The 72,089-nt window shown below is 41.7% G+C and overlaps 2 protein-coding genes across 2 annotated transcripts; one reads left to right on the forward strand and one right to left on the reverse strand.

Annotated features, from left to right (window-relative positions):
- The first annotated feature begins 12,208 nt into the window (after window positions 1-12,208).
- On the forward strand, window positions 12,209-57,090 carry LOC123748640 (coagulation factor XI). The gene is made up of 5 exons (XM_045730807.2): window positions 12,209-12,393; window positions 15,879-16,087; window positions 47,846-48,048; window positions 53,424-53,481; window positions 56,882-57,090. Exons 1-5 carry the CDS (start codon window positions 12,302-12,304, stop codon window positions 57,016-57,018), a joined length of 699 nt encoding a protein of 232 aa, XP_045586763.1. The 5' UTR covers window positions 12,209-12,301; the 3' UTR covers window positions 57,019-57,090.
- A 13,238-nt stretch (window positions 57,091-70,328) lies between these two features.
- Window positions 70,329-71,219, reverse strand: LOC123749164 (probable serine/threonine-protein kinase DDB_G0271682). Its single transcript, XM_045731278.1, has one exon. It carries the CDS (start codon window positions 71,217-71,219, stop codon window positions 70,329-70,331), a length of 891 nt encoding a protein of 296 aa, XP_045587234.1.
- Window positions 71,220-72,089: the final 870 nt, after the last annotated feature.

A 72,089-nucleotide genomic window follows, 5' to 3' on the forward strand; every position in this document is an offset into this window, starting at 1 on the left:
TTTTGTGAAGAAATATTCAGAGAGAGACGAAACTGCTGAGAACTTTAGGTTTGTTTCAAGCAAGCAAAGGTAAACCTTTTACCTGGTAGAAGTAAACATTTAACTGTTGCAGGTAAAAGTAAACCTCTCACATTCCCCACCGTTGCCCTCTCTAACATTCCACACCACTCTACCACCCATCGTAGCCACACCACATTGTAATATTTATTTGACCACACACACTAGGAGGTAAGGGACCAGCTGACTGGTCAACCAGCATTAACACACCAGCTGTTGCACAGTCACTGGCTGCTCACTGCACAGTTCAACATGTGCACATGTACAACCGCTACAGCTCATGCTTCTCCTGCATAACTTACACACCTGCTCTGTGGAAACGTATATATTACCAATGAAACAAAATACAAGCAACTATTCCGGCTGAAAATATTCATTTGTTCTATTCAATAGTATGTATAATTATACTCGAGAATTCATTCTATGGTTAATAATTATTCTCACTGACAAACTTTAAATGTACAGTAATTTAGTTTGATTAATAGTCATTTTAACCATTTAGATTCAATAACTTATACAATTAAATTATAATATATCAATGATTTTAAAATATTATTAAAAAATGTGAATGAATAAATATCATAATGGAAAGGAAGGCAATAAAGGAAGTAAGATTACAGAGGGAAAAATTTAACAAGTAGAGAATTTAACCGAGGTTTGAGGAGTAAGACCAGTGGAAACCTTTGCTGAAGCAGCAAAAAGCTCAGAGGGAAAGAAGAAAATTAAGGAAACAGTATTAGAGTCTGTTAAAACTACCCAAGTCATGAAATATACAGAACATGTGTTGGCGAGGGAGAGATCAGTAATAATATACAACCCACCAGAGTCAGAGGAGCACATATAGTAAAGAAGGAGAGAGAAATAACATAATTAAATATAAAAAATTCTTCACAAAATTTCGGTCGAAGATGCAACAAGGGAAATGGAGCATTTCTACAGGCTAGGTAAGTTTCAAAGAGGAAAAAATCGACCAGTGAAGGATAATTTTATGAACAGCAACCCAGTTGAGTGTATACTGGCAAAGAAAAGATATTTAAGAAATGAGAAAAAGTGCCAAGCCATGTTTATTAGACAGGACATATGTAATGAGGAAAGGTAGGCAGCAAAGAGAATCGGAGAGAAAAAGCAAAGGAGAAATGCAAGGAAACCAGAAACTGGCACAAACAGTTCACAGGACAAATCAAATCTGCCAAGATAGAGCAGAACACAGGGAAATAGTGGGACAGACCAGCTTAACAATGTAACAGAGAGTACTACAGAGGAAAATAGTAGGGCTGTCCAGCTTAACGAGGCATCAACACAAACAAGTAGGCAAGAGTGACTGGTTCACCATACCTCTCCCAATCAGATATAAAAGTGCAGCTTCATGAACAAATACTCCTCGGAGAAAACCAAAGCATCCCATTTTTCATGAGTAGTATAAAAGTAATGTACACAAATGAAGATGGAATCGCTAATAAAGAAAAAGAGTTACAAGAAAGAGTGGTAGATACACCCGCACATGATTACAATAATGGAAATGAAACTGACAAGTGTTACAGGAAATACAATCGTCCCACAGGGTATTAAGTAAAAATGAGAGATAGGATGCCTAGAGGGGAAGGTGGAGTAGCTCTGTTGCTACAGTACACTGAAGATTTGAAGAAGTAAAACTAACAGAGGGGGCTGACCAGGAAAAGTTTACACTAGAAATAGCTACAGTGGGAGGCGAGTAGATAGTGGTAGTAGTGATTAATAATGCCCCACCAAACAATGGTGGAAGTGGTATACAAACAGTGGTGTACTAGCTCTAGCATGCTTCAAATCGAAGATATACAGAATGGTGGTGACATAATAATCAGTGATGGGTGAGGAATCAATCAACATAGATACAGCAAGCCACCTAATGTCCATGGATACCCAGCACATAATTTATACAAGAAATATCACCTACCACCTGTCAGAAATGGTGCACATCAGTAGTTTGATCCAATACACATCAATAAAGGGACATTCTATATGTTACAAGATCACTAGACCGTACAAATGACACAAATGAGAGCAAAACGCAGCGCGGCCACTCGTTCTGAATTGTCACCAAGCAGTGAGCCAGCGGCGGGCGGGAGAGCCTCAAGTTGCACTTTACCCAACATTGCAAAATACCCGTCTCTTCTCCTTCAAATCTCACAATCTTAGAACATGACATTTACAAGCAATAAATCCTTGAACATACATATAACTAATTTAGTATTACAAAATACATTTCTTTTGAGTGTATCAGATCCGTGGATCATACACAAGAGATAATATATTTATATATATAGAATCAAACAAAGAGTTCATATCTACGAGACTTGGTAGCATTGACTTGACCGGTACACAAGGGTGATGGGTAGGGGAGGGGGCATGAGGGAGGATTTGTGAACTTTCCAATTCAATCTCTAATATATAATTATACAGTAATATAAGGAAAGTATAATATACACAACCTAATAAAAAAAACTGCCTATTTGCATATGTTCTCACAATATAAGTATATCAAGTACTCAGTACGATCAGTACAAAGTGACAAGACGCTATTACATTTATCAGCAAGGAAATATATATATTATTGTACATACGCAAGTAACACATCAGGCATATAAAAGTATACATAATATATAGTAATATATAAATATTGTTGTATACAGTAATACATAGAATTCAATAATATATACACATAATCATATATTCAAGATACATTGTACTAGGCTACACTGCCTTATTTATACTAAAGTATAATCACATCAAACACCAGTTATACTTGGTGTATGTGGGGTCATAACAGGGTGACACTATCCAGAGGTGGGGCAGTAAAATCTAAGTCATATACCCCCATGAACAGTGTGACTATAGAGTCATGTACCCCCATGAACAGTGTGACTATAGAGTCATGTACCCCCATGAACAGTGTGACTATAGAGTCATGTACCCCATGAGCAGTGTGACTATAGAGTCATGTACCACCATGAACAGTGTGACTATAGAGTCATGTACCCCATGAACAGTGTGACTACAGAGTCATGTACCACCATGAACAGTGTGACTATAGTCATGTACCCCCATGAACAGTGTGACTATAGAGTCATGTACCCCATGAACAGTGTGACTATAGAGTCATGTACCCCCATGAACAGTGTGACTATAGAGTCATGTACCCCATGAGCAGTGTGACTATAGAGTCATGTACCCCCATGAACAGTGTGACTATAAAGTCATATACCCCCCATGAACAGTGTGACTATAGAGTCATATACCCCCACGAACAATGTGACTATAGAGTCATGTACCCCCATGAACAGTGTGACTATAGAGTCATGTACCCCATGAACAGTGTGATTATAGAGTCATGTACCCCCATGAACAGTGTGACTATAGAGTCATATACCCCCCACGAACAGTGTGACTATAGAGTCATATACCCCCCATGAACAGTGTGACTATAGAGTCATGTACCCCCATGAACAGTGTGACTATAGAGTCATGTACCCCCACGAACAGTGTGACTATAAAGTCATATACCCCCCATGAACAGTGTGACTATAGAGTCATATACCCCCACGAACAATGTGACTATAGAGTCATGTACCCCCATGAACAGTGTGACTATAGAGTCATGTACCCCATGAACAGTGTGACTATAGAGTCATGTACCCCCATGAACAGTGTGACTATAGAGTCATGTACCCCCATGAACAGTGTGACTATAGAGTCATGTACCCCATGAGCAGTGTGACTATAGAGTCATGTACCACCATGAACAGTGTGACTATAGAGTCATGTACCCCCACGAACAGTGTGACTATAGAGTCATATACCCCCCATGAACAGTGTGACTATAGAGTCATATACCCCCACAAACAATGTGACTATAGAGTCATGTACCCCCATGAACAGTGTGACTAAAGAGTCAAATACCCCATGAACAGTGTGACTATAGAGTCATGTACCCCATGAGCAGTGTGACTATAGAGTCATGTACCCCATGAACAGTGTGACTATAGAGTCATGTACCCCATGAACAGTGTGACTACAGAGTCATGTACCACCATGAACAGTGTGACTATAGAGTCATGTACCCCCATGAACAGTGTGACTATAGAGTCATGTACCCCATGAACAGTGTGACTATAGAGTCATATACCCCCCATGAACAGTGTGACTATAGAGTCATGTACCACCATGAACAGTGTGACTATAGAGTCATGTACCCCATGAACAGTGTGACTATAGAGTCATGTACCCCATGAACAGTGTGACTACAGAGTCATGTACCACCATGAACAGTGTGACTATAGAGTCATGTACCCCCATGAACAGTGTGACTATAGAGTCATGTACCCCATGAACAGTGTGACTATAGAGTCATGTACCCCCATGAACAGTGTCACTATAGAGTCATGTACCCCATGAACAGTGTGACTATAGAGTCGTGTACCCCATGAACAGTGTGACTATAGAGTCATGTACCCCCATGAACAGTGTGACTATAGAGTCATGTACCCCCATGAACAGTGTCACTATAGAGTCATGTACCCCATGAACAGTGTGACTATAGAGTCGTGTACCCCATGAACAGTGTGACTATAGAGTTATGTACCCCCATGAACAGTGTGACTATAGAGTTATGTACCCCCATGAACAGTGTGACTATAGAGTTATGTACCCCCATGAACAGTGTGACTATAGAGTTATGTACCCCCATGAACAGTGTGACTTTAGAATCACCACACATCTTCTGCACTCCATATATCAAGCACAAAATCTTATCACCTATTTTTTTAGGTTAGATTAGGATGGGTTAAGTTAAGTTAAGTTGGTAAGGTTAGGTTAGGTAAAGTTGAGTTGGGTTAGGTTATGTAAGGCTACGTTATGTTGGGTTAAGTTATGTTGGGTTAGATTAGGTTATGTAAGGATAGGTTAGGTTAGGTTATTTAAGGATAGGTTAGGTTGGGTATTTAAAGTTAGGTCTGGTTGGGTATTTACGATTAGGTTAGGTTGGGTAGGTTAGATTGAGTACTTATGGATAGGGTGGGTTTTTAAGGTTAGGTTGGGTATTTAAGGTTTGGCAAGGATGGAATTTGGTTAGGTTAAGAAGGATTAGGTTAGACTCGGTTAGGTTAAGTAAGGCAAGATTGGGTTGGGTTAGATTAGGACACGTTAGGTTGGGTTAGGATAGGTTCGGTTATGATAGGATGGGATAGAATAGATTGTGTAATTCTGAGTTAGGATAGGTTAGGTTACGTTAGGTTTGGTTTGGTTAGAATAAGTTAGGTAGGGTTGGGTTAGATTAGAATGGATTAGAATAGGGTTGGTTGGGCTAGGATAGCATAAGTTGGGATTGGATAGGTTAAGTTGGGATTGGATAGGTTATGTTGGTTTGGGTTAAGATAGGTTAAGTTAGGCTGGCTTAGGATAGGATAGATTGGGTTAGGTTGGGTATTTAAGATTAGCCTCGTTTATGGAGCAGTGATGATAAAGAGGAATACATATTTTCCTGTGATCTTAGAGCCTCTTGGAGGGTGATGGTACCACACTGTTGAAAAGGAAGCTCGCTGCTATATCTTGATCTAATCTATCCATGTCGAGCGATATCTATCCATGTCAGGATATCTATCCATGTCATGGTATCCCTCTATCCATGCACATTTATTACTTCCCAAACTGAAAATCCTGTTATAGTTCAAGAGATTTTCTGTTATTTGTATTCCCATGTAGTTCTCTAGAACATAGCCCTGCAAACCTGTTAGACCACACAGCCTGTTCCCCTCTGGTTTACCTTTTTATGTTGGGAAAAGTCGAGCCGGAACCCTTTGGTGATTACCTTTTTAAATCATGTTAATTACCTCGTTATTAAGAAGTCACAATCAATATTTATTAAGCAATTACTTTCTGCTTCCATTACATGTACTTGGCTACTAAACAACTTCATTTCTGAAAGATGTATAGTTAAAGTAGTCACCCCTCAGAATGCTTGAGACTTTCTGTACGACTTTCGTTTTCTGTGGTGAGTTAATACTGGTTGTGCTTGCGGGGGTTGAGCTTCGGCTCTCTGGTCCCGCCTCTCAACAGTCATTCAACTGGTTGTACAGTGTTTAATTACGAATGTTTATTTACAGTGTGGTGTGTTCTGGAACCATCTGTTCGGCGCGGCGGCTGGGGAGCGCGCGACGCGATGCTCCTGCTGTGAGTACCTCTCCTCACACTCTACCTCGAGTTTACCTTCTCACTCCAATAAAAAAAACGTACTGTGTACCTCTCAAAGTTTACCCTGTCAATCCTATAGGGAAAAAAGCCGCGCTGCACATCACACCCAAAGTTCCCCCTAGTTAATACTAAAGAAAAAAATTACATCTCTCGAAATTTAGCTTATCAATTCTATATATAAAAAACAGTACCGAGAAAGCATTTATCTTTCATTCATTTTCTTAATTCAGAAATTACTCGTCCTTTTCTATCATACTTTTCACAAATTTGCTCCTGTTTTTAATTTTATTTTGGTTTGATTTCTGCAGGTTGCAATTTAATGACCTGTTGACATTACGTATATAAACAGGCAGGTTGTTAAAAACACAGGTTGTTAAAAACAGAAGGTTGTTAAAAACAGAAGGTTGTTAAAAACAGAAGGTTGTTAAAAACACAGGTTGTTAAAAACACAGGTTGTTAAAAACACAGGTTGTTAAAAACACAGGTTGTTAAAAACAGAAGGTTGTTAAAAACACAGGTTGTTAAAAACAGAAGGTTGTTAAAAACACAGGTTGTTAAAAACAGAAGGTTGTTAAAAACACAGGTTGTTAAAAACACAGGTTGTTAAAAACACAGGTTGTTAAAAACAGAAGGTTGTTAAAAACACAGGTTGTTAAAAACACAGGTTGTTAAAAACACAGGTTGTTAAAAACACAGGTTGTTAAAAACAGAAGGTTGTTAAAAACACAGGTTGTTAAAAACACAGGTTCTTAAAAACACAGGTTGTTAAAATCACAGGTTGTTAAAAACAGAAGGTTGTTAAAAACACAGGTTGTTAAAAACACAGGTTGTTAAAAACAGAAGGTTGTTAAAAACACAGGTTGTTAAAAACACAGGTTGTTAAAAACACAGGTTGTTAAAAACACAGGTTGTTAAAAACAGAAGGTTGTTAAAAACACAGGTTGTTAAAAACACAGGTTGTTAAAAACAGAAGGTTGTTAAAAACAGAAGGTTGTTAAAAACACAGGTTGTTAAAAACACAGGTTGTTAAAAACGCAGTTTGTTAAAAACACAGGTTGTTAAAAACACAGGTTGTTAAAAACAGAAGGTTGTTAAAAACAGAAGGTTGTTAAAAACACAGGTTGTTAAAAACACAGGTTGTTAAAAACGCAGGTTGTTACAAACACAGGTTGTTAAAAACGCAGGTTGTTAAAAACACAGGTTGTTAAAAACACAGGTTGTTAAAAACAGAAGGTTGTTAAAAACAGAAGGTTGTTAAAAACACAGGTTGTTAAAAACACAGGTTGTTAAAAACGCAGTTTGTTAAAAACACAGGTTGTTAAAAACACAGGTTGTTAAAAACAGAAGGTTGTTAAAAACAGAAGGTTGTTAAAAACACAGGTTGTTAAAAACACAGGTTGTTAAAAACGCAGGTTGTTACAAACACAGGTTGTTAAAAACGCAGGTTGTTAAAAACACAGGTTGTTAAAAACACAGGTTGTTAAAAACACAGGTTGTTAAAAACACAGGTTGTTAAAAACACAGGTTGTTAAAAACACAGGTTGTTAAAAACGCAGGTTGTTAAAAACACAGGTTGTTAAAAACAGGCAGCTTGTTAAAAACAAACAAATTGTTAAAAAAGTTACAAAATATATAACATATATTACAAAATACAAAAATATATAACAAAAATACACAACATAAAGATGTTATGTAAGCTAATACTGTTAAGTTACATAAAGGCGTGTTAGTGATAGATTAATCATTAAGAAAAAGACTTATAAACAATGACACTTGTAACATCTTCATACAGAGGCAATCAAAGAAAAGACTGCTCAACATGTTCTCCCTCTTGAGGGAGAACTTGGCACTCGTCTCCTCCTTGTCCTAGTGTACGGTGAACAAATATCTAGAACACGTGTAATAACAAAGTGTGGAGACGAGACAACTGGCCATATATATATATACAGGTGTTATGAAATCGGTTGTGTATGAAAGTCAGGTGTGTCTACTATATATATGTCTGCTCTGGTATGTCTAATGACGCCTGCCAGGTGTGTCTAGTGACGTCATCAGTAACACCGGTGACGTCAGCAGTAACGCCGATGACGTCAGCAGTAACTAGTAACACCAGTGACGTCATCAGTAACTAGTAACACCGGTGACGTCATCTGTATTAGCACCAATGAAGTCATCAGTAACTAGTAGTGACGTCATTATTACTGGTATCACCAGTGACGCCATCAATAACTAGCAACAAAACTGAAGCCATCATAACCGGCATCATCAATAGCAAAAATAATGCTAGCAGTATGAGCAGCGAGTCATCAATGTGTCACAGCATCAAGACGTCTCCCGGACCACACTTCTCCACACCTGGTATGGCAATCATTCCAGGTCACCACACCACCACAATGGTAAGATCCACACCACTATATTCCCAGCGTTGCTTTGTAAATACTGCAATACACACACACACATATATATATATATATATATATATATATATATATATATATATATATATATATATATATATATATATATATATATATATGTGTGTGTGTGTGTGTGTGTATGTAACTATAGTTTCGTAATGGGCTATTTCTGTCAACTGCTGCTTCGTGTACTTCTTTAATCCTCCTTGGTAAATGACATGACATCAACTTGGTTAGTGACGTGACATCAACTAATAAAAAATGGCAGGCTTATAAAAAATATCATAAAACATCAACAACTAACAATGTGTGTGGTGTTACATTTTGTTGTAAGGTGGTGGTATCTTGACGTATGACTTAAAAGAGGCTTACATTATTGCTAGATCTTCTAGTTCAAATTTTATATTCAATATCATCTATTCAGCCTTCTCAAGTACTTACAAAATTGACACCTTCACTGAGTTTCTTATTTCAAAGTATTTTAATCTCAAATCTTTATAGACATACTGGCTTAGTGCTTGCCCCTCATAATGACCTTATCTTCAATCTCAAACATGTTTAATACAAGCTTTTGTGTGAAGATACCTATACTCCAAAATGATTGCGGATGATATCAGGGTCCATCTCACATTAATCCCTCGTCTTACTCTACAGCTGCCTTAAACAACTGAAGAACTAGATAAAGCATGTGTTCCTTTGCACATATTTACTCTCCTATCATAAATCTCTGAACATTTGAATTGAAAAAAGAATTACACAGACAACTCTATTACAGATGCTCTCATACATTCATGTCATGGTGTCAGATTGTGTTTACAATCTGTATTATTGAAAATTGCTAGCCAGTATATAGTGGATAATAACATTTCATTCGCCGGCGCCATCGCAGCTTTGAACCGCAGACCACACAAGCAGTAGCCCACAGCTCTACCTACCAAGCCTCCAGCACACAATAAGGAACGATTCCAGAAACACCTATATGCTCTCCAACTGGAACCTTAGGCCTTTCCCGGGGTGCCACTTTGGCATGATGTTAGGTGATCCACACCCACGTCTCTGGAATCCTTCCTTATTGAGGGCGATAGTGGTTCAGTAGACAGAGCTGCAGGCGTCTGATTATGTGGTCTACGATTCAAAGCTCCGATGGTCCAAGTGCATGAACAGTTAAATTTTATATCGAGTAGAAAATATGGCAGGAATTACTCAACGTCATCAAACCTGTCCTCTAAAAAAGAACGTCGCTTTTGGCCGTTTGCCAGTATGGCCGAATTTGAACGTAATTTGAAAATTAAAAAAAATGAAAATAAATTTGGATTTTTTTTTCAACAACAGTAAGTTAAGGGTCCTCTAATAGGTTAGGTGGGCAGGAAATTCTCATAGTTTCAAAACGTTAATTTAAAGTGTCCTCTTATAACCTCTGCGCGTACGTCGGACGACTCAAATAGAAAACGGAACAGAACGTCACTTTTGTGAGTCGATTTCATTTCAAATTACGTCCAAATTTGGCCATAGCGCGCATACGAGCGAAAAGTGACGTTATTTTTAAGAGGACGGGTTGAAGCATTACCTATGTCATCAATGCTTTTCAATTATGAAATTACAAATTCCACAAATAAAATAGAAAGTCAATCTGGTAATCAGTTGATGCTGTCAAAGTAGTCTGAATAGAAGAATAAACCTACAGTACGTTCTGAATAGATTTCTTACAAAAACACTTAAGACAGCACGCCAGAGGCTTAGGACGCGCGCAGAAACATTCATGGCAAACAAAAAAAAATACCTTATGAGGCAATGCTCATCCAAATGGCCGACCTTATGAGGCTATGCTCATCCAAGTTGCAGCCGACCTTATGACGCAATCATCAACGTAATATGTACAAAGGCATTTTCTCTAACTAACTTTAGAGAGTTATGGAATGATATTACCAAAGTCAATTTTTATAGTCTTGAAACCTGCGCACATCTTCTGTTAGTGTCTGTTGTGTTTGTTTATGTTTGTCGAGTGTGTATATGTCAGTCTGTGTACGTGTTTACCTTACTGGATATCCAAATACACCTGTTTGTCGAATGTGTACATATTTGCCCTGTGTGAACATGTTTGCCGAGTGTTTATATGCTTACCATGCATGCACAACGTTTTTCGTGTGTGTATATATATAATGTTTATGTAGACGTTTGTTGTCCATTTACAAGATTGCTGTATATGAATGTGTATGACAAGTGTGTAAATATTTTCTGTATCTACATATTTTCTGTGTACATGCGTACACTTAATAAAAATATGATAATTGTTGCACATCTATATATATGCTTTGTTAAGGTGTTGGGAAATATAATTAGTAAATATTTATTTTATTCATGTAAATAATTCTTTAGTTAAAACACTATGTACATGTGCATGATTTTAATAATTGCATAATTTAAGATAACATTACTGGATATCCAAAGCTTAATTATGGTATCTGATATCTGAGGATGAGCTTTGAACTGTATTTTTTAAATAAATAACTTTCATGCTTGTTACACACTTGTTCTTAAATAGTTATATTGTAATCAACATCACAAAGTGCTCAGGTGCAACATTAGCCAGCTCATCCTCCTGTTTAGATACAAAAAGTAGTATCTAAACAGGAGGATAGGTTGTAAAGTAGCTACGTTTCTAATTATGTACTTGCCTTGGAGATCAGTCAATGTTTTCTGCTCGTATTACAGTCTACTATAAATTTAAACACCTTTGTCTTTATGAATAATAACGTTACATTAAAATTCATTGAAATGAAAAAGTTTGTGATGATACGTAAATGTACATCGCATTCATTTTTAGGCTTAGCCCGCCAGGATCTAGTGGCCACCCAGCTGGTAAACATTAGTCCTAAGTAAAATTCTCGATTAAATTATACTCAGTGTGTATACTCTTCCACATGTGTATGGGTTTACACTTTTTTCAAAATATATTTATAAACAAAATCTTGTAATACTTGTGTACAATTTTAAGTAAAATGATTCCGAAAGAATTTCTCGATTGTATATGTAACTACTGGGCGTTTTGCTCTCTTGTTATGCGAGTTTTATTTTTGGGGGGAGTTGCATCTGGTTTGTATATATTGTAAATATGTATAATACTTTCATCGCTTTTCCACCAAGCATGTCACTCATACAGTCAACCACACTATCAACCATACAGTTGGTGTTTACATCAGCGATCCTGTGTAAATATTAAAAGACTAATATTTAATTTTTAATCGCAATGTTAACTTTTAATGTTAACGCATAAATGTATATATAATAATAATAATAATAATAATAATAATAATGTAAAAAAATATGTACTAGCGTAATTTATGAAAATATTTGAAAAATATATATGTACCAATATATTAGTTCTTTGGTAATAGTGGTGTAAATACTGGTCAATTGTCATTTCTACGAACTAGATAGTTCATGACGTATTAATCATTATATCTCCAGTGATAGTGACAGTTTAAAGTGCGCACCACTGTTGTGATGAGGCGAGCGGTCTGTGTGTTCCAGCTTGTGGTCTGCCTAACCGACGCTCCCGGGTGGTGGGGGGTAACTACGCAGAGTTCAACGAGTACCCGTGGATGGTGACGCTGATGTACAAGAGCCACTTCTATTGCGGAGGTACTCTCATCAGCGACCGCTACGTCCTCACCGCCGCCCACTGCGTCAGAGGGTAAGTCTTCACGTTCACACACACACACTCTCTTACGTTAGGAGGGGGATAAGACTGGCGCCCACACACACACACACACGATATAAAGACGAGTAGCCTCCCACCATCAGCACAACATGCATTTTGTACTAAGTTAAACTAGGTTATCTTGAGATAATTTCGGGGCTTTTAGTGTCCCCGCGGCCCGGTCCTTGACCAGGCCTTCACCCCCAGGAAGCAGCCCGTGACAGCTGACTAACACCCAGGTACCTATTTTACTGCTAGGTAACAGGGGCATAGGGTGAAAGAAACTCTGCCCATTGTTTCTCGCCGGCGCCTGGGATCGAACCCAGGACCACAGGATCACAAGTCCAGCGTGCTGTCCGCTCGGCCGACCGGCTCCCATCACAGGTGATCACAGTATAGTGCCAGTTTGAAAATAACAGTGTCGCCTTAAATAACACATTGCCAGGCAACATAATAGACGTGGGGTCTCTGGAGTGTTTCGTGTATTGACTACACAAATGTATGAGTGGTTGTGGCCAGACAAAGTAGGATGTTCCGGTCATTATTCAGCAAGTTATTGATTGTTGCCGCTGGAGGCGGCTAGTTTATTATACACCCCATACTCATCCTGTGAGCGGTAGCGCAAAAAGCATTACAGAGGGCACAAAAGATCTTTATCAGACCTCATCTTAGATTATTACATAAACAATTTCATCTATCCTTTAAATCTTATAGTTACAATATCAGCTAGTTACAGAGAATGTTCTATTTCAAGAGCTATATATTTACAGTAAGTCATTATGCAAGCCTTCTGCAGTGTCCGTATTGTTCTTTTCGTATTATCATGTTCTTAAAGCCCAACAAATGAACCGTAAACGTTGAAGTATTTACCAGAGTACTACAAGAATGTCAAGATTAGCCAGAGAGTAGAGGAGCAGAAGATCTATCAGTCCACGTGTAGCCGCTCTTGTTTACATCCAACTGAACTCACTCGTACAGTATATATATCTAATCTATGCCTGAAACAATCAAGCGATCCGGCCTTCAGTATCATGGCAAGGTGTTTCGTGTATTTACAACCCCATTTCTAAACCGTCATTAACAAGGGTCTTTTCAGAATGTAAATTTATACAAATTGTATCCATATCTTCAGATTTTGGTATAAGTTACAGTACGTTATTACATGTGCTTCGTCTGTACCCTTGCATTCATTTACATTCATCATTCATGCTCAATTTACCTTTCCTAGAAGCATTTAAATCTTTTATCAAGGGAGTTTCCTTGTCTTTTGTGCATGTCATAGACATACATTAGTGTGTTGACTAATGTATGTCCATAATGACCATACACTAGAAATTGAAGAGACGACAACGTTTCGGCTCGTCCAGGTCCATTATCAAGTCCATTGGACCTGGACCATTGATCAGTCGACTTGATAAATGTTTCGTGCCAGGACGGCCCGAAACGTCGTCGTCTCTTCAATTCCTAGTGTGGGGGGTTTGGTCAACATTTTTCAGCCACGTTATTGTGACTCATTACTGTTGTGTTGTGTGTTGCTGAGGAAGTCTTGGTTGTAGAGTTGATATAAAGCTATTACTTGGTTACTAACTTTAATACTAATAAAGATACATGACTAGTAGGTTCCAAGCTTGGCGGGCGTCCTGTACGCTCTCTGTTGTTTATCTACTGCTGGTGTATGAAACGCAGCACATACAAACGGATGGTGCTGTTTGCTACGAACTTGACAATTACCTGCATACATTTGTGTCCTTGATACAGTACAGTACTACAACTTGCCTTATTAGTGTAAATGGGTCTTAAGAATGTCAATATTAAGGTAAATAATAACAGTAGCTGTTTTCATAATAACACGTCGTGATTCACAAATACGTCGTGTTGTGAATCTTAGCGTCAAATCTGACGTGTCGAACATTTATAAATCTAATGGTTTGCTTACTTAAGGTCTCCTAATCATGAAACAAGGTCTTTATCATATTCAGATCTAGCAATTTCATCTTTGTTCACCTAATATTTTGTAATTCTTATTATTATTTACTAGGCTTAAAACTCTATATTTATTAGTGTTATTTAAATTATATCTGAAAATCTTGATTTTTATTTTAAAATTCTTAGTCCTTTAGCGATTTTGAGCATTTATGGGTGTATTTCATACCTAATTTTAATGCCATCGGCACATTTGTAAATGCCGCTGTTAATTTTGTGTAAAACTCACATATATGTATGACAAAGAGTGTAGGCTCCAGAACAGCGTCCTGGAGCACCCCATTGGCGTCACTTTTCCTTACAATAGCATGTTCTTCACACCTTCCTGGTCAGTCTTTCATGAAACAATATCAAAGGCTTTGCTGTAGCAAGGTTCTAATGTTAATGTTTCCGTTACACATTCCTCATATATGTTAGAAAACATTGAATGTAAGTTTGTTAGACATGAAAAGCTCATTGACAAGTAATGCTGAGATTCGTGCATTAACCTTGGTTTCTTAAAACGTGTACGAATATATTTTGAAATTATCTATTCAAGCGATTTTCCCCCAACACAGGTAAAACTAATTGGTCGATAGTTTGACTCAATTGATTCACATTCCTACTTAAAAAACGGCACCGCATTCGCAGCCCTTCACGATAACGCCACTCATATAGATTTTAATGATTTATTAAATTTGCAACAACAGTGTTGATAAAGCTCATTTTCCCATTCTTTTAGGATCCTGGCAAAGATTTTCTTCCTGGGAACTTGGTCTTAAATGTTTATATTTGCTTAATAACTTCCTGGTGACCATTTATCTGATACATTTAATCTACTTCACCACCTCCATGAATGTTTTCAACACCGGGTAACATTTTAAGCTCTCTGTTAAATATAATGTCAAACTATTTATTTAGAATATTACCCATTTGTCTTTGTCGTTATTAATTTCATATCTTTCAATAGCCTGGTCGTCTTCCTAATCTATGTTCCATACACCGGAAAGAATCCTTCATGATCAGACTTTACATATGTTGCCATCAATTATCTTGCTTCTTTACCACAGACACATCTATCAAGGCACAGTTCTGGTTAGCTATGTAAATCTTTTACCTAAAATTGAGACATTACTTCTCAAGACCATGAATGTCATGTATGCAATTCTCCAGTTATAAAATGTTTGCTGACGTGCATCAAATGTTCAGGAGTAAATAATATATACCTGCAAGTTGGTCAGTAATATATTGTGGCGGCCTTAACAATCCTCTAGATGGTGGTGGTAGACCCTATACCGAACACTAAGAAACTTATTTACTCTAGTTTTACCTTACTACATTCAAGATAACTACAGAATAAATATTAGTCTTCATCTTCTGCCCTTGCATGTGTGGTATTCCAAGTACGTGATTTTCTTGTCCAATCTATCGCATACAGTTTCATTTTGATGTATCTGACTCACAGCTAAACTTGAAGCCTCTTCCCATAAGCATTGTGTAACCTCGCCTTGTTGCAGGGTGAGTGTGACTAACCTGAGGGTGATGGTGGGAGACCACATCCGCAGCTTCCCCATCGAGACCCACAGCAAAGAGTACACTGTCGTCTACTACATCTACCATCAACAATTCAACCACTCCACCTACAATAACGACATCGCCCTCATCAAACTCAACCAGAAAGTTGAGTACAAATGGTACTCGCGGCCAGCTTGTCTCCCTATTCCCGGTGAGTGTTCTGTGATCGACTTTGTTACCGTTACTTCTGTCTCCTGTCAACCCGTCCTCTTACAAATTACGTCACTTTTCGCTCGTATGCACTACGGCCAAAAAGGCCGTAATTTGAAAATTGAAAATAAATATTGGATTTTTTTTTCCAAAACAGCAGGTTAAGGGTCTTTTGGTAGGTTAGGAGGGCAAGAAGTTCTCCTAAGGTTTCAAAACGTCATGAAAACAATTAATTTAAAGTTTCTTCTCCTAACCTAACAGCCTAAGCAAGAAGACCCAAAACAGAAAACGGGACAGTACTTCACTTTCGCGTGCCACTTCCATATTGAATTTCATCGATGTTTAGCCTGAGTGCCCATACGAGAGAAAATCGACGTAATTTGGTAGTGGGCGGGTTGCTCACGCAATATTCAAGTGTTAGTATCGCTGATATTATTAATACATTATGAACCTTAAATTTTCAGTAATTTATTATTTATATCTGAAGGCCATGATAAGATTGTCCTCTGGATACTTATACTAAGATATGCCTCCCTGCTACTAGAGTTCGGAATTAAAGTATACTTTAATTCCGTACATTGACAACTTACAATTTTAAACGTAACTAATATCGGTGGTATATCCACTGATCTAAACATGAAGTATATATGCCAGTATATATCCTGGCATATATACTCTTATAATACACTTTTGCCCTCTCCTATGTTCAGGATTAAACTTGTCTTGCTGGTTGATGATTTCTTTAATCCAACATCGGTTGATAGGCCTAACATTTACCCCAACACCAACCAAACCAACATTAACTATTAGGCACGCACACACACACTATGCAAAATCTTGCTAGACACAGTCTTTACTACACACGAACTTTATTACTTCTCCAGGTGTTTCCTTAATAATAAATTTCATTAAATCATGACATTTAAGAACATCCGGGGCCCTCGGGGGTCCACTCAGAACCCATATATAATACATGACATCAATTTTCCAAAGTTGGTCGAATTCCTTTCAAATAGAAATCTTCAGAACGTGAGCATCTACTTAACAAAGGAATTTCATCTATTTTTAGAAAAGTTTATAATCAGGTCATAAGTATGGCCTAATACTTATGCCAGTAAGTATGTTGGCATGTATGCATTGCAAGCTATGCCAGCATCAGCTGTACTAGCATATGATACTGAGCTGCTACTACTAGATAAATCTATGTTGTTATCTAACACTGCTGTGCTAGAATTTGATTCTGTGGGGAAAAACTGCCGGGATTGATATGAGGGAGAACTACTAGGGACTTGTACTGTACTAAATTCAAAAATTACTGTTTGCAAAATTAGTTCAACTAAAGTCTAGCTAGGGTCGTAAATCCTAGCTCCTCTTTTTCCTAATGACAGACTGTGGGCTGTAAGGGGCAGGTGGGGGTAAATGAAGAAGGTGATTGAAGATCCACAATCCACCTGCAGCCAATTATCTCACATCAGCTTGTATTTTTAATACAAGGATAAGATTTCAATAAATTTAGTTCTATGACTGAACACTGGTTCTGTTTAAATCAGGGATTTAAACATGTACACAGTCCAGCCTACCACCATAACTATTAACAGCCAATATTCATTTACTATAAACACAACAATTTAAATTGTGAAAGTATGTTAAATGACCTTAAATGTGGTCCAAGTACTGTTAACCAAGTACAAGAGATTATATTCAATAGGTTAAACTTATACGATATCTAAGCAACTATTGTTAACTCAATTTATATGTTCAAGTATATTTATAGATATATTCAATTTATATAAAGAGATTCAGTCAGCCTGACTGAAACTCTTCCCAGACTAGGGACACTTATGAGGTAGTGTACCTCACGGATGTCTAGGGTCCTGGAAAAGATTCAGTTGCTGCAATATTAATAAACTTACTGAAATATGAGGTGTTGCCTCACCCTGTAACCGAAAGACAGACTTTTTGAATATATTAAAGTTATACAAGCATACAATTGGCCAATTAATAAACTAATAACATTCAATATACTTCTCTGAATGTCGGGTGCCTGTCTGACAATTGTGCCAGACTGAATAACTCTCTTGTCGAGTTTAGACACGATATTTTATATCATAGCTTTGCTGTAGATTGTTCTGGTAGCGTTGCTACGTGATTATGTCCTTAATTGCATTTACAGTAGGCTAGATAGGTGGAGATGCTGTCACTTTGATGTTTTAGGAATTTTTTCTTGTAGATATATCGTCCAGATACTCTCCCAGCTCTAGAGAGTAATCACTGGTGATAAAGATAATTGGATAAGGTGTCCTAAGCTGAATAATTGTTTGCAAGTTTGTTCGTCACACATTTCATTGTTTGTAAACACACGCGTTCCGTAGGTCGCTTACTCCTGAGTTGGCTCCTCCCTTCTTTTTGGAGAAGGTAGCCGTCAATGAATATTGATTGATTATTTTTACTGTTTAGACATATGATCAAGATAAGATGTGATTATAATATAATTAGATATAGGATTTAAAGATAATAAATAGTACTTGATAATACTACTGATTCTTATTAAGGATTTGATTTAATCCCTACCGGAAATCGTTTCAATTGTTCCAATAGTTTTTTAATTAAGAAATCCTTCTAAAAGCTTCTGGATCTTTGAGAAATCATGCTCAAAGTGACGTAGGCATATGATTTTGACTCTGACATGATTTTGTTATGATTTATATATGATATAGAAATAATATATTTCTTATATAGTAATATAGATATGGTGGGTAAAATTTCCCACAGATTCTGCTGTGCTAGTCAGTGATTCTGATGTGTTAGTATCTAATTTTGTTATGTTAGTATCTAATTCTGTTGTGTTAGTATCTAATTCTGTTGTGTTAGTATCTAATTCTGTTGTGTTAGTATCTAATTCTGTTGTGTTAGTATCTAATTCTGTTGTGTTACTATCTGATTCTAATGTGTTAGTATCTAATTCTGTTGTGTTAGTATCTAATTCTGTTGTGTTACTATCTGATTCTATTGTGTTAGTATCTAATTCTGTTGTGTTAGTATCTAATTCTGTTGTGTTACTATCTGATTCTATTGTGTTAGTATCTAATTCTGTTGTGTTAGTATCTAATTCTGTTGTGTTAGTATCTAATTCTGTTGTGTTAGTATCTAATTCTGTTGTGTTACTATCTGATTCTATTGTGTTAGTATCTAATTCTGTTGTGTTAGTATCTAATTCTGTTGTGTTACTATCTGATTCTATTGTGTTAGTATCTAATTCTGTTGTGTTAGTATCTAATTCTGTTGTGTTAGTATCTAATTCTGTTGTGTTAGTATCTAATTCTGTTGTGTCAATATCTGATTTTGTTATGTTAGTATATGATTCCTGTCTCCCCGTCAACAGCGCTGGTACACTGACCACAGTACTGATGTTCCTGTTGTAGCTCCTGTTTCTGATAATGCTGTTGTAGTTCTTGTCCCTGATGTTGCTGTTGTAGTTCCTGTCCCTGATGTTGTTGTTGTAGCTCCTGTTCCTGATGTTGTTGTTGTAGCTCCTGTTCCTGATGTTGTTGTTGTAGCTCCTGTTCCTGATGTTGTTGTTGTAGCTCCTGTCCCTGATGTTGTTGTTGTAGCTTCTGTTCCTGATGTTGTTGTTGTAGCTCCTGTTCCTGATGTTGTTGTTGTAGCTTCTGTCCCTGATGTTGCTGTTGTAGCTCCTGTCCCTGATGTTGCTGTTGTAGCTCCTGTCCCTGCTGTTGTTGTTGTAGCTCCTGTCCCTGATGTTGTTGTTGTAGTTCCTATCCCAGATGTTGTTGTTGTAGCTCCTGTCCCTGATGTTGCTGTTGTAGCTCCTGTCCCTGATGTTGCTGTTGTAGCTCCTGTCCCTGCTGTTGTTGTTGTAGCTCCTGTCCCGGATGTTGTTGTTGTAGCTCCTGTCCCTGATGTTGTTGTTGTAGCTTCTGTTCCTGATGTTGTTGTTGTAGCTCCTGTTCCTGATGTTGTTGTTGTAGCTTCTGTCCCTGATGTTGCTGTTGTAGCTCCTGTCCCTGATGTTGCTGTTGTAGCTCCTGTCCCTGATGTTGCTGTTGTAGCTCCTGTCCCTGATGTTGTTGTTGTAGCTCCTGTCCCGGATGTTGTTGTTGTAGCTCCTGTCCCTGATGTTGTTGTTGTAGCTCCTGTCCCTGATGTTGCTGTTGTAGCTCCTGTCCCTGCTGTTGTTGTTGTAGCTCCTGTCCCTGATGTTGTTGTTGTAGCTCCTGTTCCTGATGTTGTTGTTGTAGCTCCTGTTCCTGATGTTGTTGTTGTAGCTCCTGTTCCTGATGTTGTTGTTGTAGCTCCTGTCCCTGATGTTGTTGTTGTAGCTCCTGTCCCTGCTGTTGTTGTTGTAGCTCCTGTTCCTGATGTTGTTGTTGTAGCTCCTGTTCCTGATGTTGTTGTTGTAGCTCCTGTTCCTGATGTTGTTGTTGTAGCTCCTGTCCCTGCTGTTGTTGTTGCAGCTCCTGTCCCTGATGTTTCTGTTGTAGCTCCTGTCCTTGATGTTTCTGTTGTAGCTCCTGTCCCTGATGTTTCTGTTGTAGCTCCTGTCCTTGATGTTTCTGTTGTAGCTCCTGTCCCTGATGTTTCTGTTGTAGCTCCTGTCCCTGATGTTGCTGTTGTAGCTCCTGTCCCTGATGTTGCTGTTGTAGCTCCTGTCCCTGATGTTGCTGTTGTAGCTCCTGTCCCTGATGTTGCTGTTGTAGCTCCTGTCCCTGATGTTGCTGTTGTAGCTCCTGTCCCTGATGTTTCTGTTGTAGCTCCTGTCCTTGATGTTTCTGTTGTAGCTCCTGTCCCTGATGTTACTGATGTTTCTGTTGTAGCTCCTGTCCTTGATGTTTCTGTTGTAGCTCCTGTCCCTGATGTTTCTGTTGTAGCTCCTGTCCTTGATGTTTCTGTTGTAGCTCCTGTCCCTGATGTTACTGATGTTTCTGTTGTTGCTCCTGTCCTTGATGTTTCTGTTGTAGCTCCTGTCCCTGATGTTACTGATGTTTCTGTTGTAGCTCCTGTCCCTGATGTTTCTGTTGTAGCTCCTGTCCCTGATGTTGCTGTTGTAGCTCCTGTCCCTGATGTTGCTGTTGTAGTTCCTGTCCCTGATGTTTCTGTTGTAGCTCCTGTCCTTGATGTTTCTGTTGTAGTTCCTGTCCCTGATGTTTCTGTTGTAGCTCCTGTCCCTGCTGTTGTTGTTGTAGCTCCTGTCCCTGATGTTTCTGTTGTAGCTCCTGTCCTTGATGTTACTGATGTTTCTGTTGTAGCTCCTGTCCCTGATGTTTCTGTTGTAGCTCCTGTCCCTGATGTTGCTGTTGTAGCTCCTGTCCCTGATGTTGATGTTGTAGCTCCTGTCCCTGATGTTGTTGTTGTAGCTCCTGTCCCTGATGTTGTTGTTGTAGCTCCTGTTCCTGATGTTGCTGTTGTAGCTCCTGTCCCTGATGTTGCTGTTGTAGCTCCTGTCCCTGATGTTGATGTTGTAGCTCCTGTCCCTGATGTTGTTGTTGTAGCTCCTGTCCCTGATGTTGTTGTTGTAGTTCCTGTCCCGGATGTTACTGATGTTGTTGTTGTAGCTGCTATTGCTGCTCTAGCCGTAACTGCTACTATTGCTTCTTTACCTGCAGATATTACAATTGCGTTATATGCTCCCTGTTCTGGTGTAATTGTTGTAGTTACAGCTGCTCCAGTTGTTGATGTTATTGTTATATCAGCTGCCGGGTCTACTGTTGATGTTGTAGCTGCTGTTGATGTTGCTATTGTTTCTGTTAGAGCTGCTTCTGCTGTTGCTGCGACTGCTGTTGCTGCGTCTGCTGCTGTTGCGTCTGTTGCTGCTGCTTCTGCTACTGCTGCTTATGTTTCTGATGTTGTTGTTGTTTCTGTTATAGCTAATTTTTGTGCTGCTGTTGCTGTCGCTGATGATTGTGTTGTTACTGTTGTATCTGCTGCTGCTGCTGCTGTTGTATCTTCTGCTACTGCTGTTGTGTCTGCTGCTGCTGCTGTTGTATCTGCTGCTGCTTTTATTGTATCTGCTGCTGCTTTTATTGTATCTGCTGCTGCTGCTTTTATTGTATCTGCTGCTGCTGCTGTTGTATCTTCTGCTACTGCTGTTGTGGCTGCTGCTGCTGCTGCTGTATCTGCTGCTGCTTTTATTGTATCTGCTGCTGCTGCTGTTGTATCTTCTGCTTCTGCTGTTGTGTCTGCTGCTGCTGCTGTTGTGTCTGCTGCTGCTGCTGTTGTATCTTCTGCTGCTGCTGTTGTATCTGCTGCTGCCTTTGTATCTGCTACTGCTGCTGTTGTATCTGTTGTTGCTTCTGTTGTGTCTGCTGCTGCTGCTGCTGTTGTGTCTGCTGCTGCTGTTGTGTCTGCTGCTGCTGCTGTTGCTATTGTATCTGCTGTTGCTGTTGTTGTATCTGCTGTTGTATCTGCTGCTGCTGCTGTTTCTGTTGTTGTATCTGCTGCTGCTGCTGTTGTATCTGCTGTTTGTGCAGCTGCGACACTGAGTAGTAGCATCACTCTGTTGCAGCTCCTGTTGCTGATGCTGTTGCATAGTGGTAATATAGCATTACCGCTGTTTTATCACCGATTAACCTCCTCGTCAGACACCATCTCCCCGCCAACAAGGCTCTCACTGCTCACATCAGCGACACCACCAGTCACTGCTGAGGTGTTCCCCATATGAGCAGAGAGCTGTTGCGGTCGGCAGCTGTGGTCATCGCCGCTGCCTCTCACGCACGGCACAGTGGCCCACTTACTCCCGGGATTTGATGCACTTTCGCTTCTTATGTGGAGCAAATACCATATGGCAATTTGGTGGGAACTTGTGAGAAACATTACTCTGGTGGTTTGGTTGTTTATTGTACTCGCCTATTTGTACTTGCGGGGGTTGAGCTTCGGCTCTTTGGTCCCGCCTCTCAAATATCAATCTATTAGTGTACAGGAGCCTGAGCTTCTCGAGCAATATCGTATCAACATTTGAAACTGTTATGGAGTCAGCCTCCACCACATCACTGCCTAATGCTTTCCATTTATTAACTACAAACATTGAAAAGGTTCTGTGTAATGTCTCTGTGGTTCATTTGGGTACTCAGCTTCCACCTGTGTCCCCTAGTGCAGTTATCTCCCGTGTTAAGTAATACCTCCTTGGCTACTCTGAGAATTTTGTATATGGTGATTATGTCCCCACCCCACCCTGATCTCTAATGTCTTCCTGCTCCGCGAGGTGTAATTCACGCAGCCTTTCCTCGTAACTCATGCCTCTTAATTCTGGGACTAACCTAGTGGCATACCTCTGAACTTTTGCCAGCATCGTCTTGTGCTTGACAAGGTACGGGCTCCATGGTGGGGCCGCATACTCCAGGATTGGTCTTACATATGTGGTGTACAACGTTCTAAAAGATTCTTTACACAGGTTCCTGAAGGCAGTTCTGATGCTAGCCAGCCTCGCATACGCCGCAGATGTTATTATTTTGATGTATCTGCTGCTGTTGTTGTATCTGCTGCTGCTGCTGCTGCTGCTGTTGTATCTGCTGCTGCTGCTGTTGTATCTGCTGCTGTTGCTATTGTATCTGCTTATGCTGTTGCTTCAGGAGACAGGTTTGCAGTGATATCAACTCCCAGATCTTTCTGTCCGTTTCGTGAAGGACTTCATCTCCCATTCTGTATCCAGTGTCTGACCTTCTATTTCTTCTGCCTAGTTTCATTACCTTAGATTTACTTGAGTTGAACTTTAGTAGCCATTTGTTGGACAATTCCTTCAGTTTGCCTAGGTCATCTTGTAGCCTCATACTATCTTCCTGTCTTAATCCTCCTCATAATTTTGGCATCTTCAGAAAACATTGAGAAGAACTAAACTATTCCCTCTGGGAGATCATTTACATATATCAGAAACAGTATAGGTCCAAAGACTGATCCCTATGCGACCCCACTGGTTACGCCTCACCAATCTGAGACCTCACCCCCTCACAGTGACTTGCTGTCTTCTGTTGCTTAGGTACTCCCTTATCCAATGGAGTACCTTCTCTTTCACTCCTGCCTGCATCTCCAGCTTGTGCACTAGTCTCTTGTGTGGTACTGTGTCAAAGACTTTCTGGCAATCCAAAAATATGCATTTTGTCCAGCCTTTTCTTTCTTGCCTGATTTTTGGTCCCTGATCATAGAATTCAATTAATCCTTTGATGCATGATTTGCCATCCCTGAACCCATGCTGATGTTGTATTTCAAAGTTCTTTTGCTCCCGATGTTCCACTGGCTTTTTTCGCACAATCTTCTCCAACTTGCATGGTATGTAAGTAACGGACACTGGCCTGTAGTTCAGTGCCTCTTGTCTATCCCCCTTCTTGTATATAGGGACTACATTAGCCGTCCTCCAAATTTTGGGCAGTTCACCTGTTAACAGTGATTTGTTATACACCATGGAGAGTGGTAGGCACAGTGCTTCTGCTCCTTCCTTTAGCATCCATGGTGAAATTCTATCTGGACCTATAGCCTTTGTCACATCCAACTCTGGCAAATGCTTCCTCACCTCCCCACTGGTAATCACAAACTCATTTAGTGGTGTCTGGTTAGATATTCCCTCTCTTATTTCTGGGACTTTTCCTTGCTCTACTGTGAAGACCGCCTGGAATTTCTTATTGAGTTCCTCGCACACTTCCTTGTCGTTTGTAGTGAATCTGTCTGCCCCTGCCTTAGCTGGGGCCTGACAGCTGAGTGGACAGCACTTCTGATTTGTAGTCCTGAGGTTCCAGGTTCGATCCCCGGTGGCGGTGGAAACAAATGGGCATAGTTTCTTTCATCCTGATGCCACTATTACCTAGCAGTAAATAGGTACCTGGGAGTTAGACAGCTGCTGTGGGCTGCTTCCTGGGGACGTGTAACATAAAGGAGGCCTGGTCGAGGATTGGGCCGCAAGGATGCTAAGGCCCGAAATCATCTCAAGATAACCTCAGTTTCATCATCTATTCCTTCACTTTTGTTTTTCTCTTGATGTGGTTGTGCAGCAATTTAGGTTGAGTCTTTGCCTTGCTTGCTATGTTCTTTTTGTATTGTCTTTCTGCCTCTCTTCTCACCCTTACATATCCATTCCTGGCACTCTGGTATCTTTCTCTGCTCTCTAGTGTCCTGTTATTCCTATAGTTTCTCCATGCCCTTGTATTTAGTTGCTTTGCTTGCTTACATCTCTGATTAAACCATGAGTTTCTCGTCTGCATTTCATCTGTTTTCCTTTTGGACTGGGACGAACTTGTCTGATGCATCCTTAGACTTCTGTGTGATGTAGTCCATGTCTTGGGCTGTCTTTCCTCTGAGCTCTGTTTCCCTTGGTATATCTGTTGGGAATTTTCTTATCTCCTCATAGTTTCATTTTCGGAATGCTGGCCTTTTGTTTTGGGGAGGCCCTTCCTTGAGTGCATTAACCCAACTTCGACCAGATACTCAAACATCAATACACTGTGATCGCTCATTCCTTTGGGGACTTCGAAACAGATTTCCCTTATGTCAGAGTGGTTTAGAGTGAAGACTAGGTCGAGTCTCACTGGTTCATCGTTGCCTCTCATTCTTGTAGGTCCCTTGACATGCTGACTTAAAACGCTCATTGTCGCCACTTCCAACAGATTAGCTCTCCATGTTTCCTCACCTCCATGCGGTTCCTTGTTTTCCCAGTCTATCCTTCCGTGATTGACGTTCCCCATTATGAGCAGATGGGATCGATTTCTACAGGTGCCAGCAGCTGCTCTTTCAATTATAATGTGTTCTGTTAAAATAACTAATAGAGCAGTGGCTAATAGGGCAGATGGAATGCCAATCACATTAAACAAAAAAAAAGTAAAAAGAAAGTAAATAAAACTGCTATGTTGATCTATTGGTAACTGCAGGATAAAGTACAAAAAAGGAAAAAAATTAAATATTTTAATATAACAAAAAATTACTTTAACAATTTAAAATAAAAATAGTTCCTCTATGACTTGGCTGATAACACTGCAAAAATGAAAAGCAAACAAATAAGTTAAGATTACGTTAAAATTAAAATAAATGGTGCTGGAATACTATTTACAAAACTGCATAAATCTTCCACCACACAGGGTAGTGTGAGAGCAGATGTTGCAGGTATGAGCACTGGAGAGTATTCTGAAGGGCTAGTGGCTGCTGAGCTCCTTATATACATGGGTTTGGCCATGTAGGTGGTGTTGGTGTGTCGATAATTGGAAGCCGGCAGACGCAAATTATCAAGGTGCTTGTTGACCAGCGGGGGGGGGGGGGTTGACTTCCAGACGTCAGGTGCGCTGGTCTGACGGGTACTGGAGAAGGTAGGGTGGTATGGGGCTCGTCGAGACACGGCTCCTGAGAACATGTTGTTGTTGTTGTTGAGTATGCAGACGTGTTGTTGTTGAATAGGCGATGAAGGAATAGGCCTATAATCTCCTTTCCTAGGGAGATTCTTGTAACAAGTGTTAACTGACAAATTGTTATTGTCATATTCTTGCTTGGGTCTTCTGTCGTGTGGTGAGTTATATACCACTGCTACTACTACTACTGTTGGTCCTCCCATTGTTATAGTGCCTGTTATGTAGTCTCTGAACCCCTCGCAGTCCAGAATAACCATATCTTCGAAACTCCATTATTTTCTCATCAGTAGGGCCACTCTGCCTCCTCCCTTTCCTTTCCTCTCCTTCTTTATAGGAAGGAGTGTAGTCTTGGGGAACACTGCATCATTATGATTCCTGAGAGTCTTATTTCCGCGAGTCCAATTACATGTGAGTTCACTTCTTGTGCTCTTTCCGAGTTCACTTGCCTTGCTTGTAATCCCATCTATGTGCGTTTGCCCGAAACGCATTGCGTAATAGTGGCTTTAGGCATTGTATGTACTAGCTCTATCTATATATCAATCCATTAATGTAACATCACTTGTATGTATATACCTTACCTGAATAAACATATTTATTTATTTATTTATGTTCGATTACATTATCTTGAAGCTGACTCTCTTCTCTCCATCCTCAGTTTCTGTTTATTCCACTGGAGTAGGGGGACAAGGGTTGTCCTGGGTGGGAGGGCTTTGGAAGGAGGACCTGGGGGATCTGGAGTGTGAGGGGCATAGAGGATCCGGAATTGGTAAGCTAGGAGGGTCTGGGGCGGTATAGTTGAGAGGGTCTGGGGTTGGGGGGGTCAATTAGAGCACGTATGGGGGAGGGAGATCTTTGTTTGGGGAATGAAATTTGAGCCTGGGATGGTGTGTTGGAAATATTCAACACTTATTCATTATTTTTAGTACTAACAACAGTAATTCACTAATATTACTAACTTGTAGATGAAATCATATTAATACCTTTCCTTCTGCGCAGTTATTCGCCAAATCTTTCCTACTACGTGGCGTGGTTGCGTCAAGCAAATCAGCAGAGGGAAAGATAACCTCTACATTTCAGAGAATTGAGTTCTATTCTCTTTTCATACCAGTATTCTTTCTAAGAATTTTTGACTGATACTGTGTTCACCAGTGATCATATAAAATCGCATTATTAGCTGAAGATCACCAGATTACAGTACATTCTGTTATCACAGACGAGCATGGAAGAACGAATTTCTCCATCCACTTCTCGTAGATATGAACTCCATTTCATGTCTATTATTATTCGACGAGAATACAAATAATGCCACCTCCCTTATAACAACTCCTAGTCTTAATATTTCGCGTGATTGAATAAATTAATAGAAGAATTCTCCGTGTCAACTCTGTATGCCTTTGTGCATGCGTGGACGAAACCGGGAGGAGAGAGAGCGACGGCAGCCATATTTCTGGCAACACGTAGTGTCTGGGGTCTGGGCACTTCACCAGCCCGTATTAGCGTCATCCTTGCTGCAACGGATGTCATAGTGCTGGAGCGACTCCATCAACAATCAGACACTCGGCTCGGCGAGCATAATTACGATAAGTCCTACTAACATTTGATAGATTGTGGCCATATTATATAAAACTTGTAGGTTGCTCGTCGCCATGCCGCATGGTCTCTAAATAACAAAAAGTGAATCCCATGCTAAATCGCGTAAATACCTTCATTCAGAAATAGGTGTAAATCAACATTAGCATAGTCAGCGTTTACATATTAACTGTGTTTTCAGCTTGTGCCATAGCGACAAGAGGAGAGGTAAGCTTCCCTTCCATAAGAGACTCAGGAATGCATGTTTCAACACGACTGTTTATGCTTCTTCTCTAACAAGTGCTTCCATATATTAGCCATATAATATTTACAGATATTATCATTTTATCTTAATGGCATATCATGTCATTAATTTCTTTTTCATTGTGCAATTAATAAAATATTTACCTTGCACTATTTCAACCCCTCAAAGTTTGTGTCTGAGTCGGCTCAATAATTTAATTATAATATACAATCCTCTTAATGTTCTCGTATTATATTACTATTTCTTAATAGATCCATAGGCACTAGTTCTTGGATTTATTTCAATATATTCATTTAATATTGTTTTCCCCTTTTTCCACAAAAAAGGGTGGTCCTTAACAGCTATCGAAGTTAATTATTATTTTATTAATATTCTGAGCTAGACATGGGGGAGGGAGGCTGGGAGGTCATGGGTTGGGGAGGGAAGGGAAGCCTTGTAGGAAGGAGAGATTTGGGTGGGGGGAACTGGGAGGGACTGGGGTGGGGGGAACTGGGAGGGACTGGGGTGGGGGGAAAGAGGAGGGCCTGGGTTTGGGGAGCAGGGGGGGGATGGTCTGGAGAGGGTCTCTACTGGTTGGGGGAGTGCAGATTATTGGGGGGGGGGTGGAATGGATGTGATGGTGGGAGGCTTCCGTTTCATTCCTCCCTGGGGATACTGGCGCTACTAGCCGACAAGACCAAGGCAGCAATTGAACTCATAAACAACTTTGAGAAGCAATGGAAAATTAGCACCAACAAACAAAAGTTTCAGATAATACACATTGCGAAAAGAAACCCGGACCCCATCATCCTTGACAACCAGCCGATCCAATATGCGGAGGTAGGCAGAATACTGGGACTTATGATAAATAGAACAGGGATACAAATTCATGTAAGGGACCGACTAAACAAAGCCAAAGCAGCATTAGGAAAACTGAGAAGATTCCGAAGCCTCAGTACTAACATTCAGATCCACCTATACAAGGCTCTAGTTCGGCCGCATCTAGAGTATCCCCCAGTACCACTACACACCTTAAAGAAAACTAACATGCAGAAACTGCAAGCAGTACAAAATAAGGTGCTAAGGAGAGCAGCAAAACACCGTCCACCATATGATCAGACAATCCAGGAACTCCATGAACTCCTGAACATACAGCCACTAAACATCAGACTGCAGCACCAAGCCATCAGGGTGTGGAACACCATCGAAATGTTAGAGGACCCAATGTTTGAAAGATTGCTCCAAGATGAGACGCCCCGCTCCCACAGCTGGTGGCCCAAGAGCCTCGATTCTCTGGATGAAAACCCCGCCCCACAGTATATAATTCCCAGACGAGATACTGACCAGATATCCTTCCCCCATAATTGGAAAACTGAGTATGTATGCATGTGTGTGTATATGGGTGTGTATGTGTGGGTATATATGTATATGTGGATGTGTATGTGTATGTATATGTGTATATGTATATGTATATATATATATATATATATATATATATATATATATATATATATATATATATATATATATATATATATATATATTATAGACTCTGTGGGTTGGTTGTGTTGTCGTCGTTGATCCTTCTCTACGGACAACCCAACCCACAACTCGGTAGAGTGTTTATACTAGGAGATCACCCTTGGCACTTCTGGCTCTTGGAGAGGGGCTCAACGTCACACGTTTAGGGGATGCGGCTCCAACACTTAGCCTCGTTGTCACGTGCACACACCCACTCGAGCCGCTGTGACTCCCCACTCTCTCCTTATGAGATATGATCTCAATCCCCTATGACTTACTAGTATTACCTCCTACCCTGTCCACAGCAGTGGTTCTTGGTTCTTTCTCTCTTTCTCTCTCCTACTTTACTACCTCCTGGGAAGTCTCACTAGGACAAGGGCAAACACCAGCAAATTGTGATACATTTACTGGACAAAGCACATACACAATACATACACACATATAATAATAATGAATCCTATACTCTATAATATTACAATCAGGTTGCACTCCAACACCATCAGAACTCTATCATCAGCTTATCAAGTGGTATCCTATCTCCTGGTTCACCACCTGATACTATCAACCTCCTCAAGTTGATCAAGTCTACATACACTGTTGCACCATCAGCAAGAGAATACATATATGTATCTATAAATGTGTACCAAGAAAATCAGCATTTGAATGCAATAACATATCAGTATAAATGTTCATTGATACACAACAATGATCAATCGATCACTCTATCAGTCCTAGAACGCATACATCTGTAGGTAATCAAGCCTACGATTGTAACTCTAAACTTCAGTATAAAACACTCCTTGACATAAGAATGCAAACAGTCACTCACCTCTCACTGCGTCTTGCACGCTAATGACAACCAAACACTATCAACTCCCTACAAGTAATCCACCAGAACTTCCCCTTCCACCTCTGGAAGTTCACTACCCTAATATCCTTAGGTTCTTCCGGGCTTCACTACCAGGATCCTCTGCAGCTCCTCCAGGCTGCTATCATGAAGTTTCCTAGAGCAACTACGGTGCTTCACCCTTCTGCTAGGTTCCTCCACACAGCTCTCTTGGCTGCTACACCATGAAGTTTCCTCGAGCAACTATGGTGCTTCTCCACCTCTACAGAAGCATGTGACACTCCTCTTCACTGCTTCTTCTCCTCACAGCTCGAGGTCCTCTCCTCCACTACCTTGGAGTCTCATCAGCTACTTCATCTGTGCTGGCTTCGAAGTCCTCAGCAACTTCTTCCCCAAAGACAAACCTGCAACCCATCGACACTCCAATAAAATGTTTCCCCCTTTGACACATAAACAAAAATAATCACACAATATGTTTGCCTCAAATCTCTATCTGTCCTCTACATACAGTGAGAGTGTACTCCCCCGTTTTGGGCGGGTCCATACTCCACCTCGCCCGGCGGCGGTCCTCACTGGCTGGGAGGGTCTTCCTCCGTCAGGAGCCAGGCTCCCTCAGTCGCCCGCCAGCGCTCAGAGGGGATGGACGTCGCTCCGTGTTCCTCCCTCTCCACTCTCTTATTTCAGGCTTTCTGCCTTATTAAAACATGTCCAACTTATAAATAAACATCGCTACTGTCGCTGGGCACACGACCAACTACAAGCAATCACTATGAACTGGCGTATATCATGCTTACCACAGATTATAAGGTCGAGGGCGCTTTCTCCCTCTGACGAGGCTTGGTCAGGGCGCTCCACGGCCCACAATAATGCCTCCGGGCGGCTTAATATTCACTAATTATCGCCCACGACTTGAGACCACACGTCCCCAGCTCGATTCCACAGCTGGTACGTCTGCACACTTCTCTTCTCTTCGAGATATATCACTAGGGGTTCCCTTCTGACGGGAGCTCAACGGAGCGCGGCTTCCCCCTGCGATGTCTGGCACTCAAGTGAGGTCAAGGTCCTCCGGAAGCGAGCCTCACGCCTCCAGCAAAACGTCCACATCTCCTCGCCAGTCATTTATCTGTTTTCTTCTTCATTGCCCATAATCTCAAACTGTTATACATATCCAAGCAACCATTTTACATATGGGTTATTACCTCAATATTTACTAGACCTTCTAATCAGGTCAGGCTTGCTGAATAACTCTCAAGGAGGGAGACTCGTTTCTCCTGCAGGCTGAGATCATAACACTCCCCTCCTCTTATTTTTGAGAGTTATTCCAGTGGCAAAGCTCGGGATAATACATCCGCCACCACACTGTCTCGTTCTTCAACCGATTGGTTCGACCGGTTAGTCTGTTTACATACTCCCGTAGGAGTCTACAACTAGTTCGTTGCTCCTTGCAACATCTGGCTCACCTCTCTCCAGAAACATGATCTTCTCATAAACGATTTGACCTCTCTGACACCTCTTAGCTAGGCTCCTTGGCTCCTTGGACGCCTGCAATCCATTGGTCCACTCTACTTACTGTTTCCACCCTCCGTTTCCTCGTCTTCTTCTCTTCACGTCCAGAGTCAGACATCTACTGTCTGTACCTCCTCTGTCGTCTTCACACTTCCATCTACTGCCATTATACTTTCGTCTCCTGTCATCATACTTCACTCCCTCGTCTTCACCGACGATTCTCCTTTTCGTCTCCTCATTTATCTGAGACCTCATCCTGTTCGACTCCCCCCGAGTCCTCGGCTTTCTTCTACTCCTCCATGCTTGTATCCTCATCCTCTTCTCACACTTCTCACCTCTGTACCACTCCATTTCTTCTCCTTCAACTCTGCTTCGTTCCCTAAAAGTTTCTTCGAGCACTGTACTACATCCAACAGCACTCGACCGTACATATCGCTTTACCTCTCCTAGAGTGCTCGTAGGCATCTCTCCACACATACTGTCTCTTCTCCTTTCATTTTCCCGGCTATTACTCTTCTTCACTATCTCTCCTCCACGTTGTCTGTGAAACATGTCAACTCCTGACATCTCAAACAACTTAACTCTACTATCCATATGCCTCTGTGCTCGTGGACAACTTGACGCTCTACTCCCGCCCTCAGTGTGTCCACATCCTTCCTCATTTCTACTCAGCACAGTTGCATTCACCTTCCGACTCTTAATTTCAGCGGGCTGGACTCTACTCAGGTCCGCTCTCTTCACATGATTCTTCTTCGGCTGGGCCATCTTCACTTTTGACCTCACCGAGACTTCATCTTCTCGAGCCGGACCTTCATCAAACAGCCATGCTATATCTACATCGATATCTTCTACCGGTTTAATCGACAGTCTCATCTTCTCCAGCGTCTTCCTCGTCGGCCACCTCTGCCTTCATCACTACCGAGACAGGGTTTTCAATGGCTTGGCGGTCTCCTGACTCATCTCCTCGGATGTCAGTCAGGTTCACACTCTCAGGTGTCCCACCCGTGCCGTGGCCTTCTGGGCACTCCTCTGGCACAGTCTCCGCTATGACTCTTGGCAACACCTTTGTTCCGCACAAGTCATTCCCCAGGATCACTTGGACTCCTGGAATAGGTATGTCGGGGCATACTCCCAACATCACCTCTGCCGACACATATTCCGACCTTAGCTGGACAGTACAAACGGGCATGTCACTCTCAGACAACAACCCATATACCTTCATCTTACTCCTGCCAGCTAACCGTCGATCATTCCCAATCAGGCTTCTCGTAATCAAGCTCTGATTAGCTCCGGTATCTCTTAAGATACCCACTTCTACCTCAGGTTGTACCTTCTACCTCCTATACTGATCCAACCTCTACTCATGAACGGCCTATACCTCTCGTTCACTAAGTTTGATCTCTGTGGTTTGTCTTGGAACACATTGGCATATTTACCTCGGGGGTCACACATGGCCAGGGTCACAACTCTCTTGCCCTGCCTACAGTCTCGCATCACGTGACCCAATCCGTTACAATTGTAACACCTCACCTGGGAGAAATCTCTCCTATACGAACCAGAGTGGCTCTGACTCTGCCCACTCGTATTGGAGTTCCTCGGGCCAGACGTACTATTCGTACTCTGTGGGGCTTTACTGGACTCTTGATTCCCTGGATAACGATTAGTTTCTCGTTTAGCTCCTCCATCTTCACTTTCAGATGAAGTGCGCGACCTACTCTTCTGAGTCTTAGGGTACTTGCTTTTATCTGCCCATTTATCAAAATTTTTCTCACCCCAGACTCTTCTGGGTCTCTCATAATTTCTTCCTCCCCAGACTCCATTGGATCTGCCATTGCTGCGTCTCGCCTCGCTTCTCACTCTGTTCTCCCTTAAGCTCTTATACGCTTCAGTAATCATATTCGCCCTATCTGCGGCATCTTTCACCTCCTTTATCCCTGCTTCTTGGATCTTGAACTTTGTTTCGGGATGCATCATCTCCAAGAACTTCTCCATGACCATCAGTTGCTTCAGGTCAGCGTAAGATCCAACTCCAGCAGCCTCAATCCACTTCTGGAATCGTCTTTCCAGATCCCTTGCTGTCTCAGCAAACGTACATGCTCCAACTTTGATCATTTCTCTGAAGCGCTTCCTATAAGCTTCTGGGGTTAACTGAAACGAGCGCAATATGCTGCTCTTTACTGTGGCATAATCCTGGCACTCTTCCAGTGACAATTGGGTGTATGCCTCCCTGGCTGCACCGGTCAATCTTAACTGGACCAGCTGGGCCCATTCCTCCTGTGGCCACTCCTTGATACTGGCTACTTTCTCAAAATGCTCGAAGAAGCTCTCTGCCTCTTCGGGAACAAACAAGGGAATGTCCTTCTCCCTAACCCTAACATCTGGTGGGTGTGATACCTGGGTGGTGCTCTCTGGCAACCCATGTTCAATCCTTTGCTCAGCCAAGGTTCTATTCGCTTCTATCTGCATTTGTTTTGTTTTCTCTTTTTCTTTTTCGACCTGGGCTTTTTCTTTCTCTTGTTCCAACTCCAGTTCCCTTATTCTGGTTTTCTCTTTTTCTACTTCCAGTCTGGTTTTCTCTTTTTCTACTTCCAGTCTGGTTTTCTCTTTTTCTACTTCCAGTCTGGTTTTCTCTTTTTCCTTCTCGGCTTCATTTTTCATCTGGAGTTCTAATTTCATCTTTTCCAGCTGGAACTGTCTCTCCTTGTCCTCTCGTTGTTGCTGCATCTGGAGCTCTAACTGGAATCTCTCCAAGCTCCTATTTCGGCTACTCCTGCTACTGCGGCTACTCTTGCTACTCCTACTTGATCCCTGGGATCTCACTTCATCCTGCCCATCATCCTCCTTTCCACTTTCAGCTCCTTTTTGGGGTCCTTGCTCTGCCGCTTCACTTCTGGCTCTTAACTGCCTCAGGATCTCATCCTTCATCCCAGCTACTTTAGATGCCTTCAACCTAATGCCACATTTTTCTGCTATTTGTTTCAATTGATCCCTCGTGCAACCTTCTAAGTCCTCAGGCTTGCCTGACTCCACAAACGCTTGCACCTTATCCATCTTGTCCTGTGAGTCTTCCCAAGAGAGAGAATATACACCTGCGGTCACACAGTTTATTTCAGCAAGGGTGTACAAATCCACTCTTGGACAGGGTGTGGGTGTGTCAGTTCACTATCCCGGACACAGGCCCCCAATTTTATTATAGACTCTGTGGGTTGGTTGTGTTGTCGTCGTTGATCCTTCTCTACGGACAACCCAACCCACAACTCGGTAGAGTGTTTATACTAGGAGATCACCCTTGGCACTTCTGGCTCTTGGAGAGGGGCTCAACGTCACACGTTTAGGGGATGCGGCTCCAACACTTAGCCTCGTTGTCACGTGCACACACCCACTCGAGCCGCTGTGACTCCCCACTCTCTCCTTATGAGATATGATCTCAATCCCCTATGACTTACTAGTATTACCTCCTACCCTGTCCACAGCAGTGGTTCTTGGTTCTTTCTCTCTTTCTCTCTCCTTCTTTACTACCTCCTGGGAAGTCTCACTAGGACAAGGGCAAACACCAGCAAATTGTGATACATTTACTGGACAAAGCACATACACAATACATACACACATATAATAATAATGAATCCTATACTCTATAATATTACAATCAGGTTGCACTCCAACACCATCAGAACTCTATCATCAGCTTATCAAGTGGTATCCTATCTCCTGGTTCACCACCTGATACTATCAACCTCCTCAAGTTGATCAAGTCTACATACACTGTTGCACCATCAGCAAGAGAATACATATATGTATCTATAAATGTGTACCAAGAAAATCAGCATTTGAATGCAATAACATATCAGTATAAATGTTCATTGATACACAACAATGATCAAGCGATCACTCTATCAGTCCTAGAACGCATACATCTGTAGGTAATCAAGCCTACGATTGTAACTCTAAACTTCAGTATAAAACACTCCTTGACATAAGAATGCAAACAGTCACTCACCTCTCACTGCGTCTTGCACGCTAATGACAACCAAACACTATCAACTCCCTACAAGTAATCCACCAGAACTTCCCCTTCCACCTCTGGAAGTTCACTACCCTAATATCCTTAGGTTCTTCCGGGCTTCACTACCAGGATCCTCTGCAGCTCCTCCAGGCTGCTATCATGAAGTTTCCTTGAGCAACTACGGTGCTTCACCCTTCTGCTAGGTTCCTCCACACAGCTCTCTTGGCTGCTACACCATGAAGTTTCCTCGAGCAACTATGGTGCTTCTCCACCTCTACAGAAGCATGTGACACTCCTCTTCACTGCTGTTTCTCCTCACAGCTCGAGGTCCTCTCCTCCACTACCTTGGAGTCTCATCAACTACTTCATCTGTGCTGGCTTCGAAGTCCTCAGCAACTTCTTCCCCAAAGACAAACCTGCAACCCATCGACACTCCAATAAAATGTTTCCCCCTTTGACACATAAACAAAAATAATCACACAATATGTTTGCCTCAAATCTCTATCTGTCCTCTACATACAGTGAGAGTGTACTCCCCCGTTTTGGGCGGGTCCATACTCCACCTCGCCCGGCGGCGGTCCTCACTGGCTGGGAGGGTCTTCCTCCGTCAGGAGCCAGGCTCCCTCAGTCGCCCGCCAGCGCTCAGAGGGGATGGACGTCGCTCCGTGTTCCTCCCTCTCCACTCTCTTATTTCAGGCTTTCTGCCTTATTAAAACATGTCCAACTTATAAATAAACATCGCTACTGTCGCTGGGCACACGACCAACTACAAGCAATCACTATGAACTGGCGTATATCGTGCTTACCACAGATTATAAGGTCGAGGGCGCTTTCTCCCTCTGACGAGGCTTGGTCAGGGCGCTCCACGGCCCACAATAATGCCTCCGGGCGGCTTAATATTCACTAATTATCGCCCACGACTTGAGACCACACGTCCCCAGCTCGATTCCACAGCTGGTACGTCTGCACACTTCTCTTCTCTTCGAGATATATCACTAGGGGTTCCCTTCTGACGGGAGCTCAACGGAGCGCGGCTTCCCCCTGCGATGTCTGGCACTCAAGTGAGGTCAAGGTCCTCCGGAAGCGAGCCTCACGCCTCCAGCAAAACGTCCACATCTCCTCGCCAGTCATTTATCTGTTTTCTTCTTCATTGCCCATAATCTCAAACTGTTATACATATCCAAGCAACCATTTTACATATGGGTTATTACCTCAATATTTACTAGACCTTCTAATCAGGTCAGGCTTGCTGAATAACTCTCAAGGAGGGAGACTCGTTTCTCCTGCAGGCTGAGATCATAACACTATATATATATATATATATATATATATATATATATATATATATATATATATATATATATATATATATATATATATATATATATATATATATATATATATATATATATATTCATATATATATAAATATATATATATATATATATATATATATATATATATATATATATATATATATATATATATATATATATATATATATATATATACGTTTACCAACGTACCTGTGGACGAGACAATCGGAATGATAGCCGACAGAGTGTATCGTGATCCAGCCTGTACTCCTCTTGACATACCAGAAAATATTCTGAGGAAACTACTCCAAGCTTGTACTAAAGAGGCACCCTTCTTGAGCCCGGATGGGCACATGTATAAGCAAGTAGATGGGGTCGCCATGGGTTCTCCCCTAGGTGTCCTGTTTGCAAACTTCTATATGGGTACCATCGAGCAAAAAGTCTTAGTCGACATGAACTTGAAACCGGCCATATACTGCAGGTATGTTGACGACATTTTTACACAGGTACCTGATGTCAGACATCTGCAGGAGCTGAAGGAGGCATTTGAGCAGAGTTCCGTGCTGCGTTTCACTTACGAGATGGAAAAGGATGGGAAGCTGCCCTTTCTAGATGTAACAGTCATGGAAAAGGGCGGAGGTTTCCACACTGAAGTCTACACTAAGGAAACAAACATAGGAATGTGCCTAAATGCCAACAGCGACTGCCCTGACAGGTACAAGAGGAGTGTTGTTAACGCATATGTCGACCGTGCTCTCAGCCACAGCTCAGAATGGAAGCAAGTCGACGAAGAACTCTGTAGGGTAAGGCAGGTCCTAGTCAATAACGGCTTCTCCAATGGTTTCGTCGAAGACATCATAAGAAGGAAAGTGAAAAGCCATGCAACCTCTGAAGAGACAACTAACACAACACCTATACCCCCTATTAGACTATTTTACAGGAACTTCTTTTCCACAGCTCATAAAACGGAGGAAAGGGTCCTGAAAGATATTGTTAATAGAAACGTTATCCCTACAGACAAAAATCAGAGGATACAACTGACGATTTACTATAAAACCAGAAAAACGGCCAGCCTACTCATGAGAAACTCTCCAGACACAAAACAGAACGCTTTAAAAGAGACTAACGTCGTCTATGCCTTCAAATGCCCACTTGGGGACTGTAAGCTCCAAAAAACCCAGTATATAGGCAAGACAACAACATCTCTTTCTAGGCGTTTAACGATGCATAAGCAACAGGGCTCCATTAAGGAACATATAATCTCTTCCCACAACCAAACCATCGCCAGAGAAATCCTAGTAAACAACACAGAAATCATCGATAGATACAGCGATAGCAGGCGGCTTGACGTTTGCGAGGCACTACACATCAAGAAGTCAACACCAGCAATCAACAGCCAATTATTGCACAACTATATTCTACCCACCTCAAGACTCCGCTCCAATATAGAAGCATCAAGAAATATGGACCAATAGGCTTTCTACAAACACTTCTATTCAATACCCATTGTTTGTGTTCTGTCTTGTGTTGATACTTTTAATACCCTATTAATATCCCCTCTTGTTCTGTCTTGTGTTAATGCCACATCACCCCTCCCACCTCACTCAAATGTAGATATAAAATCTGAGATACGTAAGTTCTATTCAGTTGTGTATTTGTGAACTAAAGTCTTTGAAAATGTAATAAGTTTTACGAAACGCGCCCGTGTCGCGTCAGACTAGAAATAAAAATGAATTTTGGAGAATTAATTTTTGATTTACCTCCAACAGCGAAGCGTAATGTACGAAAGATTGAGAAAATTCGTGTTAGAATTATTAATCTTACTTTTTCGGTCATATTTAATAATATATATATATATATATATATATATATATATATATATATATATATATATATATATATATATATATATATATATATATATATATATATATATATATATATATATATATATATATATATGTATATATATATATATATATATATATATATATATATATATATATATATATATATATATATATATATATATATATATATATATATAAACATATAAAAGAGGAAAGAATAATGAAAGAAACAATCCGTAAAGGAGTAAAAAGCACTACTCCTAACCAAAACATAAACCTGATAATATTCTACAAAACCAAGAAGACTTCCGAACTCCTTATCAAAAACAGCCCGAAGCCGACGGAGAACCCTCTACAGCAGTCAAGCGTTGTATACATGTATACTTGCCCCCACGAAGGATGTAACCTTCAATCTAAGTACATAGGTATGACGTCGACCAAGCTGATGAGGCGTTTGACATGCCATCTTCAATCCGGTGCCCCTAGGAATCACATGAGACAAGCCCATGACATCACTCTAACGAGAAATGTTGAACAAGAATACCTGCATAATAGACAAAACCCAAGATGCAAGAAGATTACAAATTCTTGAGGCAATTCACATAAGAATAGAACAACCTACCATGAACACCCAAATCACGGAACTATTTACTCTACCCACCATGAGAGTAAGGACAAGACCAGAACATAACGATGCCAACACAGAAGACAATGTCCAACATAACAGGCCAATTACACTGGATTAATCTTTGTGTTTAGATAGGAGCTGCCTCGTATGGGCCAATAAGCCTTCTGCAGTTACCTCTATGTTTCACCTCACATTTATCCCTTATGTATCCCCCGTGTTTTCACCTTTATTGTATTATCACCTGACGCAGTGCGGGTATAAAATCAACAAGCATTGTAAGATCTGTTCACTTGAGAATGAACCATGGAGGTTCGAAACGTTGTGCAAATTGTATAAATAAGTGTAATACACTCTATATTAAATCACTTCTTGTCTTCACCTTAAAAGTACGAAAATGAGTTTTGGAGAACTCCTATTTCAACTAAGCCCTGATGCTAAGAAAATAGTTAGAGGGATAGAAGCCCTAAACCAGAAAATAATAAATACAGAATATGCGGTCATATTCAATGAAACATGTTTGAAAGAAAACCTGCTGCCAGTATACACCAATATATATATATATATATATATATATATATATATATATATATATATATATATATATATATATATATATATATATATATATATATATATATATATATATATACATATATATATATATATATATATATATATATATATGTATGTGTATGTGTGAGTATATGTAGGTATATATGTGTATATATGAACAACTCGATAAATAATAATATTAAAATAAAGAGCCTTAAACAGAACAACATGTGTGGAAGCATCGGAGTGTGTATATATGAATGCTACATAGTATTCATCTATAGACATCCATATATGGTGAAACACATGTGAAGAACCTCTCACACACTCACAGCTCCCTGACAAGAGGGAGCCAGCTTAGCTTAGCTGCCAACACTCACACATGGTGTCAGCAAGGCGGACAGCCCGACGCCTGCTTTCATACCTCTCACTGTATTTCCCACTTTTATACTTCCCTTCACCTATACCTCTCCTTCCTCTTTACTCCCCCCCCCCCCAAAAAAAAGGATACTGGCCTGCTGGTGAGGGGATTCCCATTCCTCTCTGAGGTTCCTAGAGATACTAAGCAGAGTCCTGTGGCTCTCCCATACCCGTCCCTCCCCTTGCATCTCCTTGCTTCTGCAGCCTTCCTTCTATCTTCCCTCGTCATGTCCTTCTGCAGAAAAACGTCCTTGTATTCCCCTAATCTCATAAGCTTGCTCGTCCTGGACAGGACTTTCTCTTTTGTTGCCTCATTTTTGACCCAGAACTTTATCAGTCGTTTCCTTTACTTCTTGTAGCCGCCCAGCCTGAAAACCCTCTCTATGTTGCCATTAGCCCCTACCATATCCAGAATCTCCAAGATCTTTATCGCCGGTGCTCGGTCCTTCCATCTTCACTCCTCCTGGTTGGATCCTTCTGGTTCCTGTACTCCTACAACTATAACAGATCTTTTTCTTTCCAGCATTTGTGTAGTGCACTTTGCTGCTTCCTTGGAAATGTAGCTGCTTTCATAGCTTCTTCCTCTAAAGCAGCCTGAACACTTGGATTATTTCGCAGCATTTCTGCGAACGAGGGTCTCCCTGGAAGAAGCCCTACATCTGCTTCATCCCTTTTTTCCAGAGGGTTGCTTGCCTTGTACTGGTTCGAATTCGGATTTTCCCTGAGTTTCTTTATCTCTTCCTTAGCTTTCCCCAGCTCACTCTGTAGATTCTGTACTATTGCATTCATTGCACTCAGTTGTTTGCTGAAGTCCCTTAACATCTGGGTGATCCAGTCACATGTCGTGTCCTCCATACTTCCCTGTCCCTGGGTGCTGTGACGTTCCTCCATCACTTTTCCTCCCTGTTCCACCTAAGTGGGCCAGAGATTGAGGCAGTGAGGGTGTTGCATTCGCCTAGTTGTGCTCGCTCTTTCAGCCCGCCTCTCAACTGTCAATCAACTTCTTTTATTTTTATTTTTTTTCACACACACACGCACACACACCAAGACGCAGCCTGTAGCAGGTGTCTAACTCCCAGGTACCTATTTACTGCTAGGTAACAGGGGCATCTGGGTGAAAGAAACTCTACCCATTGTTTCTCGCCGGCGCCGGGAATCGAACCCCGGACCACAGGATTACGTGTCCAGTGTGCTGTCCACTCAGACACCGGTCCCTGTGTGTGTGTGTAGTGGGTGAGTGTTTGTGTGTGTCTCTGCATCGGTACCAACATCAGTTGCTCTTGCAGACCTCAACCTGTCTTCTGATGACGACTCTACTGCCTCTGTCGACATTAAAACACACACACCACCCCAGACTCAGCGGTTATTTATTCTCCAGCAGTAATTAAATTGTATCAGCAACGTGGCAACACTACATATGTATCTCCTGCACACAGACGGCTCACCAGCCGTATATATAACACGAAGTATGAGGGAATACGTGCAGTGTAATCCAGCAACTACTGTGAAGTGCGTGATTGACAAGGACGTAATCTTCGCGCCATGTGATGAATCCACACGGGCAGCTGAACTTTTCCCCAGCGACTACGCCGAGTACAAAAATGCACATCAGATGACTACACGAAGCCTGAACACACAGAAGAAAGAAGAAAGAAGACGTAGCAGCAAGAAAATGCCAAACTGAGGCCTCTTTCCCCTCTTTAGGGGGATGGGGACCTGATTTTGCTCGTTTATAAGTGGTGGAATCAAAAGAAAGAAGACTTCAGCTTCTTAGAAGAAAGAAGACTTCGCCGACCCTGATACGGGACCCCTGCCTCCTAGCCTAAGCCAGCCCGGTGTTTAAGAGCCTCGTGTTTCCGCCGTGCAGCCGGGTTTAGCCCCTGGCTCGGTCTTTCCAACTTGGACGTTTACTCTCACCGGGTTACTCTTCAACTATACCCACTTCAGAGGTCACCCGAAGGGTATCTTGACCTATATGTAATTCATTCATTTATTCATGTGTGTGTGTGTGTGTGTTGGTTGGAGGTGTATATGGTGAGACGGGGTGGTAAGCGTGGCGGGCGTAATATAGTCACATATAGGTGTGAGAAAGGAGTACCAAGATGAGCTGTATATTGTATCCTGAGATTAGATTAGACAAGAGCCTGCACCTGCTGTGATCAACACAAGAGCCTGCACCTGCTATGATCAACACAAGAGCCTGCACCTGCTATAGTCAACACAAGAGCCTGCACCTGCTATAGTCAACACAAGAGCCTGCACCTGCTATGATCAACACAAGAGCCTGCATCTGCTATGATCAACACAAGAGCCTGCACCTGCTATGATCAACACAAGAGCCTGCACCTGCTATAATCAACACAAGAGCCTGCACCTGCTGTGATCAACACAAGAGCCTGCACCTGCTATGATCAACACAAGAGCCTGCACCTGCTAATCAACACAAGAGCCTGCACCTGCTATGATCAACACAAGAGCCTGCACCTGCTATGATCAACACAAGAGCCTGCACCTGCTATGATCAACACAAGAGCCTGCACCTGCTATGATCAACACAAGAGCCTGCACCTGCTATGATCAACACAAGAGCCTGCACCTGCTATGATCAACACAAGAGCCTGCACCTGCTATGATCAACACAAGAGCCTGCACCTGCTATGATCAACACAAGAGCCTGCATCTGCTATGATCAACACAAGAGCCTGTACCTGCTATGATCAACACAAGAGCCTGCACCTGCTATGATCAACACAAGAGCCTGCACCTGCTATGATCAACACAAGAGCCTGCACCTGCTATGATCAACACAAGAGCCTGCACCTGCTATGATCAACACAAGAGCCTTCACCTGCTATGATCAACACAAGAGCCTGCACCTGCTAATCAACACAAGAGCCTGCACCTGCTATGATCAACACAAGAGCCTGCACCTGCTATGATCAACACAAGAGCCTGCACCTGCTATGATCAACACAAGAGCCTGCATCTGCTATGATCAACACAAGAGTCGTCACCAGCTTCCACACAGAGTTAACTAGGGTTCTTAACATTCAATCACTCTGCAGTGTTATCACCAACAATAACTATTAATAACAAGCTAGTTGTTAGTTCCGAGAAATACTGACATTCACAAAAGATTATACAGGAATTTCCATCACTGGAAATGTTATCTTGACAAAGATAACTTGATAAGATAACTTTCAAGACAAGATCTGACCACTAGTTTTGTACTTACCCAGTTAATGGTTTCTTCAAGCTGTTGGTGGTGGCCTAATTGTGTGTATCTTCATTTTGAATGGTTATTTTATCTTGAGATGATTTCGGGGGTTACCGTCCCCGCGGCCCGGTCCTCGATCAGACCTCCTTTCTTCGTTACACATCCCCAGGAAGCAGCACGCAGCAGCTGTTTAACTCCTAAGTACCTATTTACTGCTAGGTGAACAGGGGCATCAGGGGTGAAAGAAACTCTGTCCATTTGTTTCCGCCTCCGCCGTGGATCGAACCCGTATTCTTAGGACTACGAATTTCGAGCACTGTCCACTCAGCCGTCAGGCCCTGTACCTTGCCTAAGCTGCCTAGATCTTCCCTGTACTACAGAGGGGGATGGTCACCTTGTACCTGAGTATGAAACAGCTGTCACACCTGCCTGAGAGTCACATATAATCTCAAAAATGTTGTTCTGACCTTCCTGAAAATTTGATGGTATCCCGGAAGATGGAATTCCTCTTCAATTGCGTCTTCTTGTCCTCATGGTTCGCTGATCCCAATGACGAGATTCTCAGCCTCAGTGTATGCACATATACTTATTTATTTATATATTTATTTATGTGTGTAAATCACCAGAATTAACACATGATGAAAAATGTGACAGTGTCAGACCACGGAGGAAGAATTGAAACAGGAATTTCCTTAAGTACTTTCTTATATTAATACATCTTCAGAAGGACTCTGAAGATGTATTAATGGAAGATGTAGGAATCTGATGATTCTTTCTGAAGATGTATTAATATACGAAAGTACTTAAGGAAATTCCTGTTTCAATTCTTTCTCCGTGGTCTGACACTGTTATATTTATTTATGTGTATAGAAAAGGTACACTGGGTTGTGAAAGTACATATGTTGGCAACCAAGTCGATAACAGCTGGAAAATCTGAAGTAAGCACTACAATCACACTCTCATTTCACACTTTATAAGAGTCGCTGAGAATGGGAATAGGAGCCGACCATCTTAAAAGGGGGCATGAGGGTCGACCTCGACCACCCTGTGACTCACCACACAAGACGCCCCAAGCGTCTTGTCTCCACCCTTGGACAGACAGACAGACAAAGACATTCTCTATTATAGATAGATAAGAGAGGTTCCAAGATGCTGGCTTGTGGCACTCCTGTGATTAATGGGAGAGTTTAGGTCACTGACACAACGTATTGATTGCTATTGTTGATATGGCTGGACAGACCAAAGCCTTAAATCCCACAATGATGAACATAATGAGTAAAAATAAATTTCTAGGCTTGTGGCATTTGTGTAGAAGCATTTCATAGGCCTGACATTGTTCCAATTGGAATGAGAATGGTCCTGCATTCTGCACACACTAATATTTTGTATATTGAGAAAATCCACAGGAGCCGTGATGAAGATTCAAATCTATGCGCTGGGTATTCTTGGGGTGTGTCTGGGAATGTTTCGGAACGCCCAGTGCATAGATTCGAACCCACATCACTGCTCCTGGGGATTTTCTCATTGATATATCACGTCACTGTGATTTCTCTGTGTATTCTGTATATTCTTGCAGTAACATCAAAGTGCCCCTTTGCTACCTGCAACAATTATCATTACTTCGCAATTGTTTTAATGTCAGGAAATATTTACAAAACAAAAAATACATGTGTCTAGACTCCCTTTCTCAAGCACTGTTTAACTTGAGAATTTTACATTGAGAGCAGATATTGAATGTGACGAAATTGACTCACAAATTCATATTCTTTGTATCTGAAAGAGAATGTTACCTTACATCTTTAACCGGTATGTTACCTTACATCTTTAACCGGTATGTTACCTTACATCTTTAACCGGTATGTTACCTTACATCTTTAACCGGTATGTTACCTTACATCTTTAACCGGTATGTTACCTTACATCTTTAACCGGTATGTTACCTTACATCTTTAACCGGTAAGTATTAGCCTCTAATATTTTACTGTATCCCAACAATAATCGTGAGGGTTGATTATTGGGTTGATATCAACCGTGAGGGTCGATATACTTGCAGGTGTAGCAAGCTATACCTGCAGGTGTAGCAAGCTATATTTGCAGGTGTAGCAAGCTATACTTGTAGGTGTAGCAAGCTATACTTACAGGTGTAGCAAGCTATACTTGCAGGTGTAGCAAGCTATACTTGCAGGTGTAGCAAGGTATACTTGTAGGTGTAGCAAGCTATACTAGCAGGTGTAGCAAGCTATACTTGTAGGTGTAGCAAGCTATACTTACAGGTGTAGCAAGCTATACTTGCAGGTGTAGCAAGCTATCCTTGCAGGTGTAGCAAGCTATACTTGCAGGTGTAGCAAGCTATCCTTGCAGGTGTAGCAAGCTATCCTTGTAGGTGTAGCAAGCTATACTTGCAGGTGTAGCAAGGTATACTTGTAGGTGTAGCAAGGTATACTTGCAGGTGTAGCAAGCTATACTTGCAGGTGTAGCAAACTATACTTGCAGGTGTAGCAAGCTATACTAGCAGGTATAGCAAGCTATACTTGCAGGTGTAGCAAACTATACTTGCAGGTGTAGCAAGCTATACTAGCAGGTATAGCAAGCTATACTTGCAGGTGTAGCAAGCTATACTAGCAGGTGTAGCAAGCTATCCTTGTAGGTGTTACAAGCTATACTTGCAGGTGTAGCAAGCTATACTTGCAGGTGTAGCAAGCTATACTTGTAGGTGTAGCAAGCTATACTTGCAGGTGTAGCAAGCTATACTTGCAGGTGTAGCAAGCTATACTTGCAGGTGTAGCAAGCTATACTTGCAGGTGTAGCAAGCTATACTTGCAGGTGTTGTAAGCTATACTTGCAGGTGTAGCAAGCTATACTTGCAGGTGTAGCAAGCTATACTTGCAGGTGTAGCAAGCTATACTTGCAGGTGTTGTAAGCTATACTTGCAGGTGTAGCAAGCTATACTTGTAGGTGTAGCAAGCTATACTTGCAGGTGTAGCAAGCTATACTTGCAGGTGTAGCAAGCTATACTTGCAGGTGTTGTAAGCTATACTTGCAGGTGTAGCAAGCTATACTTGCAGGTGTTGTAAGCTATGCTGGCTGGTGTAGCAAGCTATACTTGCAGGTGTTGTAAGCTATGCTGGCTGGTGTAGCAAGCTATACTTGCAGGTGTTGTAAGCTATGCTGGCTGGTGTAGCAAGGTTTCAGATATATATTTTAATTGGGCTTATGAACAGTCAGGTAAATATTTAAATATTTCTGGTAAAGGTGATAGTTAGTAATGCCTATTAAACCTCTCGTCATCCAACAGTCACCCGTGTTGTTACTAAAGCAAAATGTCCATATTAAGCACCGTATGGTTCCTATAAAAAGTATAAACATACAGCACATAAAGTATGCTGAGTATTATCTAAAACATAAAATGATGATACTTGTGTGTTGTAAAGTTGTAAACCTGGTTGTTAAACGATCTGGCGGGGTTGTATTCCAGGGAACATAGGATTAAGGACCTGTCCGAAACACTACGCGTGCTAGTGGCTGTACAAGAATGTAACAACTTTTCTATATATTAATAAAAGGATAAAAATATAAATAAAATGTGAATAAGACACGCGCCCATGTGACGGCTCTCTGCCAAGGTAAACAATGTCGGTAACATAGGCTTGTCCCTGACCGATATTTCCTTTAACTTTCTTGTCAGCATCTTCTGTCCTTCCTCCAGCTGGGCTCCTGCTTCATCTCATCGCCACTGACACTTGCAGATAGTGATTACGTTGGGAAGCTGGGCGTGGTGAGTGGATGGGGCCGGGTGACTGAGAAGGGCGACCCCACCGACACCCTGAAGGAGGCTCTCCTCCCCATTTTCTCGAACCCAGTGTGTCGAGCCCTCCGCTACCATCCCCACGAGATCACCGACAACATGATCTGTGCTGGCTACGTCCATGGCGGAACAGACTCCTGCCATGTAAGCTACTCTCACTCTTAGTAATAGTGCTACTAGTTCTATTATTATTATTACTATTACTTTTAATACTCCCATCACCGCACGAGTGCATTTATTATTCCCCTGAGAAACAGTTCGTTTAAAACTGTATGATTAGGGACGAGAAATGGAGGTGATGACTGCAATAAGAAATATGACCCAGAGACATAATAAGGATATCATTACGGTATGTGCAGTATTGAAGGAAACTGTAGAGATGGACATGACTTCCAGCCAGCTACTGTCACTGTGCCATTGATTAGGAGAAAGAGAAGGAAGAGAATTATCAGGAGAAAGCACCAAGCAGTTACGACTATATAGCACTGGGAAGGGGTCAGGATAAGAATTTGGGATGGGACGGGTGGAAAGGAATGGTGCCCAACCACTTGCTAGACGGTCGGGGATTGAACATGTGCTTGAAGCGAGACCGTCGCTCATGCACATGTTAACTTCCTTGCACAATTTGGCACCATCAGGGAGACCCGGCTGCACCTGCCCCTAGCTAGGGATTTAAACCCTCAGTGAGGCATTAGATTTCAAGCTGACTGGGTGTGTAATCTCAGCTATTTAAGAATACTTAAATATTAAATGTTCACTCACTTTAGACTACTTTTGAATTGCAGGTTAATGCATTTTTATAGAGACAGGAAATTTAGGAAGTGCTCTCAAGTGATTGATACACTGTGTCTTATGTTTAGTTAGGACTAAACCTTATGTGAGTTAGCGGAATTGAGTGTTGCCACCTGCAGTTCAGTGATGTACCCAGGCAAAGTGGTTAATGGGTTTTATTACTATAATTATGTCAGGTGTTTTTAACCCCCTTCGTTCCTGCAGATTGGAATTGAGATTTGGTTACTAGCTTGGTAACCAAATTTCCCAGTCAGAAGTCAGTCAAATCAATATTTTCCCAGCCAAATCAGTAATTTCACAGTCTTTGCCAAAATTTTTGTTTATGAATGAAATTTTAATTGAAGCTTGTCATATTACTACCCCTTAGATATCTTCTTTGACAACAGGTAGTCATTTACTTATGTACTCAGCAGCTGGCTGAAATTGGGTGCTGCATCTGACGATGAGCTGTAGTACTGTTATAGTCTCTACACGTTCATAATAGCTCCATATCCAAAGATGGGCTTTAGGCAAAGAAGAGTCTACAAAGGGATTAGGTCCACATCAGTTAGCCAAGAGGTTAATAGCCTGCCGGAGACTATAAACATAACCTGGACCCTTCACAGAGACGCCGATGAGTCTTTAAGGTCACCCTCACCAATGGAAACATCCAGAAAATAAGCAAACCAAAATAGACAACTGCAAAGCTAACAGAGAAAAGAAAAATTAAGCAAATACACACAATCAACCCAGTAGTCAGTTCGCATCCCCCTGGTCACTTACGAGCTTCCCATAGCCTGAGCTGCCCGGGGGTTTTGCTCCCGAGTAGATGAGTCTAGAGCAACAACAACGACCCCTGGTCACAGCTGGCTACTGCCAGGTGGTAATGGCACCGCGGGACTGCAGACTCCCATGTACACACTATTGAGTTTGGAGCCTAAAACTACCAACTGATGCACCTGAAAAGAGGAGGGTGAGAAGGACCAAGAAGCCACCGAAGCCCAACAAGAAAGAGGCGTTTCATTACATTTAATGTGGGGTAACTGGAGAGGCCTAATGTTGTCTCCCTATTCCTAACTAACCACAGAGAAAAAGGAGACCAGGGAGGAGAAATGCGACGAATTAGACTCGAAAAGAAAATGGGAACACAGGATGGGAAACCTGACCAAGAACAACACAAGAACTACCCGACGTTAGAATCCATTAGACCTCCAGAACCCTTGAGACGGATATCAACCCAAGACATGCTAGAAAAAACATGGTCAGGGACATAAACTCAACCAGAGCCACAACCAAGGGTAAACTGCAGACTGCTACATTTAATGACACTGCAGACAACCTGGGATAAACGAGCCTTGGAATAAGGGAACCTAGATAACAGGATCAACAAACAATACATCCCATGAAGAAGTCCGAGTGGTGCGTTGATAGCAACAAACAGCCTCAACCGGCCACAGCAAGTGGCCGGTTGGAGCTGTATCCCCAACCCCCCTCTCATGGGCAAACAAACTACGAATCAATGATCAAAAGGATCCCCCCTGGACGCCAATCATCTTATTCTTCATCAGAAAAATAGAAATCTGTAAATTACGTAATCGCCAACAGAGCAAAAAGAGCAGACCCCTTCGTAAAAGAGAGCATGCCGCTCCCCAATCTGACAACACGGATCGATTCATAATATCGCCATGTTGCAAGATGCAGGTGCAGGATCCTTGGTGGCAAGATGCCATCAAGGAGCCAGAAGGATCACCCTGCACGTATAAGTCTCCAGTCTCGACAAAACCTGGAGTAAAACCTGAACTGAAGCGAAGAGATAAATGAACCCCCCATCTTGACCAGTCCAAGTGAAAGACATCAACCATGAGAGACTTAGGATTGAGGAACAGAACCACATATGATGGACGCTACCGGTTCTATGCCATTTCACAGAGGTCCACCTCGGGCGATCAAACACCTCACAGATCCACCGGAAGGACACGTCGTCGACAGTTCACTTCATGGAAATGGGATGGAAACAGGAGACCATTCCCAAGAACGTTGGACACACACACTGCGCTTGAACCGCACCGAAAACCAAACTCCGAGAATTCAGGAGCCAACTACCCACATAATAACTCCAATGAGGGAAAACACAAAAGTGATACCCCATGAATTAAACATTCAATCACTGCAGATTAGTCAGAATAGAGCCAGAGAACAGAACCCAGAGGAAAACGAATCTTCCGAAAGGGCTGCTAAGCCACCACAAACTCGCACATGGTACCGTGAACTTGTAGGAGGGAACTGGCCTAGCGACTCTGGGAGGCCTTGTAATATACCGGCCACAATTAAAACCCCAGTCCAGGGGCGAGGCGTCAATAAACACATCGAGGAATGGAGGAGGAAAATTCCATGGAACTGAACTCTAAACAGCCTGAAGAAGAAACTGGAGACCACAATCCGGGGTAGTTCTAACACCAGATGGTGACAACACTGCAGGTGGAGCAGAGCCATACATGGCAGAGATAGGAAAACCAATCAGGAATCCCAAACAGAGTCCAAACCAGAGATGAAACCAACTGAAACTTCCTCCAGTTCACCAAAAATCCTGAACCTGCTAGCCAGATACCTGTCTAGCAGTCATGTTCTGGCTGAAAGTCTAAACTGTCTAGCAGTCATGTTCTGGCTGAAAGTCTAAACTTGAGAAAGGCTAAGTTACAAACACCCAAGTAGCTGGTTTATAGATACCCCACTAACCTGGTAAATATCCAAGGAGTCAAATCCGAGCGAAAATGCCCCTACAAGAAACCCTAATCTCTCGTGAATAGGAGTGTGATAGTGTGAATCCTTAAAGTCCAGGGACACCATCCAGGAATCTACCTGTAAAATAAGGTAACAATTAGTTAATGTGGTCAAGCAGAAAATGAGACAGGCAAAAACGTTTTTCAATCCCGAAAGGTCGAGAATATACTGAAGGTCCATCCATTGAGTCCTGCTTATGGACTGGTAACAATCAGAATACTCACAGAAGAAAGGGGGGGTTAGCTCAACCATTGATAGAGTCCAACCAAGTTGCTGTGACTAACCTGAATTGAGGGGAGGCTTCCTGACCCAAGATCCCTGAATCTAGAGATGGGTGATAGTGGACCAACAACACTAAAGACTCTGAGACACGACCCTGAAGGCCCACAAATCGTGGGACCAGGAATTGGTAAAATGAGCTACTACATTCCACCCCCTTTGACACTGCGATAAATGCCCAAACCACAAATGGGCTGGCGCAAAATAACGAAACGAAGCACCCTTCCACAATTCCTAAGAATGATGCTGAAGAGTCAAAGAATGAATGAAGAGTAACAGAAAGAAAAAAAGCTAAAACCTCAGAATCGGTCTCCACCTTATGCCAATCCTGAATAATCATAAACAAAGCCATGTGAGGACTTCGACTGAAGTGCTGGAAAGCAGAAGCCACAGCTGAAAGCATTGAAGAGACAGCCTCGTCAGGAAAAAGGGAAGATGTAAGGGTACGGTGGTCAAAAGGGTTAGTAATCAAGTCGGCTCCAGAGCCTAAGGGAGCATGGTCAGCTGGCATGCGTGACAAGCAACCAAAATGTTCACCACCGCCTCCCAGAGAAGGGGAGAGAGTAACTAGGACAAGGCTGTAAAAGCTGGAACCACAGATATCAGAGCTGTAAGATCAGGCACCGAAGCAAAACATCCATGCTGCCTTGTAGATAACCACATCCCAGATGCGCTAAACAGCTGCAAGTGAGTACAGGCTCTGTGATCCTCTGCAATCTGGGCTCAAAAAATCAAACAAACAATTGTCCAACGATGCAAAATATGCACTGTGCAAGAAAACATGGAAGATGCAACTAATCTCCCACCACTTAACCTTCTGGATATGGTAAAAATCATGCCAAGCTTCCAAGGAAAACAATGGATGGTCTGCAGAACAGGAAGAATCTGGGACTTTGTATGGTAACCAAAAAAGTTTAGCCGACCTTATCTCATACGAGTTGGGAACCATCAAGGAATCGAGGTCCTGATCCAAAAAAACAAAAATAGGTCCACCCGAACCGAAGAAGAAGAAAAAAAAAGGCATGACAATGGAAACCTTCAAAAATAAGAGGATCCGAGGGCTCTAATGACCCGTGGAAGCGAACCCCGGGAAGGAGCAGCTACGGAATCAAACTCAAATATGGAAGGACTTTGGGTCCTTGTTTATGCAACCCGTCCTCACACTAGACTATTTATACCAGCGGCCGTCCTCCCCAGATTCATTCATAAACTTTAACATGCGGTGTATTAAAAATTGGGTTGTTCTAATATATAAATTAATATTAAAATACATAAAAATTATATGTTTAGTTAGGTGTAGGTTAGGTTAGCTTAGGTGTTTAGGTTCTGTTGGCGATTATTTGTATTTGAAGTACGTGGGTGAAGCATTTAGAGAATTGTGGTTAGAACAGAGACGTGAGCAAAACACTTGTTCTGGAGATGTTCGGACGTCATCAGTCCCGTCTCATCCCAAATCCTTATCCTGATCCCTTCCATGAGCTATATAGTCGTAATGGCTTGGCACTTCCCCTGATAATTCCCTGTGTGTGTGTGGGGCCACTGAACGGTTGCCCCACGATGAGGCTGAAGAGGCAAATGAGGCTCTTCATCCTCTCCAGAAGGATGAAGAGCCTTCATCCTTCACAAATCAATTTGACTAATGTACGAGGAAAAACCGTATTTAGATCTAGTGTATTTGTGACTTTCAGGGTGACAGTGGAGGCGGCTTACTCTGGCAAGGCAAGGATGGCAAGATGGACGTGATAGGTATAAACTCATTTTTCTTTTATAGTACAGTATTAGTGTTCTATAAATATTTTTATCTCTCTTATGATCTCTTGGCTAAATAAATTGCATATTTTCAGTTACCTTCATTTTATTCACAATTAAAAGTAACATGATAAAGAACACAAACACACATTTAATTTTCCCATGTATGATATACATAGCATTCACTAAGCTTAAGAAATTCATTGAGTGCTCATTCACCGTGATGATGTGCAAGAATCAGGATACTTGGATAACTGAGGGCAGTGGAAGATGGTGTACTATGCACAGTCAAGAAAAGTATTCCTTTACCCCTTAAGTCTGTGGAATGTGCAAAATGACAACACCGGGTTTGTTTTTGTTAGAGTAATGGATTAGATTATGAATGAATAGATGCTTTGTAACAATGAATCACATTGGCCAAAACACAACACACTGGTTTATAAGACTCCTGGTTCAACCATGACGACGAGCTGACGCCTGGGCTGTTGCTCCGCCTGGGAGCCGCCGGATCACGTTCTGTTTCGCGATTTTGGATTATGATACTGCCTTTTGGCATCCCTATTCAACGATCCTGTTTGTTAACACACATGGCGCACATATCGCATTGGGTCACAGGATAGTTAATAAATTTTGGCTTTTCTGGTTTTTTCTTCGGGTGGCGTGACGGTGTCCTGCGCCGGCTTGGTCGAGAGGAGCTGGGAGCTGGTGGGTTTTGGTAGACTCCTCATGTGCCCTCAGCCGTGGTGGACTCCTGGTGTGCCCTCAGCCGTGGTGGGCTTCTGGTGTGCCCTCAGCCGTAGTGGGCTCCTGGTGTTCCCTCAGCCGTGGTGGACTCCTGGTGTGCCCTCAGCTGTGGTGGGCTTCTGGTGTGCCCTCAGCCGTAGTGGGCTCCTGGTGTTCCCTCAGCCGTGGTGGGCTCCTGGTGTTCCCTCAGCCGTGGTGGACTCCTGGTGTGCCCTCAGCTGTGGTGGGCTTCTGGTGTGCCCTCAGCCGTAGTGGGCTCCTGGTGTTCCCTCAGCTGTGGTGGGCTCCTGGTGTTCCCTCAGCCGTGGTGGACTCCTGGTGTGCCCTCAGCCGTAGTGGGCTCCTGGTGTTACCTCAGCCGTAGTGGGCTCCTGGTGTTCCCTCAGCCGTGTTGGGCTCCTGGTGTTCCCTCAGCCGTAGTGGGCTCCTGGTGTTCCCTCAGCCGTGGTGGGCTCCTGGTGTTCCCTCAGCCGTGGTGGGCTCCTGGTGTTCCCTCAGCCGTGGTGGGCGGCTGGCTTCTGCTCTGCCGGGGGGGGGGGGCACTGGATGATTTGTTTGCGTTTTAGTTGGGGGCCGAGTTTGTTATTTTGCTACCCAGTGTTCTCTGTGAGGGCCGGTGCTTGTCACCCTGAGGGACTCCTGGGGCTCGCCAATCATCTGTGCGTTTATGTACCGCGAGGCACATTAGTTTCCACTGATAAGCGACATTCATTTAGCTTATAAGCTTCGCGATTAACCCTTCACGGGTTCGCTGGGGCGCATCCGATCCCACAATTGTCGTCGCCCCTAAATCAACAACAACAACACTGGTATCTATAAAATTCACACTGCTACCAAAAGGAAAATAATGTAGGACTGAACATAAATGAATATATGTAGATTAGTGAACCAGGGAGATGGCTCTATTTTGGTGGTTAATAGTTTAATGACCTTTTATGTAGACGATAAAACAGATGATAATTTAACGTATTGGCATTTGTCTGTTGAGGCAGACGACGTGACATCACACTAAACGCTCGATCGATTGTCGTCGCACTTTAGTTAACAACATCAACACACAAAACTTTTTTCAAGTTAAAATTGGTTGCAAATATTTACTTTCGCGAAAATAGTTGATATACTTTATAAGACAAATAGTATCAAAACCTAATTACACCCCAATATTCAGTAATACAAGCTGATCAAATAATTACGAACAAGAGAGAGAGAGACAGAGACAGAGACAGGGAGACAGACTACAAATATGGGAAATGTCCGATTATATTATGCATGTAATTTACTGTCATTTGCAGATTATCCTATTCTCAACATGCACTTCCATATGATAAATATTAAACGAAAATATTATATGCTTTGTAAAACGTTCATCGCTCTAATGGGCAAACAATTTGTACAAATTCCGTCATTGGCTGTTTCTCCAACAACGTAGATGAGAATGCTGCAGCATTTGGGAGGAAAGTTATACCTGATTTCCCTGAGGGCCAATGACAATCTAGTGGCCTCGACGTGGATAGAAAGCCGACGACTTATCAAAGGTTATCTTCTTGAGGTTATCTTAAGATGATTTCGGGGCTTTAGTGTCCCTGCGGCCCGGTCCTCGACCAGGCCTCCATCCCCAGGAAGCAGCCCGTGACAGCTTACTAACACCCAGGTACCTATTTTACTGCTAGGTAACAGGAGCATAGGGTGAAAGAAACTCTGCCCATTGTTTCTCGCCGGCGCCCGGGATCGAACCCGGGACCACAAGCCCAGTGTGCTGTCCGTTCGGCCGACCGGCTCCCCACCGAAGGTTCCCCTCTCCCCCCCCCCCCCTTGGTTCTGATGATTTTTGTAAGCTGGGTCTTACAGTTCGGTAGTGTTTTGCCATTTACGGCTTCGGCTGGTAAGCAGTTCCACGGGTTTATAACCCCTATGGGTGAAAAAGCATCTCTTGTTTACAGTCTTATATTGTGGCTTGTTGAGCTTGCATCCGTTGTTTCTTGTGTGTGTTTACATCCCACCTTGTGAAGAAGTGGTGTGGATCAAGAGGCGGAGTTGGTACACTACTCTCTGCTACACGACGACGTTGGCATCATCCCGCCGCGATGAGGTTGGGACACGCAATTGCCTATTTACATGACACTATTCCATTTATTTCTACATCTATAATCATTTTTAACTATTTTGTTTAGGTCTTCAGAGGAATGTTAGGGGCAAATGGAAGTGATTATTGACCATTAAACGTGAACGTAAATATAGCAATTACAGGCACAGTCCATCAAACAAAGTCCAGTAATACACTTGATTATTATCATACATTATGATAACACCGCATCTGATCGGCCATGATGTTTGTAGGATGGTTAAGCACAAAAGTAGAGTCATCTCCATTTTTCACTAATCTACGTATAATAATATTTATTCACTGATTCACTGTTCTACATTACTTTTCTTTCGATAGCAGTGTGAATTATATAAACCAGTGTGTGGTGTTTTGACCAATGAAACTCGTTGTTACAAAGCGTCTATTTATTTATAATATAATCCAATACTACGACAATAACAAAAGCAACGTTAACATTTTGCACTTTCCAAGAAACTGAGGATGTAGAAGACTACTTTTTCTCGACTGTACTAACCACCACATGAACTAAACTGGAGTGTTGGCCAACAGGTGTAGTGTCCTGGGGTGATGGGTGCGGGCGGCGGGGCTACCCTGGAGTCTACACTCGGGTCACAAACTACCTCTCCTGGATTGAACAACACACGAGAGACAGCTGCTTCTGTGGCAGAAGACGCGGCAGGTCTTGATGATAGGGTGACCAAATAAAATATTGATAGTTATATACTGTACTATTAAAACCTTTATGATGCATTAATATAGTTAAACGGTTTGTACAATTACTTGGAGTTAAATATGAAAGATGATACTTATCACAGTACACAGTTTAGTTACTTTAGCATGCTAAAATTACTAAAATCTTACGGTGATGCAATGCAAAGTTGTGCTGTTAACCTAATCAGTGCAAGGAAAATATTTTATTCTCTTCAAGAAGTATTGTGGTATTATACAACCTGGACTAGCTGTACCTGGATGAGGGTCTGGGAGTTCTGCTACTCCCCAAGCCCGGCCCGGGGCCAGGCTTGACGTGTGAGAGCTTGGTCCAACAGCCTGTTGCTTGGAACAGCCCGCAGGTCTACATACCCGGCCCTAAGGTCACGGTAGTACAGTCGGATTCGTTCTCGACGTACAATCGAGAATTCCGGGTTTATTTCTTATACTTGCTGGGAGGATATTGTACAACCGTGGACTTCTGATGTTCGTACAGTGTTCTCTGGTTGTGCCTATGGCACCTTTGCTCTTCATTGGTCCTATTCTGCATTTCCTTCCATATTTGTCACTCCAGTATGTTATTTTACTAAGTAAATTTAGGACCTGGCCTTCTTTGGGACAATAGCTGAGATTAAAAAGAATTACTATGAATATATTTAATTTATATTTAGAGTATATTTAAAATATATGTATGTAAATATATTAATACATTTAATTATTTAATTCTCATTATTTTGTAAATAAGTTTCTCCAACTTATATACTATTAAAACACCTCTTTCGCTGCACGTCTATTGGTCCTCACGTCAGTCTTCTGTTATATTGATGATTATGTACAATATACTTTTTCTCGCATGCATAAATGTATATAGTATTACATCCCATGTTGCACGAGCAACAGTGAGCTGTGTATCACAAGTAACGAGCAGGGAGCTGTGTTGTACAACAAGCTGTGAACTGTGCTGTACAAGTAACAATTAAGTATTGAGTTGTCAACTGTGAAGTACAAGTAACAATTAAATAGCGAGCTGTGTTGTACTGTGCTGTGTTGTCAACTGTGCTGTACAATTATGTGTTAAAACACTAACAGTGACTGTTGCGTGCAGCCTCACATCACTTTAAATGTTGCCGCATATCCACGCTGCTACCATTACCATTCCGCAACAATTAACTAATGATCCAGCGGTATAATCACACGAATTTTAATAAATCGCGTGATTTCTCCCTGTTCAGTCAATAATTTTTCATATAAAATTCAATTTGTGTGCAATACAACCAATTAAAATGGTTTTAATTTGTGTGCAGGATTAAAGCATTTTTGCTTCTTGAACATAGTAGGCTACAATAGAAGATGGCGCCGACTTGTTGATACTCTCCACCAACTTGTCTCAAGCCTTAGTCTTACAATTGTCTCGACCTTCAGGGGGCTGAGTTATGAAAAAGAACAAGAATTTAATTTCATATTACTGGAAGACTAAAGTTAGTGGAGAGATGACAGCATATAAAATTCTCAGGGAGACTGACAGGGAAGACGTTATCTGGAATGGGCGATACACAAACCAATGGACGCTGATGGAATCGAAGTATCCAAATGAGCACCGAGACATGATAAAATTATTTTTCAGTGTCATAATAGCGAACAAATAGGGTGCATTATAAAGGGGTTGATGTAGACTCCATACACAACTTCAAATGTAGATATTGCAAACCGCAAGAGGCATGGAAACCTATACTGCAGTTGACTGAAGACCAAAAGGTGGAACCAAAGAGCCGAAGATCAACCCTAGCACAATTAGGTTAATACTCTTGCCCTAATCAATAAGGCAGAGTACTCACTCATAAACCCCAACATATCTGTTCCTCCCACCCGTTTCCTCACCCACACCCACTCCGCCCACTCTCGGCTCTACCGTCTCATGCCTCACACTCATCTATGTATGTTCGTGTTGGTTCAACATCAGTTCCTTAGTCGTGCCTCTCAGCCAGAACTATAAGGAGAATATCGTAAATGTGTTGCGACATATTTTGTACTCTACAGCAAGGTATCCATTTCTTTTAAAGTACGCTCATGGTTCTATTTAAAGTTTTAAATTCATCATAAAAGGAACGCAAGGCATCTTGCCCTGAACCACTCGACCATGACTGAGTCGCTATGTAAAATGGCTATGGATAATTTTTTAAATTATTTAATTTTTGAAATTTTTTAACTTTTAATGAACTCCGGAGGGATATGCTATGATAATTATTGTTATTACTGAGGGTTACTAATTGATTGTCATTGTTTATACACCTTGAGATCATGAGAAACAATGTCATTTCTTAATAAATTCTAACATCTAAAAAACTTCAAGCATCTATATCCGATTATTAGTCTTTTATAGCATAGAATCAGTGTTAATTATCAGCCACTATACGGCTCCAATCGCTTTATTTTAAACATTTGATGTGTGAAAAAAAAACATTTATCAAGCGAACCATTATGCGCGACTTTTAAATAGTTGAGTTGTTTAAGGGTAAAGGCGGTATTAGTAAATATATTAGTATCGGCACACCTCTAGTGTAACGCTATCCCTACTTGGGCTTAGAAGAGAGCAGCATCTTTCTTAACGCAACTATACCCCAATACTGTATATCATGTGGAGCTCATCAAGTGTTTCATTTCTGAAGGCGAACACTACAGTTAATACAGCAAGTCTCACGCCTGAGCTGTCCCAAGTGACACAAAGAGGATGGACAGAACTGATTTCACGTTACAGATTCAAAAGGCCGAACATATCATTGACAGATAATTAACAATGCATATTTTACTACTAGAAATAAACAAGGATATTTAAAGTAGCTGAGTGGTTATCTATCTTCAGATGATTTCGGGGTTTAGCGTCCCCGCGGCCCGGTCATCGACCAGGCCTCCTTTTTGTTACACATTTCCAGGAAGCAGCCCGTAGCAGCTGTCTAACTCCCAGGTACCTATTTACTGGTAAGTAACAGAGGCATCAGGGTGGAAGAAACATTTTGCCCATTTGTCTCCACCTCCACCGGGGATCGAACCCCGGAACCTCAAGACTACGAATCTGAAGCGCTGTCCACCCAGTTGTCAGGTGCTGGGTGGAGAGTGACTGATAAATCTCTTTTGCAGAACAGAAATGTTGACCTATTTAGTACACCCAACAATGGGTATTCAATTTCTATCTTATAGTCATACTGTACGTGTCTGTTATGTGGTATGTTATAAAGCCTGTCTTACATAGGTTAGTGTTGATTATTTGTACACATTAGGACAAGAATTACAATTCACTATTATTCTTTTAACTGTAGTGAAGTAATTAGCGTAGTTGACTCACAACCGATTGACTCAGAGTTTGATTCCTGGGCAGGACAAGACATTTGGATATGTTTCCTTACACCTGATGCCTCTGTTCAACTATCGGTATATAGGTACCTGGGAGATAAGTAACTGTTGTGGGTTGTATTTTGGAGGTCAATCGTTTGCCTAATGAAACTTCGATACGCCTATAGGCTTCCTGTCACCAACATTGGAAACCAAACCATATAGGCTTACCAATTTACCTGGAAATTGTAGAGGTGTTCTGTCATATCTATACTATCAGAGTGAATGTCTGTATATGTTAGAAGTTGGAGGCTACCCTCTTAGGGCTAAGCTCACGCAAATTGGCAGAGGGAATGGTCTATTGTAGTGCTATAGTTGCATGTGTCTTCAGTTTTATGTATTTTTAAAAGTTTCCATAATATAACAAGAATCAATACATGGTTCTTTAGTTCCGTTGATTTATATACATAATATACTATCGTCCTAGAAAAATTGTACCTAAGTGTTATTCTTAAGCTCTGAAAAATATTGTATGTAAAGATATATTCCCCATACTTCTTGCCAACAATTGCCATACAATTAATAAACTCAATGAAAATATTGATGTTTTCCCATACATATATTGCATATTCATAGTTGTTTCTCTGTGCCATAATAACGAGTGTGTCTGGCGTGCGCGCAGGTTCAGGACGTGATAACATTTGTCACATAACCAACAACATTTCCATCTGTTTAAGGTACCTTGTAAATTTATAAACACCTTACAGTAATAAATAAAGGACTAATTATGAATGTATCCTAGAATAGTTGTTTTACTGACCTATTGAGAATCTTGTGCTGAGGTAATTCACAATTTAATTCAATATACCATACGTAAGATGTATTACAAAATATATTGTTTTCATACCAAGCAGTATCTAGGGTGTGAGTCCTGGCGCCTCTTGCTTACTGGTTGCTACGGTGAAGGCAGCTGTATAGTGACTATTCTTGGTTTTTGGATCTGGATCTGAACATAGGCAATACACATAAATACTTACGAACAGACTGCTGATTTAATACTTAAGAACAACCACAATACACAATACAACCCTCTCCAAAAAGCAAACGTGGTATACCAATTTACGTGCCCCAATGAAGGATATATCACCTTCGATCTACTTATATGGTATGACCACCACAAAGCTTTCGAGAAGACTGACCTGCCATCTACAAGTTGGTGCCCCTACAGAGCATATACAAGGTGCACATAACACAACATTCATTAGGAACATGCTAGTAGATAATACAACAATCCTGGCATCCACCACTGACCAGGGAAGACCTGAAAGCTGAAAGCTATACTCATAAAAAAGAAAGGCCCACCCTAAATATACAGAATAACCAAAATGGCCTCTGTAGTATAGTTGCGTTCGTTCTCGATTCACAGTCAAGAATTCCAGATTGGAATCCCGAGTGGGACAGAAATGGTTGGACATGTTTCCTATCACCTAATGCTCTGTCCACCTAGCAGTAAATAGGTACCGATGAGTTATTCAGCTTGCTGTAGGGTTGCATCCTGGGGAAGTCAGTAGTTCGATCCTGGGGGTAAGGGACCTCGATATAAGCCATGCATGTACTGTATGTATAAACTGCAGTCTGCCGTTCCTCCGACACAATATGAACTATTATTATTATAATGTCTTCGATGCCTTGCCTACGGCCAGATCTAGACCTCACCAAACACCACAGGATAACACTAACATCTCTACTGAGTTCTCCCAGCTCACCACCTTACCCAGTGTTTGATTAGCATCATTCCCAATTATTCCCCTATTCCTTACCTTATGTTTGATTACCCTTATATTCCCTTGACCCTTCACATCACCCCACACAACTTCACCTCTTCCACATGTGCATTTAAAACAAAATTACACCATGTGTAATTTTGTAATTCATTCCTTATCTGAAGATGTTCCAGAGTGGAACAAAACATTGTAAAAAAATAAACCCTTCAGTAATCACTATTTTTTTTACCAGAAAATTCAGTCAACCTGTTTTAAAAATGACGTCTGAATTTGGCCGTTTGCCCATCTGGCCGAAAATGGACGATATTTTGATAGAATTATGGATATCCTCAATATGCACAATTTCTTACGGCTTCCACGGGTTTACTATTATTATACCATATAAATATCATACTATTATTAATCTATAACTGACTAACTATGCTCTGATAAATGTTCTTCAATTAAAATTACTTATGTTTTTTTGCTCAATTAGTTCATAATGAATAAGATTCCTTCCTGTCAATTTTTATATTTAAGAAAAGATCTAAGAAATTTGGTATTGAGTTTTCGTTCACCTACAATTACTATTTCATAGTTATATTTTAATGCAGCTGGTCATTACGATTTTCCAAGAATTTAAACAGCTTTTGTAGTTGCATCTTGTTAGAGTACAGTAATTTACCTGTGGAAAACCTCGATAGCTGCCGTAAATTAATAATAAATATTTATGGAATGAAAAATCATCCACAGACACGTTCTCCACCATGACCCGTCTCTCAGCATCACATGTGCAGGCATCCAAAGGAGAAAACTATCCTGATTTTCCCTCAATTATCCCTGAGAGCCATTCACACTAGTGGCCTCGTCGAGGACATGAAGCCGGCAGATTATCGAAGATCCCCCCCATTTGGCGTGATGATCTTTTCCAGCTGTACTTTAAAAGTTAATAGTTTTGGCATATACGGCTTCGGCGGGTAGGCAGTTCCATCAGTTAATAAATAACCCTGTGTGTGAAGAAACATTTTACATAAGTAAGTAATTATCAAAGAAGGCACCAAGCCGGGAAGGCTATTTAGCACCCCTCAAATGTGCAGAATAATCAGAGGGCGCTAAATATCACTGAGGATACCAAATACGAGAACAGAAACGCATAAGGCGAGCAATATCATAAAGTATCCAATTCACCAAGAATTCTATCTAGGGACAAGTGACCGCGAGGGATGGTCGGAAAGCAAGACACACGCTCGTCCTGGAAGTCAGGACATTCAAACAAGGATATGCACAACTGTAAGAGGGACAATGCAAATTAAGAAAATAAGGAGCAGGCCGGCACTCCATTAAGTGTCCGTGAGTTAAGCGCATATGACCAATACGTAAAATTGAGCCGTTTCCCACCGCCGGTTACGTTGGTAGGAGGAAGGTCACAGTGACACACTACTCTTAGGAGTACGCAATTTGTTACCAGTAACAGAAAACCAACAACCCTGCCAACGGGCAAGGATGGAGGCATGAATAAATGGGTAAAAGTCGGAATAAGGAATACCTTTACAGGAGATGGGACAAGTGCGGATAGCTTCCTTAGCGGCAACGTCCGCACACTCATTTAAAGAGACGCCAATATGGCTGGGAACCCAGCAAAACGCAACTGTCTTAAATCTACTGGAGATAAGAAACAGCCAATGCTGAATCTCGACTACGACCGGATGGACTAGATTAAAGGACTCCAGAGCCATGAGTGCACTGCGAGAGTCAACTACAACCACAAAGGAGGATTGACAGTGAGAAAGCAGGAGACGAAGAGCACAGAGAATAGCATAAAGTTCTGCAGTGAAGATGCTAGTCTCTGGAGGCAGGCGACACATATAAGTGTGGTCAGGAAAAACAACAGAGTAGCCCACACCGTCAGCAGACTTAGACCCATCGGTGAAGATGGAAACGGAGCGAGAATGTGAAGAAAAGTGTTCAAGGAAAAGGTGGTTCAGAATTGTAGGAGGAGTAAAAGCTTTAGTGAAATGGGTCAGGGATTTGCAGTATCGAGGAAGGGGGACCCCCCACGGGGGCAAGGACGGAACAACACGAGGAGAAATATTAGTAATGCTAACCGAAAGAGAATGTTGCAGGTGAGACAACCAGACAGAAAGAGGGAGGTGGTGAAGGAGAACAGGAACTACAGGAGGGGGGAAAGTCAAAGCACGACACAGGCGAGAGTGAGGGTATTGTAAGGACCGTGCAAGGTAGCGAAGACTGTAGCGATTTCGACAGTCCTGGAGAGATAGGAAGCCAGTGTCAACGTACAAGCTGAGTGTAGGAGTCCAACAAAAGGCACCAGAGCTGAGGCGCAACCGAGTATGGTGCAGAGCATCAAGACGGCGAAGAGTAGAAGGAGAAGCAGAAGAGTATGTAGGGCAACCATAATCGAGTTTAGACAGTACAAGAGAGGAATGCAAAGAGAGGAGCGTGTGCCTATCCGTTTCCCAAGAAGTATGGGACAAAACCTTAAGTAGGTTAAGGGCCTTAGAGCAATCAACACGGAGGTAAGAGATATGGGGCGACCAAGACAAACGAGTGTCAAAGATTAACCCCAAAAGCTTCGCGGAATCTTTGTACTCAATGGGATGACCATAAAGTGACAAAGAAGGACGAAGAACGACACGCTTCCGAGTAAAAGTCATAGCACAAGTCTTAGTTGCAGAGAACTTGAAACCATGATTGGTGGCCCAAGACCACACAGCATCATTTGCAAGTTGAAGCCGCCGATGAAGGAGAGGCGAGTCATCACCTCGACAGAAAAGAGTAAGATCGTCTACATAAAGAGCAGAGAAGACGCCAGAAGGAAGGGAGGAAAGAAGGCCATTGAGGGCAACCAGAAAAAGAGTAGTGCTCAGAACACTACCTTAGGGTACACCTTCATACTGCTGAAAGGAGGCAGAGAGAGAGTGGCACCAAGCCTGACTCTAAAGGAACGACGAGAGAGGAAACTTTGGAGGAAGAGAGGGAGATTACCACAAAGACCAAAAGAACGAAGTTGGGACAGAATATGGTATCTCCAGGTGGTGTCATAAGCCTTTTCCAGGTCAAAAAGGACAGCAACAACTGAGGTCTTTGCAGCATAAGCAGTACTAATATAGACCTCCAAGTTCACCAGGACATCAATCGTGCTGCAGCACTTGCAAAAAACAAATTGAGAAGGAGAGAGGTGATGATGGTGTTGCAAGAATCAAATCAGACGAACATTTACGATACGTTCAAAAAGTTTGCAGACAACTCGTGAGGGCAATAAGGCGGAAGTCCTTAGGGAATGTCTCGAGAGACCCTGGTTTCTGAATAGTGAGTACAATGGCATCCAGCCAGTCCTCAGGGACTGACGTCTCCTAGACCTGGTTATACAGACTCAGTAAATACTGAGACGTGCAAGGACGTGTTATGGATGACGATGCATCTCATAATGAATGTCATCTGAGCCCGCTGCCATAGAACCAAAGAGCGCCAAGGCAGATTGAAGTTCAGAGAGACAGAAGGGATTGTTATAGGGAAGGCGGAGATGAGCGCGGAAAGCAAAGGGATGAGATTCAAGAACTTGCTTACGAAGAAGGAAAGATTGAGGAAGATGAAAACCAGCACTAACAGTAGAAAAGTGGGAACCCAGTTAAGTCGCGACCTTCACTGGGTCAGCCACAGGAGTACCACAGAGGTGAAGGACCGGCGAGACATCTACAACGAACGTACCCACTATCTTGCAGATTTTCTTCTGGTTCTACAGCAGAGGAGTATCGGACGTAATGGTGGAAACATAAGATTTCCAACTCTTACATTTAGCTGTCCGGATAGTCCTACGGGCCACCACACTTGCTTTCCGAAACAAAATAAAGAATCAGCCGTCTGCCGGCGTCGGTATTTCTTCCAGGCTGCACGCTTACAGCGGACAGCCCATGCCCAGTCCACCTTCCACCAGGAAACACACTTCCACGTGCCCCGAGAGGTAGTACGAGGAATAGAGCGGAGGGCAGCATCGAAGATGGTATCATGAAAAAGGAGGAGGGCGCGAGGAAAAGGCAGAGAGGAGAGATCAGTGAGAGTAGCACGGAGGGTGAATAAGTTCCAGTCAGCTTTGGCAAACTGCCACCTAGGGAAGGAGAGGGGAGAGTGAAAAGAGAAAAAGGAAACAAGGATGGGGAAATGGTCACTGTTATGGAGGTCATCAAGAACCCGCCACATGAAATCCAAGTAAAGAGACGACGAGCAGAGAGAAAGATCAAGGCAGGAAAGGGTGCAAGTGCGAGAGTCCACATGAGTGGGTTCACCAGAATTCAGAAGAGACAGGGAAGAAGAGAGGACAAACGGTTGGAGAAGGCGGCCTCGGCTGTTTGTCAGAGCATCACCCCAGAGGACATGTCGACAGTTGAAATCCCCCAACAGGAGCACAGGTTCCGGCAAGGAGTCCAGCAGGTCAGGAAGAGAAAGTGGGACATTTGGGGGGGGGAGATAAATCATCTCGTAAGTGAAACGCAACACAGAATTCTGCTCAAATGCCTCCTTGAACTTGAACGACATGAACTTGAAACCGGCCATATACTGCAGGTATGTTGACGACATACCAACACACTCTGCCATTTTTTCACAGGTACCTAATGTCAGACATCTGCAGGAGCTGAAGGAGGCATTTGAGCAGAATTCTGTGTTGCGTTTCACTTACGAGATGGAGAAGGATGGGAAGCTGCCCTTTCTAGATGTAACAGTCATGGAAAGGAGCGAAGTTTTCCACACTGCAGTCTACACTAAGGAAACAAACATAGGAATGTGCCTGAATGCCAACAGTGACTGCCCAGACAGGTACAAGAGGAGTGTTGTTAACGCTTATGTCGACCGTGCCCTCAGCCACAGCTCAGAATGGAAGCAAGTCGACGAAGAACTCTGTAGGGTAAGGCAGGTCCTAGTCAACAACGGCTTCTCCAATGGTTTCGTGGAAGACATCATAAGAAGGAAAGTAAAACGCCATGCAACCTCTGAAGAGACAACACAACACCTATACCCCCTATTAGACTATTTTACAGGAACTTCTTTTCCACAGCCCATAAAACGGAGGAAAGGGTCCTGAAAGATATTGTCAGTAGAAACGTTATCCCTACAGACAAAAATCAGAAGATACAACTGACGATTTACTATAAAACCAGAAACACGGCCAGCCTACTCATGAGAAACTCTCCAGACACAAAGCAGAACGCTTTAAAAGAGACCAACGTCGTCTATGCCTTCAAATGCCCTCTTGGGGACTGTAAGCCTAAAAAAAACAGTATATAGGCAAGACAACAACATCTCTTTCCAGGCGTTTAACAATGCATAAGGTGCAAGGGGCATAAGCAACAGGGCTCCATTAAGGAACATATAATCTCTTCCCACAAACAAACCATCACCAGAGAAGTCTTAGCAAACAACACAGAAATCATCGATAGATACAGCGATAGCAGGCGGCTTGACGTCTGCGAGGCACTACACATCAAGAAGTCAACACCAGCAATCAACAGCCAATTAATGCACAACTATATTCTACCCACTTCAAGACTCCGCTCCAATATAGAAGCATCAAGAAATATGGACCAATAGCCTTTCTACAATTACTTCCATTCAATACCCATTGTTTCGTGTTCTGTCTTGTGTTTGAATTTAATACCCATTCAATACCCATCGTTGAAAGTTTGTTTTCACCTCATCCACCCCAACCAAATGTAGATATAAACCTCGAAGATGTGTAAGCTCTATTCAGTTTCAGTTGTGTGTTTGTAAACTAAAGTCTTTGAAAATGTAATAAGTTTTACGAAATGCGCTCAAGTGTCGCGTCAGACTAGAAATTTTGGAGAATTGGTCTTTGAATTACCATCAACAGTGAAAAGAAACATAAGAGAGATAGAGAAAATTCGTGTTAGAATTATTATATATATAATATATATATATATATATATATATATATATATATATATATATATATATATATATATATATATATATATATATATATATATATATATATAACTGAAAACTCACACCCCAGAAGTGACTCGAACCCATACTGTCAAGCGGATTAAGGCGTCCCTGTACATACCAGTTGCGTTGCTCCTGGCAGTATGGGTTCGAGTCACTTCTGGGGTGTGAGTTTTCAGTTGTATATAGTCCTGGGGACCATTCAGGCTTGTTTGCATTTGTGTTCCTCACGTGTGCCCCAAAGAATGAGGTGATTTGATAAAATGCTATGCCCAACATTACCAAGCCTGAACAAGCCTGAATATTACCGGACATAATGAGGTGATAGCCGAGGCTATTTGAACCACCCCACCGCCGGCACTCGGATAGTAATCTTGGGCATAGCATTTTACCAAATCACCTCATTCTTTGGGGCACACGTGAGGAACACAAATGCGAACAAGCCTGAATGGTCCCCAGGACAGTTGCAGTTGCATATTGAGTTTTCAGTTGCATATTGTCCTGGGGACCATTCAGGCTTGTTCGCATTTGTGTTCCTCACGTGTGCCCCAAAGAATGAGGTGATTTGGTAAAATGCTATGCCCAAGATTACTATCCGAGTGCCGGCGGTGGGGTGGTTCAAATAGCCTCGGCTATCACCTCATTATGTCCGGTCGTGATGGTCAAGTGGATTAAGGCGTCTTGTACATACCAGTTGCGTGGCATCTGGGAGTATGGGTTCGAGTCACTTCTGGGGTGTGAGTTTTCAGTTATATATATATATATATATATATATATATATATATATATATATATATATATATATATATATATATATATATATATATATATATATATATATATATATGACTGAAAACTCACACCCCAGAAGTGACTCGAACCCATACTCCCAGGAGCAACGCAACTGGTAACTACAGGGCGCCTTAATCCGCTTGACCATCACGGCCGGACAAAAGGAAGTGATAGCCGAAGCTATTTGAACCACTTCCCCGCCGGCAACTCGGATGGTAATCTTGGGCATAGCATTTCACCAAATCACCTCATTCTTTGGGGCACACGTGAGGAACACAAATGCGAACAAGCCTGAATGGTCCCCAGGACTATATGCGACTGAAAACTCACATCCCAGAAGTGACTCGAACCCATACTCCCAGGAGCAACGCAACTGGTAACTACAGGGCACCTTAATCCGCTTGACCATCCGCTTGATGTATAAAGTTTATAAACTTTATAAAGTGGAAGCTGATCAGAATTACATTTCACCTTTGTAAATGCACATTAATGATACTGTGTAAAAGACACATCGAGCACTTTATGTAGGGCATATGTGAATCTATGTAAATATGCATAAAATAATATGCATTTGGATCTATGTATTTACATAATGCTTAGCAAAAATGCTAAGCATTAGCTTAGCATTTTAAAGCACTATACAATCACCTTCTGTGGTTAATTGTTCAATAAATCTCTGAACTATATGTTTAAAAAATTTCTCACCCTGTCCATGGAGGACAGAAGAAAATGTATATATGCTGGTTAGCATTGTAAATGTCCGGCCACGTCTGTGGTAGAAAATAATATAAAAAAAAAAACTCTTCTTAACTCTCTCTCTCCCAAGCTGTCTAGGAACATAGTTTACCGACTTATAGTTATGTTGGGTTAAATTTGATCAAATTTCTATGTTAGTTTTGATTCCAATAACATCAAATTGAAATCATGTATAATACAATGAAAACTGTTCATTTCTTAAAAAAAAAATTAGGATATTATTAAAAAATTATTATTTCGCGAATATTTGGCTTGTTAGGCCCAATTTGGCTTGCTTGACCCCACTGTATGTGTTGTGAGTGAAGAAGTTGTGGAAGCCACCACCATCCTCAACTTTTGGGACAATTAAACAAAGATTTTAAATCATAATATTAAATCTTGTTGTTTATCAAACAAGACCAAAAGTAGATGAACACAACTAAAAAGGTAAGGAATTACGAAAGGAGAAGATATAAATGAAAACATAATTTATTACAATTTATTTTTTTATAAAACTGTAATTTATTAACTAATGAAAAATTAAGCCTTCATTGTACAGCCTTTTTTATACGATGTTCCTCACAGTGTTGAAGTGTGATGACTTCTCGACAAGGAATCCAATAGCACTTCTTCGGATGATGCTCCTAGCCATGCTGAAGTTTTTCTACGAATCCAATTGTTCATATTGGATTCTAGATAAGAACGCAGTTCTTATTTAGACGTTGGCTTTGTTTCATGACCTTGTGAGGAGTGCCCATCTGTGTACCAGGAGTCCCACAGCGCTGAGCAGGGTGTTGATTTCCATCCATATTGCGTTGAAGGTCGACACCATCCTGTAGCTCTGATGAAGAGTTTTTGTTCATGTTCTCCTGTAGACGACGCAGAAGATCAGGGAGTGAGGGACGACACTGAGGGTTGGGGTGCATAGCTTCCTCTATTACCTCTCCTATTGATGGGTTTGTCAATGGGAGAGTCATAGTCGTGGGCGACGCGTTCAGGATCTGCAACATCAGTACACCGTAGGAGAAAACATCAGACGCAAAGCTACTACATCCTCGCTCAATCATTTCGGGGGCGTGTATCGTGCTAACATTTGGATCCCCAAACAGCAAGACGCTTTCATCTGTCTTGCAGGCCATTCCAAAATCAATTATACTGATTTCTGGATTATGAGGCGGGCCTTGGACCATAATATTACTACCCTTAATATCGTTATGTACGATACCCGCCTTGTGGATTTCAAGTAATTTTCTCCCAACCTGTAATCCGAGGTCGATTAAGTTGTATTCTGGGTCGTTAAACAAATTCTGAAGTGTCTGACTACCCTTGTAGGTGATCAGGAGAGCGAAAGGATTAACTGCCACACCCAGCAGCAAGGGCGCGCCACCTGCACCCTTCAGTAACGCCAAAATGTCGGCTTCCCTGCTGAAAGATTTGGAAAACAAAGAAGACCTCGATATTTTAAGAGCTACAGGCTCTCTCCGCCACTCCACTAAAGCAACTACTCCATACGCCCCAGAGCCGATGAATTTTCTCCTGTGTCTTAGCAAGCGACTAGCGACTTCTCCGTTAAACTGCTCCATAATGTATTAAACGACAGAAAAAAGCACTGAACACCTCTCAATATTCTTAATGCCGTTAATATTAATCAATTCTATTTCCTAGGTGTAATCAGAAGGAATTTCTGAAGATATTTCTAGCTCTAGGATGGATCTGAAATGGTCAATTATAAAATAACGTTATGAAAGACTGAGTGATGGAAATTTTCTTAGTCTCGACACCTCCAGAGGTGGCACGGGCATGAATAGCCTCTAAGTGGTAGAGAAACGCTCCTGATTGATTGTCTTTCACTCTATGCTGGACTGATTGATCTAGAAACTCAGTTTATAATGACAGGAAGTGAGGAGTCGGGTGAACTATATTTCCATATCTTGTGTTTTGTATAGTCCATGTTTACATGTTTTTTCTTTAATCTCATTAATTGCCTAGGTTGCCTAGCCTAGCCATACTCCCTTACTCCATTGTACCCCTGTAAGCCCCTTTTGTGTTTGTTTTGTACAGTATTGTGTATTTTTTTTCCCTATTTTATAGCTTTTTTCTACTTATTTCTGATTCTACAATCAGCTTCTTTTATGCAGTCAAGTTTAGACCCAGAACTTAACCTCTTATCCACTATCTATGACAATAATCACTTCATGATCTAAATTGCAGATATTTTGCAGCACATGATGTAAACAATGTATTAACTCATAATCACAATATCTCTGTAATCAATTTGAACGTTAGATCCCTAGGTAAACACTTCGATGATGTTAGTGCCTTGATTGAAACTATTGGCAACAAATTCTCTTTTATTATACTTACTGAAACATGGTTGAAGAGGATACTACTCAACTCTTAACATGCCTAACTACTCAGCAATTCACAACTGTCGTCAACTTCAGAGAGGTGGT

The sequence above is a fragment of the Procambarus clarkii genome, chromosome 4 (assembly GCF_040958095.1).
Source record: "Procambarus clarkii isolate CNS0578487 chromosome 4, FALCON_Pclarkii_2.0, whole genome shotgun sequence".
NCBI classification, from domain to species: domain Eukaryota; kingdom Metazoa; phylum Arthropoda; class Malacostraca; order Decapoda; family Cambaridae; genus Procambarus; species Procambarus clarkii.

Excerpts from the sequence above, each read along its gene's own strand:
- LOC123749164 (XM_045731278.1), bottom strand. The coding sequence starts at position 71,219 with ATGGAGCAGTTTAACGGAGAAGTCGCTAGTCGCTTGCTAAGACACAGG.
- LOC123748640 (XM_045730807.2), top strand. The coding sequence starts at position 12,302 with ATGGTGACGCTGATGTACAAGAGCCACTTCTATTGCGGAGGTACTCTC. Across the intron at positions 48,049-53,423 it reads GCGGAACAGACTCCTGCCAT|GGTGACAGTGGAGGCGGCTT; the intron begins GTAAGCTACTCT and ends TGTGACTTTCAG. Across the intron at positions 53,482-56,881 it reads TGGCAAGATGGACGTGATAG|GTGTAGTGTCCTGGGGTGAT; the intron begins GTATAAACTCAT and ends GTTGGCCAACAG.